The sequence below is a fragment of the Triturus cristatus genome, chromosome 9 (genome assembly GCF_964204655.1).
Source record: "Triturus cristatus chromosome 9, aTriCri1.1, whole genome shotgun sequence".
In the NCBI taxonomy this organism is placed as follows: Eukaryota; Metazoa; Chordata; class Amphibia; order Caudata; family Salamandridae; genus Triturus; species Triturus cristatus.
Window position 1 is genome coordinate 392,306,641 of NC_140592.1, and position 72,089 is coordinate 392,378,729.

Consider the following 72,089-nt stretch of genomic DNA (forward strand, 5'->3'; position numbering starts at 1 on the left):
AAGACATTACTAAAAAACTCACAGTTGATTGTTTCTATGGTGGCACAGCATATCGTGCACAATTTGATAGCATTCGAAATGGCATTGACATATTGGTTGGTACACCGGGCCGCATCAAAGACCAGTTACAGAACCACAACCTTAATCTTTCTCAACTAAAGCATGTTGTTCTTGATGAAGTTGATCAGATGTTGGACATGGGCTTCGCTGAACAAGTTGAAGAGATTTTAAGTGTGGCGTACAAAAAAGAATCTGAAGATAATCCTCAAACATTGCTTTTCTCTGCTACTTGTCCACAATGGGTTTATGAGGTCGCACGTAAATACATGAAATCAAAATATGAACAAGTTGACCTTGTTGGAAAGAGGACTCAAAGGGCTGCAACTACTGTAGAGCATTTGGCCGTAGCCTGCCATTGGTCTCAGAGAGCCGCAGTCATAGGTGATGTCATTCAGGTCTACAGTGGAAGTCATGGGCGTACCATAGTATTTTGTGAAACAAAAAAGGAAGTCGGCGAACTGACTATGAATTCTTCCATTAAACAGGATACTCAGTGTTTACATGGTGACATTCCACAGAAGCAAAGAGAAGTGACTTTGAAAGGATTTCGAAATGGCTCGTTTGAAGTTTTGGTTGCAACAAATGTAGCTGCTCGTGGATTAGACATTCCTGAGGTCGACCTTGTAATTCAGTGTTCTCCGCCAAAGGATGTTGATTCTTATATTCATCGTTCTGGACGCACAGGCCGTGCTGGGCGCACTGGGGTTTGCATCTGTTTCTATCAGCGTAAAGAAGAATCGCAGTTAAGATATGTAGAGCAGAAAGCAGGTTTGACATTTAAACGAGTAGGTGTCCCTTCTGCGGCTGATATAATAAAAGCTTCAAGCAAAGATGCTATCAGATTCTTGGATTCTGTACCCCCTTCCGCCATTGAGCACTTCAAAATATCTGCAGCGCAACTGATAGAGGAGAAGGGAGCAGTGGAGGCTTTGGCAGCGGCATTAGCTCACATTTCTGGAGCCACTGCCATAGAACAGCGGTCTTTGCTTAACTCAGACGTGGGCTTTGTAACCATGATATTGCAGTGCTCAACTGAGATGCACAACATGAGCTATGCATGGCGAGAACTGAAAGAGCAATTAGGCAATGAAATTGACAACCAAGTGAACCGAATGTGTTTCTTGAAGGGGAAACTGGTAATCCATGTTTGCAATATTTTTGTTTTCTCCAAAAGTCCTTAAGACTAGCAACAAACAAGTCAGTTTTGTGGTTTATGGGATGCTGGTGTGCTCAAATACAAAATTGTATTACATTATTTAAAACTGGGTGCTAATCTTATGCTTGTTTGTGGATTTTCATCTTAAGTTAAGTCCACTTAAAAGCATATTTCATCATAACATAACTCTAGCGCTGATACACTGTTTATCAACTGGTGGCATTTGTTTAAAATAAACATGGGCCGCAAAAAAAAAAAAAAAATAAGTGGTCTCTGTCACTCAGTGTAAATCGCCCAATTGAGGTGTCCAAGGAAGATGAAGGCCTGGTGGGCCCAACTGGATAGGGCGTCAGGAGATACCAGAGAGCCGGATGCTCTAGCATCCTCCGCCGTGTCCATTATTTTGGCCAGGGGCCGTGCTACGTCCAGCGCATTCTGCAGGGGTTGAGAATCAAAAAATGCCTTTAAGGCCCAAAGGTGTCTAGATCCACTCCCGAGTTATCTGCATACTTGCGTTTGTCAGAAGCTGATGTAAAAGTTTGCCCTGGAGGTATGGAATTCAGGCCAAGAAGCATCTTCCCTCTGTGTAATGGGTCACAGGCATTGTGTCTGCAGTAGTATAATTATCTTCTCCAGGGGGGCTGCTAGTGAAGGCCCTAAAAATGGAGACATCCAATACCAGACAAATTATCTATGAGAGGTATGCGACTTCCTCCTCTATATATTCCTCTGTGCCATCAAACTCCTCCATGTATGGGGATTCCTTATTCTAGGGAGCAATTACAGGCAGAGTAAGTCCTGCTATGTGAACTGTTGTCCTACTGGGAACGGGGTATTTAATGAGATCAGGGAAGTGTGTGGTTTTCACCCAGTTTTAGAAGGGTTACATACCACCTATAAATGTCCCAAAAATATGCCTCACTGACGCTGTTCTTACCCGGTGCGCAGGTGTCTCTCCAGTCGCTGGCTCTCATTAATGAGTTAACAAGAACAACGCTGCCCAAACATGGAGGCTACGACTGCCTACTGACTACCCCATACAAGAAAATGCATCCGGACATGCTTCACTGCACTCGCTGACTGACGCTGACGCGCGCTGTCTGCTGGTAGGTGGAGACCTGCTGACGCGAAAGGATGTCGTGCTCAAGCCTCCTGATGGTTGACTAACCGCACCGTCCACCACCAGTGCCTGGCAGCCTAAAGCGACCACGTAGGAAACTAGGACGTTCCCACTGCCACTCTGAAAGTGTTAGAAAAAACAGTTAATTAGTGCACACAGGAAAAACTAGGTGTCCGGCGGGCTAGAAAGATCACGCTCTGTACAAGTTAAAACATTCCCCCAGGTTAAGAGAAGTAAGAATATGAAGGCGATCAGTCTGCTGCTGGAGCAGTGAACAAAGAGGGTAGAGAGTTAAAACATTGCGAACATTCGTGACAAGAATTTTCAATTCTATTAAGGACAACGGAGGCGAGGATTATGCTTCTCAATCTTTGCTTTATTCAAACAGCAGCCAATAAAAAAACATCTTTTTTATTCCAAACTACAAATCCCATGAGTCCAATGCATCACGATACCATAGAGACTATCACCATATAAGGTCCCGTCGAGGCAGACACCTCCTCTTTCTTTGCGTGACCGTTAACCGTTAAGACCGTAACTTGAAACAAAGTAGTCCTCTTTGAGCTGAGATCCTGAACCAGTGTCTCTGCAAGCCAAAACATCCGGAAGTAATACTTGAACTTCGGCTCCGAGGGACGAAACCCACATGATCACAACAGGTGAGTGAGCTCCACATCGCGAAGGGGCAACCATGCCCAACGAACTCCTTGGACCGCAAGTCATCTTCACTTGCCACTGGAATCTGAAACAAAGATAAAGGTTCCGTAATAACGGTAATCTCTCAAACCATTTTCCAATCTGAAATGGTATAAACTTTACAGACATAAAAGGGGGGGGAAAAATAGAGGATAAAGAAGGCAATACAATGCAATCCAAAACCATCATCAACTGATTTATATATACATTGCAAGAATCATATAAACTCCGGGTGGGATAATCCTCGCCTCCGTTATCCTTAATAGAATTGAAAATTCTTGTCACGAATGTTCGCAAATTTTTAATTCTATGTCAGGACCGGAGGCTCCAATTATGCTTGTTTAAAGCCCAGCCACCACCACTGATGCGATATCCACTATAGGTTTATAATAAAACGATTTAAAGGTAGACTCATTAGACCAATCCGCAGTGCTCATAATGTCGGATAGGGTCACACCTAAGGAAAAAGACTTAGACGCCATTGCGCCCCGCACAGAATGTGCACCAAACTGAGACACATCAATGCCTGCTTCATTCATGAGCCAACGCACCCATCACACCAAAGTAGCTGATGACACTGGGCGAAAAGGCTTCTGCAATGCAATGAACAGTTGACCTTGCATATCAGAACGGAAGCTAGCTGTACTTACCTCGTACACTTTGACACATTGCACCACACATAATTTGGGATTATCCGGAAAAGCCGGATAAGACACTGAGGTGGAATTGGTTTTGGTTCATCTGGAGATAGAGAAAGTCACCCCTTCTGGGGAGAACTTACGCCCCGCTATATCTAAAGCCCTGATATCAGAACTCTCTTGCACGAGACCAAACATAATAACATCGCCAGCTTGGCTGAAAGCTGTTTCCGTGACAGGAGCTCGTTCGGTGGCCAAGATTCCAAAAAACGTAGGACCACCATTACATTCCACAAAAAAGAGTATTTTGGACACGGGGGTTTGACCATCCGGATACCCCTAAGCAGTTTACACACCAGAGGATGTTCTCCCACTGGCTTACCCTCCAAAGGAGCATGCCCAGCGGAAATAGTGGATCTAAAATTGTTTACTGTCCTATATGCAAAACCAGAGGACGCCAAAGAAGCAAGGAAATTCATGACCATGGAGACGTGAGCCGTAGTGGGATCGACGTCCCGTTGAATACACCAGCTACACCACCTGTTCCATGCTGATGAATACCGCTTATGGGTATTATCTGACCATGCCTGCTTGATGAAGTTGGAAGCGTCTGCCGAAAGGCCTGGGACCTTCCATCTATCCCTGAAACTCGCCACGCCACCAGAAGTAGTTGGTCTGAGATCACTAACGGATGAGGGGCCTTGAGAGGGTCCAGCAATAGGTTCCATCTCTGAGGTAGGAGAACTGGTGTCGCACAGGACACTTCCAGAACTATCGGAAACCAAGCCTGAGCTCTCCACAAAGGTGTAACCAACACCATCTCCGTCCGCTGGCGTCTGGCTTGAGCCAGGACCCTGGAAATCATGACAAACGGCGGGAAGGCATAACAAAGGACTGGTGGCCAGGTTTGAAGAAACTCATCCGAGGCTAATGCCTCCGGATCCGGACGCCAACTGTGGAACTCTGGAAGTTGCTTGTTCAGCAGTGACGCGAACAGGTCCAACTGACACGGACCCCATAGGAGGTTCAGCATCCGGAAGACTCGAGAATGTAACCGCCAATCGCTGTAATCCCGTAGGTACCGGGAATGCCAGTCGGCCACCTCGTTCTTCCGGCCCGGAAGGTATTCCGCTACTATTGACAGATTGTACTGAAGACAGTAATGCCAAAAATCTTTGGCAATCTCCGCTAGGATGCGAGACCAAGTACCTCCTAGTTTGTTCACGTACCGGACTGCCGATATGTTGTCCATTCTTAGAAGAATGCAGCAGTTCATCTTCTGCGGAGAGAGGCTGCGAATTGTGAGCGATCCCGCCAGCAACTCCAGACAATTGATGTGAAGGGAGAGTTCCCCCGGCGACCAACGACCCCCCGTCGAGATCGGACCGCAGCGGGCTCCCCAGCCCCAACGGCTGGCGTCCGACTCGATCACTACCTCTGGATTGAACCCGAAAATGGCTCTGCCATTCCACGATTCCATGTGGTCGAGCCACCACAACATTTCCCTCCTCGCTTCCTCTGAAAGAGGGATCTGATCGGTATAGCTGAGGCCTTTGCGGAGATGTTGAATCTTTAATCGTTGGAGAGCTTGGTAGTGAAGGGGTCCCGGAAAAATGGCCTGAATCGAGGAGGCCAACAAGCCCACTACCCGGGCTATGGACCGTAAGGACACAATCTGCTTGTTCATGATCGATCTCAATTCTCTCTTGATCGTTTTGATCTTGGATGCGGGAAGGAGAAGCTGGCAGGTGCGAGAATCCACCTGAAAGCCCAGAAACTCTATAGATTGCGTGGGTAACAGAACTGATTTCTGAGAATTCACAATGAAACCCAGATTTTGAAGGAGAAGAATGGACCACACCAGATGAGTCATCACTAGACGCGGACATTGCGCCATGATAATGACGTCGTCCAGATAGACGATCAGCCTCACTCCGCGGGAACGTAGTGACTCAATGACTGGACGAAGGAGTTTCGTGAAGCACCATGGTGCTGACGAAAGTCCGAAAGGAAGAACAGTGTACTCGTAACAGACGCCTTGCCACAGAAACTGAAGGAACCGGTGGTGAGGGGCGTAAATGGGTACGGCAAGGTAGGCGTTTTTCAGGTCCAGACGGACCATCCAATCGCCCTCCTGCAGCAGATCTCGCAGAAGATGGATGCCCTCCATTTTGAAATGGCGGTAAACGATTCATCCATTGAACTCTTTGAGGTTCAGGACCAACCTGTGCCAGCCCCCTCTACCAGGAACACGTTGCTGAGGAAACCGTGGGAGTGGAGCCGAGACTCGACAATCGCCCCTTTCTGTAATAGAGAGTGTATTTCTCCTGCGATAAAACTCTGATCGAGTTGGGAAATATGGATGGGATGGGGAGGGGAAAGTTGGACGGGAGTGTTGTACATCTCCAATTTGTAACCCTGTACTGTTTCCAGGATCCAGGGATCCTGCGAGAGCGTTTGCCAAGCATGCAGGAAATATTGAATGCGACCCCCCAACTGTACCTCTGAAAAAAGGATAAGTCTCACCTGCAGATCCTGACTCCTGGTGGTTTCCCTGGTTGCCACCGAACCTGCCTCTGCGGAAGCGGTTCCGCGCCCGTCTGGAGGGGTAGAAATTTGAGTTTCCGGAGTAGTTGTCTTGGTAACCTCCTCTGTTGTGGTGTTGACCATGCGGGGCGCCTTGGGGTTGACCTCGGCCGGACGACCGCACTCGATTTCGTCCGGCCCTGGCAAAAACCGGTCGGAAGGCCCGCCGTAGCGATTCCTGCGCCTTATCAAGGCCGCTGAACGTAGCCACGAATTTGGTGAGTTCCATCAAAAAAGGTTGCCCAAAAAGGAGACCCTGGGCTACGGGACCTGCCTCCGAGGAAGATAATTCCGTCAGTTTTGAGTCTAACTTGAGGAGGATCAATCTCCTCTGTTCGCTAGACATAGCGCAGTTAGCATTGCCCAACAAGCATACCGCACGCTGCGCCCAGCCAATGAGGTCATCGGGGTTCACTGGAGACCCGGACTCTTTCGCTTGGAGACCCATCTCAAGAATTTTTGCCAACGGCCGGGACAAATCCAAAAGTTTGTCCTGGCATGACCGCCAGGCACGGTCAATGCCCTTTTTCGGGTCCTTAGAATATTTCCGAAGGTAAGTTATCATGGTCGGGTCAACTTCAGGGGTCTCCGCCACTCGGGCTGCCAAATCAGGCCTGGGACATTCAGACTTAAGGCGTACCTGGACATCCTTCTCGAAAGGGCGACGAAGGTTGGACTGGAGGTAGTCGGCCACTTCCTGCACGGGGGTCCATGCCGAAGAATTGGGGTGGATGATATCTGACGGGTCAAAGGTCAGGTGTTTAGGTTGTGGTGTGGGCTCTACATGATGCTCCTTCCTAGTCTTTTTAGCATGGGAAGTGTGTTCTTCCTGATCGGAGTCACTGATCACCGAGGAGTCCCCTTTGTCTTCGTGAGAAGACTCATTCTGGTGAGAATGCGCCAAGTAAGCGTGATCATTTGCGAAGGCCTTAGAGAGCCGAGCAAAATCCTCTGAATGAGGATTAGAGGTCTTCTTACCAGTTGATTTGGGACGACTAGTTGTGGCCGGGAGCCAGCCTTGCTGTCGTGCGTATTCATTTAGATGCCGTTTAAGGGGCGCCATCGCCCCCACCAGCGCCGAGCTTACAGAATGCTGAACTCCAGCATCTAAGGCATCAACGAGCTCCTGCTCAAATGAACCCGCAGGTTCAGACTCATAATACTCCTCCTCATATGTATAATCAGCCATACTGCTAGTATTAGCGTTTACCTTTAGAGCACCACTAAGGTGCGAAGGGAGGAATAAATCAGGGGGAGAGGAACAACCCCAAGCAGGCCAGGCACAAGAGCCACAAAAATTGATTTTAATAGTGGAGGGAGGGCCTGCTACCTCTCTCGGCAGAGCCTATGCATATATTATACAGCCCTGAGCACAAATCCGCATGGGCGTCAGCTGGGGCACAAAACGGGCGTAGAGATTTGAATTCACAAGCGTTTCCCGCTCCGAAATGAAGTCCGATACATACACAATCGGAAAAATGGCTGCCGCGCATGCGCGGAAACGGCCGCGCGTGTTAATGGAAAGAGGACGCGCGCGAGCAGAGACGCGCCATCCTCAGGGCCCCATTCACTCCCGCTCCACTGTGAGGAAAAAGGCTACGGGCGCAGAGCGCCCTGCCGGAGAGGCCAAAGCGCTCTCCGCTGAAGAGGAAACACACACACGAGTGATGGAATTTGAAGAGCCACAGAACACACGGAGGACGAGCGAAAACGCCTCGTCAAGCAAGTAAGCCAAAGCGCTTTGACAAATTTTTAAATCGGCATATAAACATTAAATAAGTGCCTCTTAGTAAAATAACACCAAATATCATGCACAGTGCACGTCAAACTCATAAACTACAATCAAACAAAAAGTAGTAAGGTAGAGGCACTTAACTGGCTGCGGGAGCAGCAAAGAAAGAGGAGGTGTCTGCCTCGACGGGACCTTATATGGTGATAGTCTCTATGGTATCGTGATCCATTGGACTCATGGGATTTGTAGTTTGGAATAAAAAAGATGTTTTTTTATTGGCTGCTGTTTGAGTAAAGCAAAGATTGAGAAGCATAATCGGAGCCTCCGGTCCTGACATAGAATCTGCGGTGATTGTTATATGGAGCTGCAGCTCTTTAATTGGATGATCTGTTTTTCCCAAGGACTCATGGGAAATATAGTTTGTTCAAAAAAATAGATAAATGTAAAAGGCTGCTGGTTGATTAGAGTGACGAAAGTAAAGCCTAATCCTCACCTCCGGGTCCTGACGTCGAATTTACCCCACCTATCAAGCCCTAAGCATGTTCTTCCACAATCCAGACTCCCATGCTTGAACTCTTACGGCTGTCATATCAACATCAAAACACGATAAACTCCAAAATACCACCTTCTAATGCAGTAGTGATAGCAACATAATACTCCTACAACTACCTGATCCAACTTGCACACGTCACGCCTCCCTCCAAGACCATTTCAAACTGTCAGCCGAATTAAAACAGACAAAGCTCTACCACCCTTACCTGTATTGACAAAGCTATATAGCAACATGGTTAAGGTAAATTACACATATTAAATTATTCTAATATTAACCGCTAACACTTATCATTGAACCCCTTAGGTGCTGACACTTTCCCATCTCGTGTTTTTTGGGTTTGTGGTAATTCGCAATTAAGCATTCTTAACCTTTATCCACATAAAGATATCAAACCCAAATGGGTCATTTTATCCTCACATCTTCGGGATTCAAAAGGTATCCGGGGTTTGTGGATGCCTCTGGAGGGAAATGAGAAGATCGCCAAAATATAGTAAAATCTGTTTTTGTTGGGGGGAGCTAGAGGGGGGGGGGTGAGAAGTACTGTGCAAAAGGTGTGCAGTATCAAGATCACAGTCTTCCTGGCTTTCAGGAACAAGCAGCTGCAAGAGAATGAAGTGTATAAATAAAATAAAAAAATAATGGCAATGACTGAAGCAGCATTGGAAAGTTCAACTCAGGGGTGCAGTCAATGCAGGTGGTAAGACTGAGACACATATGACGGATAATGTGCCGATTTCAGGTTCAGGCTCAGCCGAAGGCCTGATTCGGTCATCTATTGGCACAATTGTAACAAATGATGTGGTTCAAGAAAATGAAACCAACATGTTTAGTGGCGTCTGTAGTAATGTTGACTATCACTTCTATGACGGTTGATGCACACGACAGGAAATCTCGTTTCCACTTCTTAATCAAGGAGCTGGTACTTACTGCTCCAACACCCACGACTTTGTGGCAATGTTCTATATCATTACCAGATGAAGACGATAGCGTTTCCTTTTGTACCATACATTAATCTGTGCAGTCACTTACATGCTAGGCATTCATTCTCACTTTACTTTACCCTGGTTTACTGACGAGTTAAATATCTTGCTCAAAAAGTAAATTTTGGGAGAATGAAAGTATGACAAGATACACCTGTGAAGATGCTTTTCTCGTTGTTATAATGGACTTCATTGACTTGCTATTCTGTGCTAAGAAAGCTAGCCTTGGGGTGCCTTACCCCCCCCCCCCCCAAACTGGAAAGGTCCTGGCACCCACCTAATAAGACCCAGTATTTACGACTTACATTTTGAATGATCCAGTATAGCACCACAGAAGACACAAAATAACCCATTTGAGACCAAAAATATACCATGTAATATAAAAGTCAAAGCAAGTTATATACAACAGCAGCAATGGAAAGAGTTAACTTGATCCTACAGTAGCCTTCCACTAGCATTAACACAACATGAAGAGATACCACTGCAATATCCATGGTATGACTCAGGTGCCAGTAATGTGTCTTCATCCATAAGACATGGGCATGACATGACTAGGATCAATGGAACCACAGACTCCACTGCTTCCAACCATCACTCCCAGCACCCGATGGCACTCAAAGCTAACCGTAAGGCTCCGCTGCGCAGGACGCAACTCTTGAGCCAGGCACGGAACCACAGGCTCCACTGCTTCCCGACATCACTCCCAGCACCCAAAGGCACTCAAAGCTAGCCATAAGGCCCCGCTGTGAGGGCCGCACCCAGGCCAAGAGCAGGTCCGTCCTTGACAGTCACTGACCAGAAAAGGCCGGGCTGCCCCCCCCCCCTGACATTCTTGATCCAAACCTACTGGAAGGTACTGTCTTTTGTTTCAATCATTGGTATGCAGGACTGGCTTAGACTCCTGACAGAGCAGTGACTGAGCTCCTTCTACCACAATTTAACATGTGTGATACACCTACCGTTGAGTAACAGCCTCTTGGACTACATTGCCTACCTTACCCTACGAACTGGTGATACTTGGGAAAGTGTTCTATTTCTTTGTGTCACTTCCTCTTTTTTTTTTTAACCTTTCCAAGCAGGCGTACAGTTGTACAGGTGTGTATAGGTAAATGTAAGGCAACTAATATCCCGCCAGCATCTGATAACATCCAGTCAACTATTGACTTGTTCTTAGTGTGGGTGGTTAACGTGATCTCCCAAGAGATAGATACAGTAGAACAATGTCTCTACTGGGGGAGGGATTGGGTGCGGTATTACTGGGCTCCCTGTAGATGGAATAGCCATACCTCCAGTAATAGAGAGCCTGACCAGGGAAAGCTACGGCCTTAGTGCTGCCGATAATTCGGCCGTGCCAACTAACAACGAGGCAACACTATCCCCTAGCACAACTTCTGGTAATCCTCCCTCTCCCAAAAGGAAAAGGAAACTTAACAAGCCCACAGTTATGCCTGGAGGATCACATACCCCCTAGACTTCAACTCCATCTTGTTCAGAGGCTGAGACACAAACACTAGTTTTGGGGGATTTACAATGGGACTCATTAGTGGCTGGTATCACCTCTAGAATGGAAGCCCTGTTAGCACCAATGCAAGAGAAGCTAGAGTCCTTGTTAGCAGAAGTTAAACAGATGAGGACACACCACCTCACACCCCCTATGGGGCAATCCAAGGAGGTGTGACAGTACTAGTATCAACTACCACTACCAAGTTACCGAGGGCTAGTAAAGCATCATCTAGCGTTAACACTGAGTAGCCACAGGTTATTGGTGCTATGACAAAAGACACTACCAGGGATCGTGTGCAACCTCTTGCTTCTATATCTCAAATACAGCAACAGCCCAGGATACCAGCAGAGGAAAGTATTGTAAATGTAACAGATGCCAATCTAACAGATGCCCAGGTCACCATTAATTTACCTCCAGAATGTTGCCCCTATGTGGCAGTCCTAGTCAATGCTCCTCCCTTACGCCAGGGCCAAATAGAATCTTACAACTCAAAGAACAGAGTGGTTCATTGGCTCAATAGGAATTGCCACTACCCGGTAGGAAATGCCCACCAAATCCTGTTTACAAGGAGAGTGAGTTGGATTGGCCCCTTTAGAAAACATTGTACAGGAGATTGCATTATAATTAACTTCAGGGAACCAAGGTGGGCAAAGGGTGTTCCAATGGGGGTGGCACGTTACCTTCAACTAGAACAGAAGATGTCACTTCAGCCCTTGGGTTTTTTCTACAGGCACTCAGCTCTTTGAGCCTCAGATGAGCACAATAGGACCAACAGTTAACCACCTTGTCCCAGCATACTCCTCACTCCAACCACTGGTGGTCTCGAACAGGTATCAGATACGGAGTGATCTTCAGGTCATTGATTGACATGAGACAAGGCAACAAACGGTGAACGTGCCTCCACTTCATGAATGGTGGAAAAAAGATATAGATACAGTTATCAAGGGCAATCATATCACTGTTACTTTATCTGTTGCCCCGTCGTCTCCTTGTGACGATATAGTGGATCCCACACCCCCAGCAGCTGCTCCACCTAGCTCAAATCTTAGTAGTAGTGGCCTAGGGATGGAAGGCGGCAAAATAGTAACCTGGAATGCAGGAGGGTTAGCGAAAAGACAGGGTACAATAGGGTGGATGGAGTTTATAAGTGACCTGGATATTTTATGTATCTAAGAAACCTGGTGTACTGAGCCTGTTTATTTTTAGGGTTTTTCAACACACGGATTGGAGGCCGAACCATCAACAGCAGGGAGGGGGATGGGAGAAGGAGGCTCATGGTCCTTATATCGAACAGGCTCCAAGTAAGCATAAAGAGAACAACTATAGGCCCTCATTCATTAATTCTATGAACATTTAGGGGAGGCCAGGACATAGTTTGTCAATTCTTACAACAATGTTTTAAATACTCAGGTTAAGGTGGTTTCTGCCCTTGAAGGTGACTTTACTCCAGCCCATTACCAATAGCTTTATGTTAATTTGGGCCAGAGATTTCAGTGTTCACCTATGCCTGCACTCTGCTACACGGGTATGTGGGGTCACAGATGAGGATGGGACTGGTTATTCACACTTTTCCCACAAGGACTACGGTGATCAATTCCTTGATTACCAAGTTATATTTACATTTACTAAAATGTGCATGCGATAGCAAAGGGGACTCCATTCCAACTTTCATAGGGAGGAATCCTACTTCTGTTATTGACCATATCCTAATATCTGCTAATGCATGCAAGTGGTGCACCATACCAAGGGGTGCCTGTCCAGGCCTGAGTGACCATTATTATATGGACAGCTTTTTCCTGAGGGCAGGACCAGTTTAACAACTCCTAGTTGTATTACTGATATTGCCCCAAGATCCAATGGGGCCCGCATAAAGAGGAATGGAGAGGACCTGACCCAATGTTTGCATGATATTTGCTTTAAGGGCTATAACTATATTATCCGCTGTTTAGAAGATGTGGTTACCCCCAATCAGATTCTTCATCATTTTATTGGCATCACCACTACAATAGATGCGCTCCTGACTCGCCCGAATGAAACAGGCCCTGTTGAACCCAGAGGTTGGTTCGACTACGCATGTACCACTGCCTCCAGGGATTTGCAATTGGCTCTTTGCAAACAACCTACAGATAAGTCCCTCAGATTCATATATAAAAAGGTACTCTCAGCTAGGAAAAAACTTCAAGATGTAGCAATGGTCCAAATGGACACGAGCCGCAGATACAGGAGACAGCAAATTTTCTGATACTGGTCATTCCCCTTTCCTAAAGGATGATTCCTTCCCCGAATTGTTGTCACATATCTCCAATACCTGGTTTGCTCATTTTACTGGAATTATTAGCTCTCTAATGGCAGAAATGGTGACCATTCAAAACAAGGAACAGTTGATTTGGCCCCCCTTACCTTTGGACATTATGATACAAGTAGTGTCATGGGCCTTGAAGGAAAGTAAAGGAGGCAAGGCCCCAGGTCCATATGGGGTCCCAATAGATGTTTTAAAGAATGCAGTTGATTCACAGGCCCCAATCCTAACTAGAGTTTTTAACATGGCTGCAACGATAAAGTTTCCACCTCCATGGGGTACTTATTTATAGTCCCCCATCTTTAAGAAGGGTAATCAATCAGATCCCAAGAATTACTGGCCAACATCATAGCTAGACTCATCGGCGAAACTGATGAGCAAAATCCTCCTCAAAAGATTAGAAGAATGGGCTTGGAACTGCTCAAATACTTTCACCAGCACAGTTTGGTTTCAGGAAAGGTGTGTGGAACCTTGAGCAATATGTGAATCTGAATCTACTTATTGGCAAGTATACATGTGCCAAAAGCAGAAGACTATACCTCTTTTGCAGACTTGAACAGCTCTTTAGACCTAATAGACTCAGTGTCCTTTGGACCACTTTGCTTGCTATGGATGGAGGTGGGGGGGGTGCGGCGCATAGGCCAATTATCTGCTTACTGGCAAGATTATATGAGAATCTGGCATGTAAAGTACGCTACAGTCCTCAAGGCGAATGTACCAATAACTTTGTAGCCAAATGCGGCATTCAGCAAGGTTGTGTACTTGCCCCTTAGCTATTTTCTTTGTTTATTAACGGGGTGTACCAGACCTTACAAACTGTGCATGCCGATGCCCCACAAGTGGCTGGGTACCCCACACCAGTGCTCTTGTACACAGATGATGCTGTCCTGCTGGCCAAGACTCCGGTGGGGCTGCAACGAATAATGAATACCTTTGATTTTATTGCTGCTAGAAAATGGATCATCAACAAAAGCAAAACATATACAACGGTTTGTGGGTCAAGGGACAAAATGTATAACGTTTTATGGATAAGTCGCCGGTGGCCTCTGGCGATACCTTTTGCTACCTGGGAGTCACTTTTTCAGGTAATGGCTCATGGTCCCATGAAATCATTAATGTTAGGAGCAGAATGAACAATGGCACCCATGGAATGTTTTAGATTTTCAGCCAAGCTGGGTTCTAGACCCATTAAGGAGAGGACAGTAATCTATAGGGCAAGGGTTTTATCCGTCACAACATAGGGGGCAGGAGTGTGGGGCTACCACAATAGTAAAGCGCTTCAGACAGAGAAAAATGGTTTCCTCAAACGCCCGAGTCTGCCCACCTCTGCTTTTTCCAAGATTCAGAGAATTACGGCTCCAGTACCTCAGACTATAGCTGCATTTCGCCCCTTGCTGCTCTGGCGTTCCATATGGTCCAAGGACAAAACCAGTTTTACAAAGTCAATCATTTTAGACTGTTTTACTCTGGACCAAGTACTGGCGATTCCCTAGTTAAGCAGTTTCAGTTTGTCTTTATTTCGATTGGCAAAAAAATAATCATAAAGGACATCATACATCAATAAAACATATAGCCCAGTACAGTACCATGATGGCCATATATAACCAACGTTAAAACTGTTAACATACCTATTTGATAAAGATAAGAGGTACACACATAGGATAACCTTCAATTTTCTAAAAAAAAAAAGTTCGAATAACTAAAATCACAGAGAAGTTTTTACATCCGTCATAAAAACAGTAAGCAATGATAGAAATGGTACATTTGGTTTACTGTAGACCATAACAAAATAAGTAAAATAGCTGTTACTACAGAGACAAAACTATGTTAAAAATAAAAATTGTTAACCTGCCCTCAGCTTTTTCCGTCGGATGGCCCACAAACAACTCAGAAATTTGGCCACTGCTATAATAATGGGGGCATCTGTGTTGGTTTTTAAGATCCCGAGAGCCTCCATAGCTACTCTAATGCCCATGTTCTTACAGATCGGTTTCAGCCATTTATATCTAGGTGACCTATAAGCTGGGCAAACAAAGAAAATGTGACTTAGTGACCACCTCAACTGGACAAAAGGGACATTTCTCATCAGTGTGGGTGTACCAACTTTTAGTGAACACTTTGGTAGGGAGAGAACCCACCCTAAACTGAAGATACAGATTTCTGTCGTCTGGTCTTGTAATAATGTCCCAGTATGGTTCAAGATTAGTCTGACCATACTCCAATAGGCTGCTTCAATTCTTTTTTTAGCAGGGAAAAGCAGCAACTCCTGGATCCTCCCAGTTTGCTCATCCCCATCCTGGTCAGTATGTGCTTTAAATTCCTTATCCAGGGTATTTGAGTTGCAAGACCCAACCCCCTGACTTCGGAGCTTGCCATGTACGCCCAAGCTTTTTCTGGAGTGGTCCAGAGTCTTCTCCAGAAAGCTACCAGTCTGAACCATGCCTGGTCCATGATTTTTTCACATCCCAAATCCAGGTATAAGGGCCACAGTGGAGTAGACTGCGGGAGGCCAGTCAAGAGTCTTAAAAATTTGTTCTGGGCAGCCGCCAGGGTGGATAAGTCATTATAACCCCATACTTCCGCCCCATACAACACAGAAGAGCCTACTTTAAGATTATATATTTTAAGTGCTGGGGCTATGGGCTTGGAGAGCCTGTGCTCCTTTAACAATGCTCCTGTTCGTTGGGAATGCTTGAGTGTCAACAGATCTATCTGGGGTTTCCAACTCAATTTCTTTCCCAATGTTAACCCCTTCAGTGCCCGCCCCTTTCCCCGCCCTGTGCCGGCCATTGCATTAGCAGGCGGGGTTTATGACGAGCTGGACTCGTCATGGGCACAGCGCCACCGCGGCCCATGACGAGTCCAGCTCGTCATGGGCACTGAAGAGGTTAACCCCAGGTAAGTGAAGGTGTCAGTCTGTTCCAAAGGAACATTGTTTATATGTACCCTCCTCCTCACAGCCTTAGACCTATGGAAGACCATATACTTTGTTTTTTCCACATTAACCTCCAGCGCATGCTCGCGGCAGAAAACCCCAAAGCGCTCCAGGGCGACTCTCAGGCCTTTTTGGGTCCTGGAGACCAACAGGGTGTCATCCGCGAACATGAGCAGAGGTATTTTCATGCCTGCCAACCTAGGGGCATCTGTGGGCTGGGAAGCAAAATAATCAACCACCCTGTTAATGAAAAGTGAAAACAGGGTTGGGGCTAAGACGCACCCTTGACGGACACCCTTGGTTACCGCCAACTTTTTGGTGACATTCCCCTGCTTCCCCCATCGGACCTGCGCGTAGTTTGATTCGTGCAGTTTGATCAGGATACTCAGTATATCGTTGGGCATACTAAACACCTGGTCAATGGTGCTTATGTGGGGACGGAATCCTGCCTGTAATGGCGTCAGAATATCCATCTTGTCTATCCAAGCCTGTATTCTTACTAAGGCAAGACTTGACTATTTTTTGGATAGTCATTTAGGCTTATTGGCCTATAATTGCCTGGATGTGTGAGATCACCCTTCTTGTATATGGGTAGAATTTCAGCTCCAGACCACGTCTCGGGAATAGGGGCACCGCTAGCTACTGCATTTGCCAGATAGTTTATATAAGGGACCCAGTTCTCTTGATCCGACACAAACAGGTCAGTCGGGATACAGTCTAAACCTGGTGCCCGGCCTCGGGGGATTGACTTTAGCACATTTACCACCTCGAGGCGAGTAAATGTTGCACTTGTATCGGGTACAAGTTGGTAGATGGCTGGGACATTACAACCAGTGGCTGCGAACTGGGCCTCAAAATATGACACCGACGCCTCCGGGGCAACATGATTTACAGGCACTTGAGAAGTCGCACCACTGCCCCATTTAACAAGATGCCAAAAGTGGGTCATATTGTGCTCATTGCTTGCTATAAGCAGGTCATGTCAACGGGACTCATCCCAGTCCTCCTTTGCCTGCTGCTGGGATGCCTTGTACCTTAGTCTGGCTTTTCTAATATCTCCCACTACCCGAGATCTAATGGCCAAGGCCAATAGTTTGTATGTCACCCTACAGGATTGGTTATACCATGCAGCTGACTTGGTGGATAGGGCCCTCATTTTAAGTTAAGCCATATTCATTCTTTGTACGGTAAATTATTCAAGATGTCAGCTCGGACTAACCCTCTATCAGCAATATCACTTAGCAAGCTGTCTATCAGAGAAACCTTTATGAATCATAAGAGGAAGTCCAGCTGGATTGTGACAGAGAAGAAAATCAACTGTTAAGTTTACTTAACACTTACTTTAATAGAGGGCTGTCAAGACTAATTTATATTCCTAATCTTGCGCAACGTTTTGTACTGGTTAGATTTAGACTAGGAATTGCCCACCACCTAGTGGACTTCCCAAACATGAAAATGTGTCATCTGCATTCAACCCCTTGCCCATGTGATGGTCAGAGTAAGCAAAAGCACTGTGCACTTTTTGCTGTTCTGTGGTTTTTATTCTGGGTTTAGAATTTACTACTTATAAACACTTTTGCTTGCATATGGCAATGGATCGTGTAGTGAAGGCAGCTACATACATTGCTATGTTAGCATAAGCGCGTTTGCTTTTAGAAAACCATCTTGCCACTTTTGCTGCTTTTGCACGCGACACTGCAGATACATGTTATTATTTGAGAACTGCTTGCTTGCCTTTGCTTCACATGAGAACTGTCTGTTGTTCACCTCCCTAGACGTGCACTGCGACCTTGGTCTGAACATTGTGTGCAAAACACTTTGAGCAGCCAGACAATGTATGTTTTTGAATTCAGGTTTATCGGCCCACTCTCTAGTCATAATATGCACACAGCTGCAAATACCTGACTATTGAGAGCCTTTAATATTACAGTTTGCATGCGTTTGAAACACATTCTGGAGAAGAACCCCTACAACATGGCCCACCTAACGTTTGGTCTTTTGATTTGAAACGCCTTAGTAGCGCTTATATTATTCCACAACACCCTCACTCTTGTTTCCGGATAACGGGAGTGACGGATTTCACCTACCTGCTAGTAACATAATAGATTCATACAAGCTTGTAAATTAAAAAGGTGTTTTATATTTCTGAACCCGTGTGCTACGGTAAATTACATTGTTGTTCTTCTGTGTCCTTATGGCAGTCGAAATTGCAGCGCATAGTCGTACGCCTTTGCGGCATCATTTGACGCAGTATGGGGTACCGGACGATGGGATGGCCGTTATTTTTGTGGTGAGTGCTGATGGCTCCCACCCTTATGAGTTGTTTTACTCTTGGGTGACGCTCCCGGCAGTTAATGCGTATGATAAAACGTTTCACTCGTATACTCGCACACGGGTCCCAGCAAATTATATGCCATATAGGACACTGGAGATTCCACTTTCTGCCTGGCAGCATAGCATTTGGTTTAATGGCGCCCTTCCCAATGCGGTTGCACCGGCTAGACTCGGCCCTTTGTCAATTCCAGGGGCCACGTGGCCGGTGCTGGCCGGATTTACGCCTCACCCCCGCTATTTGACTATTGCAGTGGATGAATTGCGTACACTCCATACAGCCATTATTACGATATATAGGGCTTTGGTGCAATATGTTTTGCGCAACGTGCAGGTAGGGGCAACTGCTGTTGCTGGTCTACTAGCCCAGTCAGTTAATTCGGTGATGGGCAAGCGCCCCCAGAATAAGAACGATTTGCCTCATTGGCTTGCTGAGAATTTTGACCAACTGGAAGCAGTGTTTCCACACTCTACGACAGTGGAGAAACACAGAATCCTCACCATAAGTTTGCCGAAAGACTTGGTCCCAGAAGTGTCCGATTGTGACACCTGGGGTAAGGTTTTTGCCGCGGTCTACTCGAAGTGGTTTGGCACTGAGTCTATGGCCGTGCTCCCCTCCGTTATTAAACGTGTTCAGGATAATCACGGTCCGGAGGCGGCGGTTGAGTTGGGAATGCGACTTGTCGGGGTGTTCGACGTAGTTGCCTCTCTCTTCCTTGGTAATCTCAAGGGAGATGCGGTACAATTTCAAGTGGCTAATGGCTTAGCCCGCGTCGAACTCGATAAGCCGAAAGAGTTGCCGAAGATTATTGCGGAGGCATATCGAACTATTGGCCGCAGTAGTTTAGGGGTTAAACCAACTATTGTCATTCCTGACCTGATAGAACAAACTAAGGTGAGCTCGTCTGTTAAAGACGATCGTCCTAATTTTCCAAAGCAAAATTGGCGACAAAATAAACAGGAAAAGCAGCAACAGAAGCAGGGGTCTCGTCCTGCGTCTCCCACTCAGCCACCTAGTGAGCGCACATACGATTTGCGCGATCGCTCTAGTATTAAGTCACCTGATAGATTTCAGGTTACTGAACGTTCGCCTCGTTCTTCACAGGAAACATTGGCCTCGCAGTCCGGTGGAGGAGAACGTGGCAAAGGTCGGGGTGCCCAGCAAGGTCATGAGCAACCCCGTCAGGCTGAAGGTAGAGGCAAGCAAGACGAGTTTGCACGTCAACGTCCCCCGTTTCAAAATAAGGTTGCTGCATTAACAGCAAGGTATGCCACAGATAGTACGGACGTAGCTTCGGAACCTGACATGGGCGATAACGCTGCTCGACAGCGCGGCGGAGGTTACAGTAGTGCAGCAAGCACTACGTCCATATATGGACGCGACAGCAACTGACACGTTCATTACTGTAGAAACTGCGGATACTAGAGTGGCTCCCCCTGACAGACTATATGACATAGTCCTCTTGATAGAAGGTGACATACCACGCACAATTCAAGGGATTTTTTGGGATAATCGGACCTCTTCCTATGACATTCTCTTGGCGGAGGCGGACTGGCCCCCGACTTTCGTTTTAGATGCCCCTAGAGGGAAGGAGGTTATCCTCCCGTCCTTTGCGCATACTGTTCCAAAGGAGCATGCTGAAAAGTTTGCCGCGGAGTGGGTTCAGGTGCTTGCACCAGCTTTGTATCGTACTCAGGTGGGCTGGGATAAATTGTCCCCAGCCATGAGATTCCCTTGCGGTCTATGCCTCAACCACAACCCCAATATCCCATGCGCTGCGAAGCTAGATCTCGCATCGCGAAAATCCTTGATCAATTGGAATATCAGGGTGTTATTGAAACATGTGTCACCAATGAATAAACCTTTATTCACTGTAACGAAGCCTGATGGGTCGTACCGCCTAGTTTTGGATTACCGGCACCTAAACTCATTGCCAGACATGCGCGGTACAGAATACCCCCAGTTCTGCCCTAGTGGATAGTCTTGTACGTAAACAGTTTAAAACCACACTTGACACATCCAATGGCTTTTATAGCCATAACCTGTCCTCACTTAGTAGTCAGTGGACAGCATTTACGTCTGGCGGCAAGCAAAAACAATTTAAAAGATTAGCCATGGGCTATAAAAACAGCCCTGGCGTCTTTGCCGCGCGTGTAGTCTCTATTGAAGAGCATTGACCCAGATGCGTAAATCGTATGTTGATGATATCTCACGGACGACGAGTTGTGGCGGCATCTGCATCGCGTTGATCGCATTAATTGTAATGTTTGCAGACTTCGGTTACAAATTCAACTTTACGAAGTCTCACATTGCAGAGTATACAGTGTTGTTTTTGGGCTACGAGCTCAACCAATGAAGGTAGAGGACTGGCTCCTCACTTTCTGGAAAAGTGTGCATGTTTGTGTGCTCCAACATTGAAAAAATTACAGTCTTTGCTGGGCTTTCTGAATTTCGGTCGTACATATATTCCTGATTATGCCCAGCGTATCAAGCCGCTTTATGCCTTGGTACAACCTACTTTTTCCAAATCGAGCTGGCTGCCAGAGCATTCAGCCATTTTACAATCATTACAGGCTGATCTTCTTGCTTCAAAGTACTTACTGACGCGTGATAACCACACAAACCTGGTAATAAGAATTGTGCCAGGCGCAGTGGGTTTCACGTACTTACCGTTCAATGAGGGTGACACCGTCCCCATTGCATACAATTCACACCTGTACACTTCAGCTGAACTGCGTTTTTCCTCCATTGAGAAAGTTGACACGGCGGTACAGATGGCGATTCTGAAAGAACGAGCGCTGTCGCAAGGAAAACGCATGTTGGTGGTAACACCATATCCTGCCCTGGAGGCAGTGACGAAAGCAAGTGTACCTAATTCCAAAGCTTTGCATCCACGTTGGATACAATGGGCCACTTCCTTGACATCGCCCGATGTCACCTATATCTTTGATGCCTCATTACAGACTCAGGAGTATTTACAGTATGAGTTTGTTCATCCTGCTCCTCTGTCTTTGCGCCTGCTCGAAGATTAACATTATGTAATTTATACCAACGGTTCAGCGCAACCAGCGACTGGATCGAAGCATGCCTATTCGGCAGCCTGTGCAATTGTGGCAGGTACTTTCGTAAATGGTGAATTCCTATCTAATGTCGTGCATACGCAGACATTGGGCGATTGTACCGCAGTTAGCAGCGCTACATGCTCTGGTGCTTGCACTGGAGTTTGCTGATCCTCGAGTCACTACTCTTATAGTAAGTGACTCATTTTACTGCGTTCAGTCATTCAACGACAATCTTTTCTTTTGGTCTCAAAATGAATATCGTGATTCAAAAGGTAGCACAATTAAGCATAAAATGCTTTGGGTTCGAGTCGCAGAACTTAAAGAACATCTGCCTCTCGTGAATGTAATTCACACTCTTGGGCACCAACGAGTTGGTGTCCACGCTGTCAGAAACAGCTTCGCTGACGAAGCAGCGAAAACCACTGTGGCGACATATTAAGTAGCAGCAGTTACAAGATCCAAAAGTAAGATCGATGATGACATCTTGGCAGCTATTGCTGCTACAGAGAAGGGAGGTAATTACCCGAGAGGGTTCCCTTTTCGTTACCATTATCACTTAAGTCCTGATAAAGTCCCATTAGAGAGAATTAACGACGTTGGGGACAGATTGATTCCAAACGCGGACTGCAGACCATCAGTGATATCAGCGGCTCATGAGGGCATGGCGTCTGCCCATGCCGGCGTTGCAGCAACTGTTTCTCCGTTACAACATTACTGGTGGCGCGGGTTATATAAACAAGCTCGCACTTATGTTCTTGATTGTGACATTTGCCAGCAGATTAAACCTTCAACTGCTGCGCGTCCACCACAAACTCAGTTGTACATATCCAATAAACCACTTGGGTGTGTTTATCTGGATCACTGCGGTCCTTTCTCCTCTGATACTGCATACAAGTAGATCTTAGTTGCAGTGGATTCGTGCACACGTTTACTGTGGGTATGGCCACAAAGGAGTGCTGATGCCCGTACTGTAATCAGGGATTTGCGTGTCTTTGTGGGAAGTTTTGCGCGTGGTACCTTTCATTCTGATCAGGGCCCTGCGTTCGCCTCTAAGGCGTACAAAGAGGCCATGAAAAATGTGGGGGTCCAAGTCAAATTTTCGTCTCCATACCGGCCTGAGGGTAATAGTGTAGTGGAGCGGATGAACCGTGACTTAAAGCAATCTTTGACAGCTAGGGTTTTAGGCACTGGTCGGAACTGGATAGCCCATTTGTATAACATCCAACGTGCATTTAATAATCTCCCTAGAAGGTCTCTTGGCGGGCGGACCCCATACATGATGCTCTTTGGCATAAATGTGTGTGTCCCGGACCTTGATGGTCTAGACATGGCGGCGTCTGCCGCACCCTTCGACGTAGATTATCACTGTGCTGTATTACAGAATCTACAAGAGATCAGAGAGTCTCGCGAAGGAACACATGCCCTCCACATCTCATGCTGCGCTTCAGATTCGGTAGTCGGCTGGCTACCTCGAGTTGGTGACCTGGTCCGTGAGAAGGTAAAGAACAAGAATGAGTTTGGCCCCTCTTATCGTGCCCCGGTTCCAGTGCTCTGCGTGCAGGGTACAAGAACAGTAATTTTACCTCCACTTCCTGGTCGCAAGGATAACAGGTACATCTCCATTGACAATGTCAAACTACAGCGAGTGGCCGATTCTTCTTAGTCAGACTCCAGCGGTCTCTTGCCCTGCGATGCTGAGAAATTCTGTGTTGGCTCCAGCTCCTAACACCATGCCTGATGTTGCCATCAAGATGCATACAGTTACTGCTCCTTTATTGCTACCACCGGCTGGTGATCAACCTGAAGATACGGAGTATGCTTATCCTGCAGATGTAACATTTCCTGTTTTACAATCAACCGCAGTTACAGTCACGTTACTCTTTTGATACTAACTATGACTTCCAGGGCCCCATCAAAAGTTTCTATTTTTGCTGTTTGGTTTAAAAGACATTTTTTGATTCCTCCTTGGACTTCCATTTGGCTGATGCTCATATGTGTTTTTTTTATTTATGTCCATCGGATTGGTAGTGGTATTTTTTCGTCTAGTGAACGGACACTACCTAAAAGAAATATCTACAATTAGACTAATTGATGGAACTTTGGCCCCTCACTCCTCGTCACACATCATGAAAAGAGACCAGACATTTGTGAATATTACTGCCTGGCCTGTGTTCGATGGGATTACGTGGGATGCTGTTAAATTTCAAATTCATGGTCCAACTGAGGTTATCCATGTACCAAATGTATTTCGTGTTTCTATGGGTGATGTAGTTAAGCAAAACATCCGTTCTGATGATTGGGACGTTCAGGCCATTGAAGCACTGTTTTCTGATTTGAAATATTATGCCGCATTTGATGCTGAGGATTTGTATTTAGATACTGCTAATTATGGAGAGCAGTTTTTCTATCAACATTATGGCAATCATTTCCTGCATAAAGCCAATACATTTCGTAATTTTGTAAATTATACACAATGGGAACATTGTCCAACGCCAATGTTAGGCAGCTCAAGCACATTGGTGAACAAATTTGCCTATTTTACTGATTTCAGTATTTCTGAACCGGCCACCTTTTATTTTAAAATGGCAACAGAGTCTGCCTCGAAGGTTAGGCTGACACACTAAATTGTTATATTCCAAATCCTTTTTGGATGATTTAGCGGTCAGGGGTTATGATCTGTGGAAAGATACTATTGATCTGAAGTCTGTCTGGGGTTCTAAACCATGGCAGGTACAAGGAACAGAAGCTTTGCATCGTGCCTGCCTTATCCCGAACCATATGTTATTTTTGAATTCGACTGTTTTTCAGACCACCTCCTTTGGATTGGCTACTTCTAAAAAAAACTGAATTCACCGTCTATTCCGGATCTGGGTGCCTACCCGAATTGGGATAATCATACAGATCTGTCCCTTGATGCGTTGCAGTCGTACGTTACTAATTGATCCTTCAATATCTGAGTTTGACTGAAGGATGGTTGACTTGGCAGACGAGTTCAGATTCCGGTCAACAGACTGAAGCCTGGGTATATGCAAGATCGTGTAGACCCCCGCTTGGAATCTTCTCTTTCAGTTACTACCTACTCCGTTATGCCAGTCTTGGCTGCAACACTCCACCTTAACATCTGTTAAAGTTCATTTATCTAAATTACATGACAAAATAGATTTGAATGATTGTTAAAGGTCCTGTGGGTGGCCGGTCCAGGAGATGGGTGTATGCTATTTAAACGAGGTTTGGAAATTATCGCAGATTGAAGCTGCTTCCAGATTTAGAGCTATAGATCAAGCCAATATGGAAAAGTGCTAGCTGTTATAGATTATAGATCAAGCCAATATGGAAAAGTGCTAGCTGTTATAGATAATAGCATTAACACCCTTTCTTCCAGAATTTACACATTAGATAATATTGTTTCATCGGTTGTGGATATCGTGCAGGATGATGTGTGTTTTATATAACAGTCAGAATCAATTGCATTCTATAATGCAGTTTGCATGGACATTGCAAACGTTAAAAGCTGGGAAAGTCCCCTAGGACTATATGAATACTTCATCGTTATTCCTTCCTTTTAATTTAACTGTGAAACAGCAATTCATGTCCATGAAAGATGCTACATATTCATTACTGCATATTGAAAAGTTAGAACCTCTGCCTTTCTCAGTGGCAGAATTAAATTCCGCTGTGTGGATTATCCACGGGTTAATCACATTGCCATTTCCTTTGTTTAAATTCAGTTCATGCATGAAACATTATGCCCTAGGCAGATATGAACCATTGGGTACTGCTTTCCTGCATGAAGTTTGGTCACTCCCATTTACATACAGGTGCATGCGAGACGGTAAAGAGGTCTATTTGAAAGGTGAGGAATGCACTTCCACACCGTATCACTCTGTAGTCACATCCAATTGCATGGCACGTGCAATGTGCAAGCGCCTAATTTAGCATGCGTCCTGAAAGGGATTCCAGTGCCAGCTATTACACCTTCTTTCACGTTGCTAGCAAACGGTAGTTATTTGCTTTTGAATAACGAGGCTTGCTGTGGAAAGCTAGTGGGAATTCCCTACATTGTGACTGTATCACAGAGTAGTCTGCTGTAAAAATGTCCTTTCCCAACCCCGCATGGGCGGCTGGATGTATCCATCTGGCCTTCCATTTCAACCTTGAAAGCAGAGTTCAACAAGATGAGCAGAATAAGGGCTCTATTGTCTCAAAAAGAGGTCGCTCTGACTTCGTCCCGTGAAACCTTTGTACTTCACGTAGCTAACACCCGTACAGAGGTGCAGGCTCTTAAATACTGATCTCCCACTTCATTTTGGGGCCCCGATTCAAACTATATTCAACGCCTCGTCAACAACTGGCTTGGTGCATTTTTTCAAAATTATGGGCTCCGGCCTCCTTCCAAACTATTTTTGGTGATATACCGGCCGTTTTTCATTCTATTTTTTCCAGCGTCTTTGGAGGGCTTCCATTGATTCTCGCTCTCATGGCTGGCGTACTGCTGTTGGTCTGCGTACTGCGCAATGGCTGCACACTCTGTCACGCAACAGCCTGGTCCAGCTCCTCCATCTTCGCAACCGGATGCTTGAATACTGTGGAACTTATCTTTCCGGTTTGCCTACTTTACATGCGTACAACCCGTTTATTGCTTAGATTGTCCTTTCGAATGGGCTCTGGATTTGTGCTTGTCAAACTGTCTCCTGCCCCGGATTATGATCGACTAATGAGTCCATTAGTGGCTCATGAGTTGGACTGTTCTGGTGTCAGGATTATGGCCTGTGGAGCGGCACATGGAGTCCTTGGGAACTGGGACATCGGAACGGCAGCATATGACTTCTTGGCACGAAGTTATTTACACGCCAGTTGTCCTCTGAACGTGCTAGAGGCTCCTGTGAACGTGCTAGAGGCTCCTGTGGTCGAAGAACATGCATGTTCGTTTACCTTGCTAAAATGGATGGCGTAATCTTTTGCATCTCGTTCCAATGACTTCCTTTTGGAAGCTGTTGCTACGTACTGTGCTTAAACGTTTATGTATTTGATTATCGTCCAGCTTCACTAGCACAAACCACACATTTTTTCCCCCTTCATTTTGGGTTTTTAGCGGTTTTTTCGAACTTTCACTGCTCTTTTTGGATATACAATACATGTACTTGGTACTGCTCTGTCGATCTTGAACTCTGCGTTCCTTATTGTATCCCTATTTGCTCGTAGTACGATCAAGGGGGGGGGGGGGGGGTGTGTAGTGAAGGTAGCTACATACATTGCTATGTTAGCATAAGCGCGTTTGCTTTTAGAAAACCATCTTGCCACTTTTGCACGCGACACTGCAGTTACATGTTATTATTTGAGAACTGCTTGCTTGCCTTTGCTTCACATGAGAACTGTGTTGTTCACCTCCCTAGACGTGCACTGCGACCTTGGTCTGAACATTGTGTGCAAAACACTTTGAGCAGCCAGACAATGTATGTTTTTGAATTCAGGTTGATCGGCCCACTCTCTAGTCATAATATGCACACAGCTGCAAATATCTGAATATTGAGAGCCTTTAATATTACAGTTTGCATGCGTTTGAAACACATTCTGGAGAAGAACATTTCCAGGCACAGAGCAAAGCTGATCCTGTGATGTGATCCTCAAAGCTGATCTTTACGGTATGGGGTTCCCCATTCAAGCCTAAGAGACCTTCTACTAGTCTAATATTAGTTTACTACCGAAAGGAAGGTGGCTGTATGCCACTGTCATTTATACTATGATTTCTCCTTCCATTTTCTATGGTATTGTAACAATGCTGATGGTTTTAATTATAATAATTTGTCTGCTTATGTTAGCCAAAGTACTGCATCTTAGGACACGTAGTTTATAAAATAAACCTTTTAAACTTAACCGTGTCTCGGATTACTTTGATGTGGATTGATATATGTACAATAGCGAACAGATATTTCTGATTCCCACCATTCCTGAGAATACTCTAAGTCGCTTGTTCTGAGTTGTCTATACATTGGGACCTCCGAGATAATACGGATAACGAATGGGACACTTATGCTGGTCGGATAGGGGTTCTGGGTACTGAGGTGAGTTTTTGGTATGCCACAATTCACTGAGGTCCTGGTTTCCTGCGCATAGTTCTGTGCATGAGCAGAATCCCTGCAACAATCGCATATTGCTGCCTTGAAACACTTGTCCGAACTAAATGATGCTAGGGTTTGTCTTAATGTAGCACTTTAATAAAAATGCAATTCATATACGCAAAAGTATTGTTGTACTGACATTGTGAGGACACAAGGATTTTAAATGGACTGCACCCCTTTTAAAATATTTTAACTTTGGCTCCATGTTGTATATTAAGTGTCTTATTGTATTATCTTTTACAATGTGTTACCCTTCATGTGTATTGCAATCAGCTTTTTATTTATGTACACTTTTATGCTCGTTTTACACATACCGAATAAAGTTTATTGAATTTGGACTAAGATCAACTGGGAAAATTGCAAAGACTTGCTAATATGGTCACAGTTGTTCCACTTCAGAAGATATACAACTTAAATAAGTATTCCACATTAAGTTTAAAAACTGCAAGGAGTGCTAAAATGGCATTTGCACCAAGCTGTAGTACATGCTTTTGGGGAGTTGGTTTGCACTCAACCATGCATTTCTAAAGATGACTATATCTAAAACTATCCGACTATGCGTCAAAAGCAGCAGTGCAGGACAACACTAATTTATCATTTAGCAGTTCAGATTGGGCTACTCTTCCTGGAGTTCTCTATGCATCTCTCAATGTCTTGCCAACCACCTCACCCAAAACCCTTTAGTACCGGTCCACATTCACTTCTCCACCTAATGTGTTACTCTCCCCCCACCCCCCCCAGCCTGTAATTAACAATGCGGCACAGACTAAATAAGTTGTGGAATACAGATCGTGGTGTAGATCTATACTCAGAAAAGCTCCAAGCATGCCAATGACAAAAGATTAACTGAAGACTCACAAATAAGATGAGCTAGACAGTTTGCTTTTTTGAACAAGTATTTATTAACACTTTGATACGAGAAAACTTTTAAAATTGCAATCCTCTGATTGAAATAGAGAACACAACTGAAATATTATAAAACAAGAACGTAACATATCTGATGTACAAGAAACTGAAAACGGAGGAACACAAATAACCCAATGGCATCCACTACAAAGCATTCACACACCAAGGGGAAAATAAAATTAGCAGTCCGTCACCATGGTCGTAATCTATACAAAAAAACGATTTAATTTCTCTTTTTGCATTTTGATTATTCTGGGGGAAATTCAAATGATAAAAGCTTGTTAATCTCAAAAAGATAGGATTTTAAAATGCATGTTTGTGATTTGGGGATATGTCCGTTCTCCCTCAGCACCATTACATTGGACTACACGCTTCGCCTAAATTACTACAGCAAGAAAGTATTAAAAAGCAGACGTCTACATTATTAGGTTAAGGCAGACATACTGCACTGCAGCCTAGGCGCGCTCTCCACGGATCCGACGTGCCAACTGGATATCCTTGGGCATGATGGTGACACGCTTGGCATGAATAGCACAAAGGTTGGTGTCTTCAAATAGGCCCACCAGATATGCTTCGCTGGCCTCCTGTATTAAAAAAATTAACGATTAGAGGTCATTTTCTTGTTGCTTTGTAATTCAATAATTCATTGAGGCATTATAATTTGAATGTTTTTCCCGAATTTCTCTTAACATGCAGGATCTTGGATGTTGAAATAGACTCCTGAAAGTCAAACCTAGAGCAACCATGTGGATTATCAGCAAATAAATCTTACTTTTGAATACTGATTAGGGACCCAAACAATGGTTGGAAAAAAATATAGAACTTTTTGGGAAACTACCACCTACTAAACCGCACAATACATTTTACCACTGAATAGATCCAACACAGACCTGCCATGTTAGCTGAAACTCAAACTAAACTGCATTCCTTGTAAGTGAGCAATATTTGCCTAGACATTTCACGTTAACCTACAACATTCATGTTAAGAGAATACCTGAAACAGCATTTCCCTCAACAGCAAATTAACATTCGTCTTCCATTGTTTTAAACAGCACAAGATTTCTGCATTAAGATGCAACTGCACGTGGTTTTTGTACAGCTTTTCACTAGATCTATAATGAAATTAGATGGTGTACTACCAACATCTGTAAAAAGTGTCAAAAAGTACAAAAACCCATTAACAACGATCTCAATTTTGTTCAGGTAAACGTCTTATCTACTGCTTAGATATAAAGAGGTTTTTTTTTGTTTCCAGTATATCTTGTGTTTAGAAGTACTAGACTGGTCTCAAGAAGTCAGGTTCTGCATTATCCAGCGAGTTAGGAAAATGTCAGTTAACATTTGCATTTCCTCGCATCATCTAGACATTTTATTGAAGGTACAGGACAAGGCAGACTCCAAAATGCCCCTACTACAGCTGCATTTATTGGCACAGGTATCCCAAGTAAACTATGGTTCAACAACAAAAAAAAGCATTTAAATTAAATTGGGCCACTCATGCATACAGCATCTGTTAGGAGGTGCTCATGGCAACTACCCTTTAAATAACTTGTATATGGAAATCGAGACTTAGTGTCAGTTTACTCGAAACTGAGTGAAATAGTTAACTATTCCTGACTCCAACCCTAAAATATTTGGGAAAGATCCCAAATCCCCACACATTCTATTTCTCCATGTTATTGCAGTAAGCCATTTAGGTTATCATGACTGGACATGATGGAAATCCCTCAATAAGAGAATCATACGCAAGCCAAACGTTAGGAAAGAGGAGCACCTGCAAGGCCCCAATGGCAGCACTCTGGAACCGCAAATCTGTCTTGAAATCCTGAGCAATTTCACGGACAAGACGCTGGAAAGGAAGCTTGCGTATCAGCAGTTCAGTCGACTTCTGGTACCTTCGGATTTCTCGCAGAGCCACAGTTCCAGGCCTGGGATGAAAGAGAAAGGTCAGTCTGATACTTGCTAAAATGCATACAATGCAAAAGCACAATGTGAGGCTGGAAAACACTAGAGTTACAAGCAGACTCGTAGTCTTTCCACATAGCAATAGGTCTTATCAAATGAAGTTTTTTTGTTTTTTTATTGTGCTCATGTTCACCACTTCTGTCAGTCCCCTGACCTCACCCTACGACTTCTTGTGAAACAAATAAACCAACAGTTATTTCCGGGTCTAATAACTGATGCAAACGATTAAGTGAGGAAAAACCAAGAGGACCCATAGAAGTAATACCCACTAAGGAGTGTCTTATAGGAAGTGAGTGTATGTCGGACACAATAAAAGGTATGACATGTTTGGGATTCATCTTTGTGTTACAAACAACCTTAGTACAATATGTTCAACCACACTCTCAACACTGTTTGAAATCTAGCTGTAGCTACATTGAGATGGGTAATGCCTTTAGCATGCTCAGACTAAGAATAATTTAGTTTGAAATCTCGACCTGTAACGATGGGGTTTCTTCACCCCACCAGTAGAGGGAGCACTCTTCCTTGCAGCTTTTGTGGCAAGCTGTTTCCTTGGTGCTTTGCCACCAGTGGATTTTCGAGCAGTCTGCTTGGTACGAGCCATTGTGAGATGATTTTACTGCAACAGTTGCGGCTGGGGAAAAAAAATAGAAAAGAAATTAGTTATAATAACCACAGTTTGGCTTGAAAAAGACAATCGTCCTCAGCGGTGTAATCTGCACTTCTGTATATGGTCACAATAAACGGATGACTATCCCACACAATGCAATATACCTCACCAAGAGGACAGTCGGTCTAGGTCACAAGAGAGCAAGTAACTTCCAGCTAGTTAAGCAAAGGTTGGTCGCACACTGCTCGTCACACCAGCAAGTTGCCCCAAGGGACTGTGGTAGATGTAGTTGCGACGGCGGGTACGCCTATGCCACGATGTATAAAGAACAGTATGTGTTGCGTTAGCCATCCCTGGACACGTGTTTCGAGGTAGTTGCCTCTCGTCAGCAGGGAGCAGGTCAGTGTAAAGGGGTGCCGCGTGGACTGCCAAAATGTAATTAAAACAGGTCAAGTACCTCTCATGGCGCGCAGGTGCAGATCTACGGCACCCCCCACACAGTCCTGCTCCCTGCTGACGAGAGGCAACTACCTCGAAACACGTGTCCAGGGATGGCATTTATTATTACACTTTGTAGCATAGGTGTACTCGCCGCTGCTACTCTATCATCCAGAATCCTATGGGGCTACTTGCTAAAGACCAGCGGAGTGCGACCCACGTGAAAAGTAACTTCCAGCTAGTTTTTAGGAATTGTCTGGCAACAATGCTGTACATACTAGACGTGTTGAAGTATGTGAGGACATCTACTCATTCAACAACTAAATATACCATAATATTCACAAAGCTAAAATGTCAGTAGTCTGTAATCCTCCTCTCACACGCAACTCAAGCCTTAACACTTCCCATCCGCATAACCCCCTGCTTATTCGGGCGTTAAGAATGTCGCAGGATAGGACTGCAGGTATAAGACGCCACCTACATTTTGACTTTTGGTTGCCGATGTAGTGTTGTGCAGGTCACTCCTGGAGTGAAGAGTTATCCACTGGGAAGGGAATATTGGTATTATTCTAATATCTAGAGGGGCAAGCTTGTTTGCACCCAGATGTGACATGCAGGGGATGAATAAAAGGCCACTGGGCACAACGGCAGTAATCCACCACTCCCCACCCCCACACGAACGGTTTGGGCCCGTTTCCTCACCCTACACTGGCAACAAGGTGCCAGAGAGCTGTATTGGCAGACCCGCGCTACACAACCCAAAGGTCTGCTACCCGACTATCAATGCTGTGGAGCAGTGATGCCACAGTGTGGTATGTCAGCAGGCCTTATCGCCCGCGCTCTGTGCACAGAAAGAAAAGCTATTGTCGTAGCAGAGACAACAGGTCACCGCTGGTGCAAGGCCTCCCTAGCGCCATGTGGTAAGCGCGCCAGCACTTAGCGGCCACCAGAAGACACTCCCTGCTTCGATCACTCGGCCAGTTCAGGCAGAAGAGCACAAGAGAGCACTGCATCAACACAGCATCAAGTTCAGAAAAATCAAAATAGAGAAAATGTGGAGAAAGAGCCCAACTAAGTCCTACGGAGGGGCCCCAGCATCGAACGGGAAAGCAGTCAGAATGGGAATTGAGGTCACAGCCTAGAATCAAACAGCAGGGCCCTGAAAGAAGCCCCAGCCCGAGACAAGCGCACAGGATGAGAACAGACAAGCACAGCTCACACACGAGGAGCAGCAGAACATGGAAAGACCCTGCACACCTCACAGCAACAGCCTGCACAACCAGCACCAGAAATACACACCAAAGGCAGCATACAGTCCGTCCATAACCAGATGCAAAGTCACGCTTCAAAGTAAGACCAAGCAAAGGGTATAAATGGCATATACTCGAACCCTGTATCATTGGACTCACAGCACCACACGCATCCAAATGGAAGACCTGGGACAAAAACTGAAACTATTTCAGAGCCACAGTCAGAGGAGGAGCGCAAAAGAGCCCCGTTTACCCACCTGGCTGAAGAAGGAATCTACAAACTCTACTGCACTCTCCACAGAACAGGACCACCCTACAGATACAACACCATTGTTGCAGCGATCATAGTTACGTTGAACCGATGGCAAACCCAAACTATGAAACGTTTTTGTTCGGGCAAGAGGCAGGAGTCAACGCATTCCCTGCACAGCTCAATGAGCTAGCAAGCACATGTGCACTCACCGACAAAGCTGAGGAAATAAGGGTGCACATAATACAAGGCTGTGCTTTGTCCAAATTGCAAGATCATCTAGGTACCTTGCATCCCCTCAATGACATGGACACTGGGCACGGTAAAATAACTATCCAGAGCCTCCCAAATAGAGGTCATTATACACAAACCCATCAAAGTGGAACCTGTTAATGTGGTAGGATCAAAGTGCACACCCAAACCACAAACTAGTGTGAAAGGGCCCCTGCAGATATCGCGGCGGTACCGCTTTATAGAATGCCCAGCCTGGGAAAAGACCTCTGCACCATGCCACAAATCCAACCAGCTGCTACACAAGCAAATCCTCCTGCTCCAGCAATCATGGAAGAAGGACCCACACAAGCATAAGCGACTGAAGAATGTGTGAGCTACTCATCTAGAAGAAGACATTGCAGCAAGCAACCAGCGTGACAGCATCCAGGTGGCCCAAAAGCAGTGTCGACCGGAGAGGGAGATGTTAAAGGCACACGTGGGCAGCGGGACAAAAGTGTCCAAGAAAATCTTAGAGGGCTTGCATAACATGTTATGAGCTCATGAAAAAGCCCCAAAGGCTGTCTCTTGAGGAACAACTGTCTGGTGATACCCAGCTGCCTAGTATCTCAGATCCTGCAGCTGGCCCACCCTGGATACCAGGGTATTGTTAAGACCAAGAATCGCCTACAAAGTAAGGTGTGGTTTTCTTGAATAAGCTCTAACAAAACATCATAAGAAACGGATGCACATCATAAACGGATGTGCTAAGCTGTCTGGCAAGGAGATCCACCTGCTGCTGTAAACATAAAAGGACCCACACAATCGTGGATATGTGCCAGCATGGAATTTGGCAGTCTCTCAGATTGGCGGAACGTGGTAGTCATCAGACTACTATTCGACATACTCTGAGATCGGAATATTGGGGAGCACTTCCACTCAAATAGTGATGCCCAAGCTAAAGTGATAACCACCTGTGAGCTAATGGACTGATTTAGCATACTGCACCTGCAGGCTCAAAACATTGACATCTATGTGGCTGCATGCCAATGGGAGATCGAGCAATTTATACAGACCATCAGCAAAATAATCTGCATTGCTCAGCATGATTGACACCTGTTTGAAGGGGCCATTTATATGTTCCTGTGTGACTACCAGCAAACCACACCATCCATGTTGGATACCGTAAGGTAGTGACAGCCAGTAGGCATTGGAATGTCGGTGTGAAACAAACTGTACGATGTGCCAAATCATTGACCATCAGGGTGGGGGGCACCATGCTTGTCAAAGACAGGCACAGGGGGAGCAGTTCTGGCTGTTATTTCAACCAGAGCTGTGGGGAGGCTAACAAGCTACAAGGGCTATGGTTACCCCCACCAGAGGTGGTAATCTTGCAGAACATTTCATTTTTCCAGTCAGTGTCCTGGTAGACCAAGATTCCGAAACTAAGCCTCCTAAGACAATGAGAGGGGAGATGATTGCTTCACAGGAGGTTCGGAAGCACTCGCTGACCCCCAACAGCTCTCCAGACAGAGCTGGTATTGAGGCCAGCCTCCAAAGACAGAAGAGCTGAGAACTGAAGGGATTAAATTGAGTCTAAGAAGAACAAAATCCCTGGGGCCAAGAAAAAATAAAGATTACTTGAAACCCAAGATGTCAAAAAGTATTTCTTAAAATAGGACAAAAATCTTTACCCACCAGAGGGGGCATGCTTCATCACAGGGTTTCTCCTCACACTGCAACAGCAAGTCATGGTGTGGGCTACAACTCCCACACTAATTTGGAGGAGCACTTCAGATGTTTTACTGTGCTAGGATATAACCCTATTGAGTCAGTTGTGTAGAGAGTTGCAGAGTGTAGTAAGTGCTGTGGTGCAAAACTACATAAACACGTGATTAAAACGGACTGCAAGACAGACTATGCTTCATTGTGGTCTGTCTGGGTCAGGATTAAAAAATGAATAGGTTGTTATGGGGAAATCTACCCACTCTACTCCAGAAGACCGCATTATTTTATTTATCAACCTCGCTGTTGTCAATGTGTACCCCTGTTTTATGAATAAGCACATTTAGCCTGTATTATGGTTGTTTCCAACTGCTTGTGCCAGCTAATGAACAAGTTACTTACTTTTGGCAATTCCTTATCTGTTAGAGACTATATCTAGCAGCAGATTCCTTACCTTTGAATTTCCAGGCATCAGATTTGATATGGAAGATTTTTCTTGAGCAGTAACCATGCTCACAACTAGATTGTGACATTCATGTCAGCACGCTTCATTCGCAAAGGAAGTAACGCCTGCTACACTTTTATAGGTGACACCCAGGCAGGCTGATGTCTTCCACCACTTTACACGCCAGAAGCACATAACAAAAGAAGAACATCGACCACTGGTGTGGAAAACTGGGGCCCTGAAACAAATAGGCCATGTCCCTAGAAATCCATTCACGGAGCGGGGTAGATGCTTCGGTAAGGAATCTGCAGTTAGATAGTCTGTACCAGATAAGGTGCTACAAAAGGTAAGTAACTTGTTCATCTGATAGACTTCTAGCTACAGATTACTTCCCTTTGAATAGATACCCAAGCAATTTCTACCTGGAGCTGGGTCTGCGGATCAATTTAACACAAGAAAGTCCTGCAGGACTAACTGGGTTAAGTGCCCATCTCAACAGAACTGGCTGTCCAGACAGTAATATTTGTTGAACATGTGCAGGGAAGCCCACGTTGCTGCATGGCAGATATCCAGGGTCGAACTCTGCATGCTTCTGCAGTGCAAGCGGTTTTGACTCTGGTGGAATGAGCCTGCAAACCTTCGAGGGATTGCTTCTTGGCCTTATATAGCAGATTTTGAAGCAGAGAACGACCCATCTAGAAATGGTCCACTTCTGCACAACCAGAAGCTTCTTCACATCAACATACCCCACCAAGAGTTGACCATCCAACCAAAACTATTGTGTGCGTTTACAGTAGAATGACAACAATCTTTTTGGGCCCAGACGGTGAAGTCACTCCTTGTCTTTAGAGGATTGTGGAGGAGCCCAACAGGTATGCAGGGTGACTGATTTGCCTACAGACAATAGGGTGACCATTTTTGGTAGACAGGAGGCCCACGTGCGAAGCCCCAGTTATAGGATAGACCGAGGTAAGGAGGCTTGGATGACAACACCTGCAACTCACTCTGCATGTGACCACTAAATAAAAAAAAAAAGGGGATGTTTTAATTGTCATTAGCCTGAGGGGACAAGTATGGAGAGGCTGTAAAGGAGCACACATTAAAAAGTCAAAACCAGATTACAGTCCCACTGAGGCATTATAAATGGTGAAGGAGGGAAGAGATGGGCATGACCTTTTAAGAACTCATGTACAATAGGGGACTTGAACGAGCGTTGGGTCTGGCAGTTGCAAACCTGCAGAAAGAACAGATAGACAGCCCTTAAGAGTGTCAAGAGCCCAGCTGGGCAAGGGAAAAAAGGAGTAATACTTCAGAAAGGGGGAGGGGGGCAAGAAAGGGGAATCAACGTCTTTTCCTGCAAATCATGACTTTTTCCACCGGCAGGCATATACAGTCTTGGTGAAGGGACGCCTAGAAGCCAAAAAGAGACTCTGTAGGCAAGGTCGAAGGCTGTCAACTGTCACCGCTCAAACTCCACGCAAGGCGGCAGAGAGTGGACAGGTTCGGTGGAGAACCCTCCCCTGCTGCAGCCACAGAAGATCATCCAGAAGGGGTAGCAAGATTGGAGGATCGATGGCCATGTTCAACAGCTTGGGAATACACTATCAGTGCCCAGTCTGGTGTCATAAGGATGACTTGGGCTCAGACGATCCTGATCTTATGGAGAAATCTGGGCAGAACTGGTATGAGCGGAAAGGCATACAGTAGGTCTGAGCTTAATTCGAAACAAAGTCTCAGAGCAAGAGCCGCCAGGAAACTCCTGCGCAAAAAACTGCTGACATTGCAAGTTTGACTGAGGCAAACAGATCTAACCTAGGCTCTCCCCACTGCAGAAAGAGACCATGTGCCACCTCCAGATGGAGACGCCATTCACCATCCGCTAGGCATCGACTGCTGAGTTAGTCTGCTCTGGTGTTCAGAGCAGCCCACCAGGTGTTGAATTATCAGGGATATGCCTTGCTGTTGCAGCAGTGTCCAGAGGCACAGGGCCTTTTGACAAAGGGTCATCAACCCGCCCTGTTTGTTGCAGTACCACAGGATGATGATGCTGTCCATTAAAATTTCTACCAGTCTTCCATTGATGGAGGGTAGAAAGGCCTTCAATGCCAGTCGGAACGCAAGGAGCTCTAGAAGGTGGATGTGGAGTCCGGATTCCACCGGAGACCAGAGTCCTCCGACCTCCACCTCTCCCAGATGGCCACCCCATCCCAGGAGTGACCCATCTATCAATACTGTTGGGGAAGGGGTCTGCCTCTGACAATTCCAGTTCGTTAGCTACCTCTGCAGGTCTTTCACAGTTCCCTCCAAGATAGGGGACATGTAGGAGCGATTTCCTTAAGGCTGCGCCCACTGGAACTTCAGGTCCTACTGCAGAGCCTGCATATGCTAATAGGCATGTGTCACAAGCAGGATGCCAGAGGCCATAAGACTCAGCAGCCTCACCAAAACCCAGGATAGAGGCTGAAGCATTGGTATCATAGCCTGAATATCCTGGACTCCCCACTCAAGAGATAACCCCGAAGCTACACTGTGTCCAGAACAGCTCCAATGAAAGGCAGCATCTGAGAGGGAAATAGGTGTGACTTCGGTTGATGGCCGTGAACTCCAGCGAGCGCAGGAGGTTCGCCATAGTCTAGAGGTGAGAGAACAGCCTGGGGCAAGTCCTCCATCAACAGCCAGTCATTGAGGTGGGATAAGACTGGCACCCCTGATCTCCACAGATGAGCTACAATCACTGCCATCATCTCGGGGAACACCCAATCGGCACTGGAAAGGCCACAATGGAGCACAGTGAAGTGAAAATGCATGTAGCATACTGCAAATCGTAAATATCGCCAGTGGGCAGAAAGAACGGGGATGTGAAAGTAGGCGTCTTGAAAGTACTACACTACCAACCACTCTCCTGGGTACAGGGCAAAGAAGACCTGGGCCATTTTGAATTTCTCCTTCTTGACAAAGAAGTTGAGGGACCACAGATCTAGAATAGGACAAAGGCCTTTGTCCTTTTTCGGAACAAGAAATTAGCAGGCCAAGGAACCACAGCCTATTTCTGGCACCGAAACCCTCTCAACAGTTCCCTTGGCCAAGAGAGCCATGACTTCCTCATGGAGAAGGAACAGAATATCCTCACTCAGCCAGTTGTTAGATGGTGGGAGGGGATGACAGAGGGAGCAGTCCCCTTCAAACGATTTGCAAAACCCACTTGTTCTATGCAATGGGCTGCCAGTGGGGCAGGTGATGGAAAATCCTGATGCCAACTGGATGTCCATCCATATCGAGAGCCCGCACTACGTGACTTGCCACGCTTTGAGCTCCCGGCCGTCCCGAGCTCATCGAAGGCTCCAGCCCCTTTACCGCCGACCCTTGGTCAACAGATCACAGCACATATGGCGCTGGATTTCCCGCTCCAGTACTCTTCCCTGCTCATACCGGCATCCCGGCCCCCACCAGCACCTGCGAGCTTGTCTGCACCGCCGCCCTGCGGTCCGGTAGCTAATTCTTTCACATTGTCGCTTTGGCATCCCCAAGGTGCGGACCCTGGATGCCCCTTCGCCTCATTTCCGTGTGCGCCTCAGCACCTGAGGTTCTCGGCCATTCATTCCTTCATCTCGTGGCCTCCCAGCCAACTTCCCAGGCATCCTTACCACCGCCTTGTCCTGAAGAGATCCCACTATCCGTATGGGGATCGAAACGTTGTCGACCTACGTCTCTAAACTCAAAACCCTACTGTACATTTGTTTTCTGAGTATGAGATGTTGATTTTACTTTACGTATTTAATGGGACTCCTCTTGAATGGGACCACTGTTCCTTGCAAATACATGGTGGGACAGGGGCAGATAAGGCAGGTTTGGTGGCTGCAGCTGCTGGGGGTGGAGTGGTGAGGGACTGACCAGACTGATGGCTACCCGACCCACACGGTCTTTGGGTACCATGCCCTTTGCCACACAGAGGCTGGGGAACACATGCAGCTCAGTGGCTGGGAGGGAATTGGCACAGTTGCAAGCCACTTCTGTAGCCATGAAAGGTGGATTGGGAGTGAAGTGGGGCTATATAAGGGCCCAAGGACTTGGCTGTAGCCTGGCTGTCCTTGAAGCGCTCCAGCGTCGAATCCGCCTGGTCTCGGCAGAGACAGGTGCCATCGAAGGGCAGGTCTAAGGGATGACTGGACATCCAAGTAAAAATCCAAACCATTATCAACCAGGTGTGGTGACTCAAGGCTATCGTCAATGAAACCTATCTGCCCAGTGAGTTGGAAGTGTTGCGTCCATAGCGGATAGTGAACTTTGCTGTGTCACCTGGCTAAGAGAAAAAAGCAAGATTGCCCCAGACATCTGTGCCAGCACCAGCTACAATATCTCCAGCTCTGCCCCGGTAGCTGTCTAAATACATGCTAACTTGTGCAGACTACCCTTCTATATACGGAGGGCACCCACTCTGAAATACTAGAGAAGATAGCCATTATCACCCCTAGTTTCGTTTCCTAGGTCTCGCCTAGCGGCGCAGCGCATGCACTGCGCACCTTGGTGAGATCTATTGTCGACTTCGTTGCCGAAGGGGGACAGGACATGTGCACGTGTACAGAGGACAGGAGATGTGCACACGTACAGCTTGCAGCGTTATCACACCTCCTGCTCGCTCACACGCGTATGGCGGCGTTAGCACAACTTGGAGGACAAGAAATGTGCACGCGTACAGCCGGCCAGCTTTGCACGCTTTCAGTTTTGTATTTTTTTATTTCAGCATGCCATACGAACTATACGTTTCAAAATGGTGGCGGCTGCCGCTGCACATGCCCCTCGCGGGACGCTGCCCTTTCTTCCCAACCCCTCCCACCTCCAACACAGCATGAGCACTGCAATTATGGCCAGCACACAGGTACGAGACTGGCAGCTGGGTAAAGGTTTGAAGTGTACTTTACTTATGTCTGCTACTCTTGTTTTGTGGTTATAAATTTTGTTGTGGTTTGGTAAGTATGTAACATACCCCCTCCACCATGTTTGTGGGGAGGTTGAATAGATTACATCTGTGTATGTAGGCGCAATGGAAGATTTCTGCCGAGCAGGGGGGCTGTATCAATAAAGAGTGGGGCTGAAACGGCAGTCCCAGAGTATGCCCAGTACAGCGAACCTCTGTGTGGAGTCTTTAATTCTATAGGCCTGCCTGTGGCCCGGGCCACAGTCACAATCAGCGAAACCCAGACGCAGTCACCGGGGCCATCACTACACTGATCTTTGTCCAAACTATGTCAATCCTAGAATCAAACATGAGAACAAAGATACGGACAGGTCTAGGCTACAAACCCAGCACTCTACCAACAATTAAACAGACCCCCTCCCCATCCCCCCCATTCCCGAAGGGCCCTTCATTTCTGCACTCTAGAAAAACCGGCCCTCAAATCTGCAGTGGCGCAACATTCACGCAATCAAAGCAGAGCAAGCCCCTGCTTTTTGGACCCCATTCTGCTGAGGGCCAGCCTATCCATCACACTACAATACTCCCCAAAGTACCCCAACGACCTAGTAAGATTCAACCACCCACGGACCGGAATAGAGCGCAACGTCAGGTCCCCATAAGGTGTAGGACTCCGATGCCGTGTTATAAATGAGTTCATCACCCTCGGTAATCATTCCTCCTGCCTTCAACTGAGTGCTGTAACCAGACCAGGAAGGGGACCCACTTCATGTTATCACCACAAATCGCCCCCAGCCATGCCGCTGTACTTCGGCACCCAGCAAAAGCACTGCAGTTTTGCACTATGTGCTCTACAAGGCACCCCGCCGTGAGCACGTGCATGCTCTTCGGGGTCCAATTCCTAGTTGCGTCAGTTTTCTAGGGGTGCACTGCAGAGCCTCCCCAAGAGAGAAGGCCTGGTGCCCTCCGTGGGTCTCAGTCATACTTGGACGATACCCACGTTCAGGCGGGATTGGTTGTTCTGGGGTCAGCGCTGAGTATATGTCAGGAATCATTACTGGCCTCACTGGCCATCCCTGTGCTTTAATACCGCAAAGATGTATGGAATGGGTGTGTGATCTGCCCCGTGCTGCACGGAGCTATATTACAATGTCTGGAATTCCAATGCCCTGCAGTCACATCACAGGCAGAGCGTGGAGCAGGCATCACTTCAGAAGATTATATAACAGTCTGAAATTGATACACCAGCGCTTGTACCACAATGCTAATGTTGAGTGCATTGAATCGTGTAAGGATGCTTACAGCACTAAAGCCGTGCAGGCATCAGCGTGCAAGTGGGCATTTTTGGGCTAGACGAATGTGAAAACTCTGGTTTAGTTGCGTCTTAATTTCACAGAATCAGACATGAAGTGGATATAATGCACCATATAAGTACCATGAAACTAAGAGAATGTTATGTTAGGTTGATGGGGTGTGCATGATGCTCAGCGAAGGGTATCTTGGTGCTTAACATGGAACATCTAGAATGAAAACGCCATATGAATGCAATTGCAAGTCAATCAATGCAAAGTTATGAAAACTTTCCTAAAATGCATAAGGTTTGGAACAGATGAGTGGTCCCTTGAGGGAATTCCTCGAATGAGCAGAGGACTCCTGGAAGCGGTAGGCATGCTTTATTTATCTGATGGGATGAAGAGGCTCAGAGGCACTGAGAAGCACAGCCAGAAAAGATGTGCCTACTACAAAAGTTTTGGCTTCTGAACTGGTCCTTTTCCAGCTATAAACTGAAGAACAATAAAAGTAAAAAGTCTTATCGCACCTTAAAATGCCTTTATTGGCACACAGCATTCTAGCACTCTAACATATGGTACATGGAAATGCTGGCCTCTCAATATGTCCCATCAATGCGTAGATCTCTGGTCAACCGATGTGTAAACCATCTGCCAAACATGGTTCATAAGACTGTGCATGGGAGCAGATCACGTAATCAAACCACCATTTGCAATGCAAGGAGTTGCACATTTGAGAGAGAGTTTGAGATATTGGCATTGCAAATGACACTGCCCTTTATTTATGGGTTTTGAAAACCTGCAAGTGGTGCATAAACCTGCACTTTGTACTTATAGTTGTTGCTTACAAGAAGCAAGGCAGGCAGTAACTGCTTCTTTTACTGCCACCTTTGCTTTTCGGAAGCAGCGACTATAAGTACAAAGCACGTGTTTGCGCACCCCTTGCAGGTTTTCAAAACAAATAAAAGGCATTGTCATTTACAATACCAATAGCTCAAACTCTTGCAAATGAGAGTTATTGCATTGCAAATGCTTTGTTTTTTTAAAGTGCTAAACGTTTGTCTACCTAGACCGTGTTTGCCGCAACCAACTTCTAACCACGATAACCTTGTAAGATGCATTATTGTATAGCGTGATAGTCCTAAAAAAGAGCAGGACAATTAGGTGAAATGTTATTGTCCCTATTTTATACTGGTAAACGGCAATTATTGATAGGACAGAAATCTGTAAAATGCTGTGTGGTCTGTAACTTCATATTTGTTTATACTATACATGTGTCTGTTAAAAATCTCAATTTTTTTTTTTTTTTTTTGTTTTTTACAAACACTTTGCTATGTCTCTCCCATCGGCGACAGCCTGAGAGAGTATGGCCCATGCCTCCCCTGGAACCTGTGAGAAACCATGCACAGTGTTCAACAGAGTGTGGGAAAAATAGCCCAAAAGGAATGCTAGCCTGGTGAAAGAAAAAAAATAAAAAGTCCTTCCCCAAGCAGTCCAGCCTCTTAGATTCTTGTTAGACCTGGCCCTTTTTGCAGTGTTATCCCAAAACCTTTTGCCTTCCTCCTATATTTCTGACTTTAGGACTCTGAGCACTTGACCATTGCTGACCAGTGCTGTGTAAATTGTATTGGTGATTAGTCTATCCATGATTGACGCATTTGTTTTACTAGTAAGTCCATAGTAAAGTGCAGCAGGGGTGCCCAGGGCCTGTACATCAAATGATACTAATGGGCCTGCAGCACTGATAGGGCCACCCACATGAGTAGTCCTGTAAATAGGTCTTAGACCTGCCACTGCAGTGTCTGTGTGCAGTTTTAAACTGATATTTTGACCTGACAAGTGCACCTACTTGCCAGGCCCAAACCTTCCCTCTTATTATATGCATGTCATTCCTAAGGTAGGCCCAAAAACAGCCCCATGGGCAGGGTGCACTGTATTTCAAAGTTAGTACTGGTGTTTACATGTCCTAATAATGAAATACTGCTGCTAATTTAGTTTCACTATTGCAAGGCTTGATCTCTCCCATAGCGCAACATGGGGATTGCCTTAAAATATTTAAGTGAAATTTAGGAATTGGGAGCAGATAGAGATTTGGGGTCTCTAAACTCCCAATTTAAAACTACATGGTGAAGTTTGTTTTTAAATTGAGAGTTTGGAAAAGGCACTTTCAGAAAGTGGGTATTTTCTTGCACAACCATTCTGTGCCTCCTCATGTCTGTAGAATACACGCCTGGGTTGGCGGACAGCTGGTGTCTTGTGCATTCACTCTAGATAGCCACAAACACAAAGGGAGCTGGTCACCGACACCTGAATAGGGCTGTGCCGGTCCTCAGACCGAGCTGTCTCCATTACCTTGTAGTGTGTCTGGAGCCAGGACAGGGAAGGGTAGGGTCTTGTGCACTATAAAGACTTTCCTTTGAACTTTGCCAACTTCAAAGGCAGGAAGGGTTACAAGTATTGGACTTCTGACAAGCCAAAATCAGAACACTTCTGGACTTAAGGCCATTTTGTCAGTAGGAGCTGGATGCTGTAGGAGGGACTACCACTCTACCTGTTGCTTTGTGCTGGCCAGCCGCTTGCTGCTGCTCTACATGTTAGAGCCTGATGTGAAAGCTGTGGTTGATGCAACAATTGGGAGCTACCTTTTGGAACAGGGAGTGGCAACAGGCAGACTGGTAAATATATATATCTCATGAGTCCAGATGGCCGTATCATCCTTTACACCCACTCACGCAGCACTTGGTCAGCAGTTGTGAAACAGATGCTTTGCCACGAGTCTGGATTTTCGACCCACTGTTCCTTGAGGTCTCACTGCAAGAAAGCAACTGAGGCCGCGTGTCTTGACAGCACTACACTACCTCCCCCTTACAAAAAGGAAGAGGCGCATGATCTCCCCTGTGGCGTAAAGAACTGATGTATGACCTCCCCTGTGGAGTAAGGAACCGATGCATCGCTTTGCTTTTCTGGTGCATCACCTCCCCTGTGCCAGTTTCGTCTTTTGACGCATCCAAGGTACTTTGTGTTAAAAGAAACACATCCATAGACTACTATGGACTGAACTTATTTAATCTTTAAAGAGTGATATCTTCACTTGCGTACGTTTGATTTTTCTTGTTTTGTGCTTGTTTTATTCATATAAATATTGGCTATTTTCCTGAACTGGAGTGAACTCTAGTGTTTTCACTGTATTACTGTGCGCTTATGTACAAATGCTTTACACATTGCCTCTAAGATAAGCCGGACTGCTCGTGCCAAGTTACCAAGGGGGTGAGCAGGGGTCATCTTAGCTGGTTGACTCCCTTACCCAGAGTAGAGTGAGGGCCACCAATTGGGACAGGGTGCAAACCACTACCAGCTAGAGATCCCATTTCTAACAAATTACTGTCCAGGAGAGAAGTAGGGAGTGTGCCATGAGATGGGGAGGCTGGGACCACCAAGCTCTCCAGTCCAGGATAGGGTGTTTGGTGAGGAAGTTTGGATCCCTTGGAACGAGGCAGTGGGCAATTGTCCTACCCAGAGGAGCCGCGTGTTGGGTTTGGACCAAGTCTCCAAAAGGATGCCAGTGAGGGCATCATTGAACAGAGTAGCAGTTCCGATGTGGCGACACCTGCTTGTAGCACCTCTGTCAAGATATTAGTCTCGACTGCCACAGAGGGCAACTGCAGGTGAAGTACCTCAGCCACCGTCCGTTGCAGAATTGAGAACAATGGTCCCACCTCTGTAGTCACAGTGGGGGGGGGGGGTCATACCTGTATCTCAAGAGGTTCACCAGGCTCATCACACCAGTCCATGCTAGGATCTTCCTCATACGGCTGGTATTCGCCAGGGAGCAGTGACCCCTCCCATTCTTCCCAGAGTCCTAATTTGAGGGAATAGAGCTCAGGCTCCGATCTAGGAGGCACAGCTTCTGCCGGTGCCAGGCAATGTCCATCCGGCTCCTTAGCAAATTTGAGGATCAGAATGGGGATGGTGCCCTTGGGAGCAGCAACAGGGAAAGGCTGACCTATGACCAGCGCTGGTCCAGCGCCAAGAATGTATCCATGAGGACTGACTGGAGCTGGAGGCATGGAACCAGAAGGGCCTCCTCCGAACCCGCAGGCGTGCAAGCCGATCGAACCACTCAAAGATGAGGAGCATGACCATGTAAGATGTCTTTAGTTGGGAGAGGGTCGCTCTGGCACCCGGAAAAATTGGGGAGGTGTGGAGAAGGCACAGGATCTACATCACAGCCCGGGCTCAAATGTCGAAGCTCCCTTGTCTCACCAGCTGATGGACAAGAAGTCGAAGACCTCTTCGATTCTTTTTTCTTCTTGTGGTTCGACTTACCTGAATGTCCCGAGTACTTGGAGGACGACGACCTCAGACTCCATGAGCTCCATCTACCTGGACCTCGAATTACATTGAGTTGCACGCCGGGCTGCCATGAGCTAAAGGGAATAGCTCTCGCAAGGCCTTCGGATTCATGGCACAGAAATCTGAGCACAACTGAGTCGTGGTCATGCTCCAGACACCACAGGGAGAGAAGGTGCAAGCCTGTGTCAGACATTGGCCGATGACAGGCTCTGGAGGGTTTGAATCCTGCTTTCTTAGATGCCATCCTACACACCAGGATGACAAAAGCACACAACAAAATGCCGGAAAAAAATCCAGTCAGTGACTGAGTAGTAGCTCTTTTCCAGATCAGCGCTGACTGGCGAGGAAAGAAAATAACTGATGTCAGCGCACCTGGTGCACACAACACATGCGGAGCTGAATGACGCCACCTACCGGCGTGCAGGGGTACTGCTCATGAAAAATCTTTTGGATCCAGCCTGACGCTTGGGAAGTTCAAAGGAATCTAGGGCTAAAGGTCTATCAGATATACCTTTCACGCCAATCTATACATGCCATAATGGCTCCATTGAGCCAGCTGTTGGACTGTCTAGCTTGAATAGGAGGGCAATCTAACTTATGATAGTCTTGCATGTCCCGATTGGTTTGATTATATCATTTGAAGTGGGGAGCTTTGTAGTGTTACGAACATCCCTTCTTGAACAATGGAAGTGGTCCCCTGAGGAAGAGGATATTTGTAACACACCAATATCCATGGGGGCAAGGATGGTTGCACCTAGACGTGATGTGCACAGATTAATAAAAGGGCACAGGGCATGCCAGACTACTATTATCCACCTGCCTTGAGTAAGTTTCCTCATGCAACAGCCAAGAGCAAAAATCACTGACCAGATATTGGCCATTTCATGCCAGTTTAGCAGGTTAACTAGTACATACATTTAGTAGTGGGCTTTGAAAAGTCCTACCACATGCTTTTTGCTGGCATGGAGCGTGTGGTTATGCTCGTTATCTCTCGGAATTAACCACCCGGGATGGTTGCCTTTTTCACAAGTAAGAACTGTTTTTCTTAAATAAAAAAGGTATGGCACGTCCTGCTACTCAGGTCCCGCCCACTACGACTGCTGGTTCGTAGCCGTGCTTTGGTTGGGCAGTGTTTTTGTCTAGCGCGTGTACTACATGCCTGCGGTTTCTAAGTGGCATTAACGATAGGGTATGTGCTCTTGTCATGCAGTTTAATGGAATAGAAACTCGACAGCATGAGGCGGTTGAGATCTCACTCTTAAGTGGTGCTCACTTCGATCTAGGCCTGCGTCGCCTTCTCTAGATTTCTCTTTACCTTCGAGGCCTCTACTCCGTCCAATCAACTCCTGCTGTCCAGCCCCCCCGGCGCCCCCTCCGACCTGGCTGAAGCTCCAAGCAGTTGTCACTCAGCTGTCGGTGAAAATAACTGTCTGTAGGTTGGCCGATAGGCTTGGTTAGAAGGGAGCACTTTGGGGCTTTGCTATATTTCGGGATTGTAGGCTTGGTATAAAGTGTCGCAGAGGGCTGATGATCCGCGAGGGAAAATACCCCCCATTTAAAAAATAGCCATTGGTAGCCGAGTGCATAAAATTATTGATGGGGTCCGAGTGGGATGGGTTTATCCACTTGAAATGTGTTAAATCTGATCCATTTTAGGAATGGCAAGGTTATTTTTTAAATACAATAAACCCTTATGAATATACACAGGTTTATGTGGGATCTAAAAACTGACGGGTGGGGGGCTCTCTCAATGTAATTAAGGGCGCATTTTCAAAACACATATGCCAAAAATGGGTGCTTGGCATAGTGTGCCGGCCGACTAGTATTATGCTGCTTGTCATTGCATCTAGATATAGAATACAAAATGTAACAATACACCTACAAAAAGCCTGGACTATTGGCTTTGTCAGTGGTTGTTAGTTGCATAAGATAAATTAGCAACATCAATGGCTTTGTTGTATATATTATTGAAACAGTTTAAATTCTGAAAGGACGAGACAGCAAGAACTATTAAGAGTGTCTTTGAAGTTACATCACATGCAGTGAAGAGATGCACAGCTGCAGAGTTAAGATCTTTTTTCACCCTGATAGTAAGGGCAAAAATGGAGAATCTGATAGAGAACAGTCTCCGCACCGGCAGGACCCAGCCCACTTAAAGCCCTGGAAATACAGTTAGAAAATCTATGGTCAGTCACTACTCTCTGCCCACAAACTAACTTAAACTCACAACGATTACCACAGCATCATGCCCCTAGCCTGTCTACACACTACCTCCTTTGTTGATACTTTGCTCCCTACCAGTTCTGCTCACACATTGCTTCCTCTGCGGACTCACTGACTACTGGTTACACACTGCCCCTTCTCCTTGGAACATGCCCCATCTCATACGCTGTTTCCTGGCTATTCTGCTCATACTGGTCCCTGTTCTCCTCTACTCCCTCTGCTCCCTGACCCTTATCACACGCTGCCCAATTTGCACCCTGCTCCTTCGGCTCGCAGTACCATCTGATCACACACTGCCCCTTCTATGCACACAACCTCCCTTCTGTTCTTACACTTCCACTCTGCCCCTTGCCCCTTCTGCTCTCACACTGTTCCCATCTCACTGACTCCCAAATCGGCTCCCTGTGCCATCTGCTTGAGCAATCCCCCCTCTGTTCACAGACTACCCAACTGCACTCTGCCAAATCTACCTGCCCCCATTGACAACACACACTACCCCATCAGTTCCCTCAGGGCACAAGTCCTAAAAAAAGAAGTAGGGGACTAACCAAGTTAGGCAGTATGCAAGTGACAGTCATGGTGCTTGAAATCACAGCACAACATCATGGTGTGGCTTCACAGTTAGTGACATAAGATCTTATCACCTTACACATGTTTCGCGGGTCTATTAGGAGTACATTTCAGCTTATTATGAGATTTAACAAATGGAATTTTGCATCAGGGTTGTGCCAAAAAAGTGAAGCATCCCGACCCAAAATGTGAGCATCAACTTATACATTTATTTTGTAAAAACTCTTCTACCAAGAAATTGGCAACAAGGAGAAACGTGGCAGTAAATCTGTTCAAATTGGTTGCAAAGTCCACATTTTAAATATCTTAAGGCTATAAAAAAATTAAATTATGGCATTTAAAATTGTATTTGTGTAGATACTATCAGACCAGCACATGTGACATTCTTACAGTGCATGCATATCCCTTATATATAGGTTTGAAGAAAGTCAAAAACACTCCTCAAGTATTTGTGAAGAGATAACAAGCTGCGAGCCTTTGTTTCCCATCCCTTGCCTCTAGGTGTGACCGCTCAGATAGCTTCCAGCCAGGATAGTGGAACCAAAGGATGCCTGATGGCCACTTAAATTCTACTTCTTTATGGGCCCAAAGGAGTCTGAAATACAAAAGCCCCCACACTGCCTGCATGTTGCTACTCTGAAAGAGTAAACATCCAGGTGCAGCTGAATGCGCCCAGGTGCCTGGAAATTACACCTGTACAAGTTCATCATATTTGAGTGTGGCCCAGCTTCTTGCAGGGTGGAATGCGTCCACCCTGTGAAAATAGTGGGTGGACCCTGTGGATCCATGTGTACCCCCCGGCTTGTGCCCTGGGCTCCCTGCACCTTCTGCTGTAACAGCCCGACCTCGCACTCTACATAATCTGCTCCCTGCCATTTCTGCTCCTACACTGCCCTCTGTTCTCTTCACTTTTTGCTTGTACACTTCCCTCTTTTCACACACTGCCCCCCTCGGTTAACACACTGCTCTATGTACCCTTCTTCCTGTTCTCACACACCACCTCCTTTGCTCATACACTGCCCCTCTACTAACAAAACTTTCTGCTTCTCATGCCTTTTCTTTCATTGACCCTTCTGCTCTCTGCCACATCTGCTCTCTAACATCCCTTTGCTCTCTGCCCTATTTCCTCCTCGTAGAGAAGGAGTAGGCCTTCCCGACTGTCACTAACACACCGAAACAGCTCTTCAGTCTTCAGAAACAAATTATTTGGATTGCAAGACTTTCTTGAAGAGCAGTCTGTGATACAATGGAATTGCTCAAACCTTGTCCAAACCATCATAAATCCAGGGGAGGGAGGGGGCGTGTGTGTCAGTGTTCCATGCAAGGTGCAGTGACCCCGAGCGCGCACTGCCCTTAGTGAAGCGCGCACATCCAGGGAGGGCGATCGCACCGCCACTTAACGCGAGCGGCGCGAAAACTGGTAATTTTCAGCTTGCGGGGACGCGTTCCATAGCAAGTGGCTCCTGCACTTGCTACATTTCTTTCCGAATGGGCTACGGCTGCAGGCTGATGGTGGGCGATTCTTAAAATATTTGTTAATTGCAGCGCTATAGGGTGCTGCAATTAACAGGAATACTTTCACAAGTGCCTACAAATAGCCCTCAGCTGCGCTCCACTAAAACCAGCATTTGCAATGCAATAGGTCTCGCATTTACGCAAGTTTGAGCTATTGGCATTGTAAATGATAATGCCTTTTAGTTATGTTTTAAAAACTAAAACAAAAATAAAAGGCATTGTTATTTGCAATGTCAATAGCTCAAACTTGTGTAAATGAGAGACCTATTGCATTGTAAATGCTTGTTAATGTAGGGTAGGGTTGAGGTGGTTAGTCTTCCTCCTCGCTTTCGAGTCTTCGAGACTGTGGAAAGGAGCAGCTCAACCCTTACTGCACTCCTGCTGTTCGCAATCAATCTCTCCCTTTCTCGGGTCCAACACAACTAACACCTCTGATGCAAGGTATGCGCCCCTGAAAGACTGAGCGCCAAAGGCAAACAGGAACAAACAATAACACAAACCGCACGCAATAGTAAAAAAAAAAGTGCGGCCAGTCATAAAACCCACCGTCTCACGCCGTCAGTGAAAGATCCAATCCCGGTGGGCGTGGCCTAAAGCAGACAGGGTGGCAACCAGGAGGGACTAAAACCCCCCCCCAGTGCAATCAACAAAGCATATTCAGCATAATAAGTGACGAAAACCGATGCGCGCCAATGACAATTGCAGGCGGAGAGGACGCATAACTTCTGGAACCGTATAGATTCCAAGAATCCCTCGCATGGCGAGGGCAACGCATGCGCGCTGCTAACGCCAGGCGAGACCTAAATAGGAATGTTTTGGGTAGACAAAGCATGGATGAGATAAAGAATTAAATGAGTGACAAGAGACATTGCAGATGTAAAATAGACTGACATGCATTTCAGTTGACGTGGAAGGATACAACCAAAAACAGCCTGTGTCTAAAGAATCCCGAGCCAAAGACTAATGGGTGAAGAAGGATGAACCAAATCCCCATGGAGTATGTACATAATTCAGAATGTTTTCTCGAAATAGTGTAAACATCATTACACGCCAAACCTAAACATGCAACGGAATGAAGACCTGCTAAGAAAATGGGGGAATGGACATAAATTCCCCAAAAAAGGCAGAAGAATAATGCACACTTTTGCACTGTTGGCACATGGTTCCACCATTAGCCTCTCAACAATCTTATATTTGCTGCTAAGAAGCTAAGGGAATGGCAAGGTATAGAAATATTGTCCTTCCACTGCATCATCCCGACCTCTGAGAAAGGGGATTGCAGAGCCATTGCCAGGAGTACCAAATAGGCTTGGGTGTAATTCTAATTATGCCGGAGTAATTTCAGTAATTCTGCATTACCCTTTGATACGGAATTTCCAACAATAACGTGATTACGTCTGCTAACGTAATTAAGAGTAATGTGGGGGAAAACAATCCTACTGCAAGAGTACATTTAGCGACCACAGGTGTAGATTTAAGAATTGCATAATTCCAGTGGACATGGGTGCAGGTAAAATGGTAACCTAGAGATATAGGACTAATATGAAGATATTGTTAAGGTTAAGGTAAAATAAATGTAATCAATAGGACCAGGTTACGGGTAAGAGATAGGATTAGGAGATCTGAACGAGTTAAAGACAATAACGAGTTAATGCTGTTAGGGTAATTATATTTTTAGTGAAATGTATATACTGACGGAGGGGAAGCAAATAAGGCAAAAGTGATGAGATAGCGGTCAGTGAGGCCAGTGATGGCAGGAGAGGGATCGGTTCAGCCTCCACACAACAATGATAGGGCGCTAGTAGTCTGATGCCCTGCAGCACAAAATATTATCCTAGCATACTCAGGAAATAGTTTACTTCGCACTCTCACATGTAATCAAATAATGCTGAATGTGTTAAAGGTATTGATGAATTATTACTGATCGTCTTGTTTTATTGTAATTTAATGTACATTTTGCTTAAACTAAACAGTAAAAAAAAAAAATCAATAGAAAAAATAGCAAGTCTGGCAACAATGACCCTAATATATCGGGTAGATTTGGGCAAAGTGCGGTAAAAAGCAAAGGCACAACTTAACGCCTCGTCTTTAAATACTATAAAGTTAGATTTATTTTACAGCATCCTGTACCATAACCCACTCTTTAAGGTATGCTCGCTCTGCTAAGGTTACCAGATACCTCCATGACACCAGGGCATCATGTTCCTAGCATACTTCCTCTCTTTTAAACCACTACATCTTTTTATATTAGTCTAATTGGTTCATATGATGTCACGGAGCTCACAAATCCCAGAATGCATCAGCTTGTAAAATGAAAGTCCACTATTAGAACATGGTATGCCTGGTGGCAGCTTCCTATCCTTGGATATCCGCCCAGAATCCAGGCACAAGTACAATTAGTGAGAATAATCATTTTCAGAGGGAAGCACATACATCCAGTTTGTAAATTCCATGGAAAACGTTCTATGCCGCATTGTAATCTGGGCCACTTGAACTACACTACACGATTCTATTACCACGACATTGTCCATCTAATTATAGAGTTACCGCAATTGCCCTATAAGCCTCCATCGTCTACATATTTTCCAAATTACAACAAAAAATGTTTCTAGTTCAAGGGGATGAAAATTAGCTTTTTTACACGCAGCTGGTGATAGAGCGTAGTAGCAGACCTGTTGGAAAGATTAAGTTGCCACCTTGTTGTATTCAGGTATTAAACGATTATAAAGAGATTAAACTTGGGCCCTGTGGTACTAAAATGTGTTAAAATTACAACATTATGGAATAATAGTGCATCGGGAGTATCTCATTTTGCCACATAATTTGTATTCTCATGCCTCAGAGAAAAACCGTATGATGCTTCATTGCCGCACAATTAAACAGGTCCTTGCTATAGTAAACTCTAAAGGCAACGCTGCTTTGTGAGTTGGTACAACAAGACACACATCACCCAAATCGTTTTACCATCACAAAAATATTTTTCATCTGTAAAGACTCATCGGAGAGCTGTAGAGGCTGCTTAGTTTATATTCATGATGGGTCAGCCTTCTGCCACGATGGGATGATGTCCGGCAGGTGTGCAGGCACGCATTGCCTCCCACGGTCCTGTTCGCGTGCACGGAAGCATCTCTTACCGTCCTAGTATGTCAGCATGCACTGACTCCTCACTGAGTTTGCTGCCGCTGCTTGGGTCTGTGGACTGCCAGCTGCACTGCTGGCCTCGCGCTAGGCTTATGAGAGAGGAGACAGCAAGAAAGGACGGAATTAAGTTTCCGCCAAGGAAACTCCTCCCTTATCCAGAGTGGGTGCCGGCTGCTCCGTCTGAGAGCGGAGTGCTGCAGTAATGTTCAGTTTATTTAGACTGGAAAAGACGTGGTCTTCCTGCAGATCCCTCCCTTCATTCTGTCTGCAGTGTTGGCGGCTGGAGCGTACGGAGTGTTTTTGAAGGCACTGGTTGTGAGTAGCGAGCGCGACTCCACGGACACACTGTGCTTGTTGGCGTATCCTTATCTCCTCATGTTCCAATAAATACTTGGCGTCAAGCGGAGATCTTTCTCATGCATTCAATCAAGGGGTTCTCATTGTTTTAACAACTATTATTCGCAAACTTTGAGTGAACCCTATGTACATTTACTGTGATGTTATTTATGTACGTTGATTTACCAAAAAGTCTGCGTGGCGGGGATGGCATCATGCATCTTTTGACGCCTAAATGACATTAATGTTGCCCCTGCAGCAATCAGAAATTTTTGATCCAGGCACTGGTCTAACAGGGGGGGCGGCGGTGGCGAGGTGTGTGCGCGCGCGTTAGGCAGCCGGGGATGCGGTGGGGGGGGGGGGGTCGGCAGCGGCGGAGTGTGCGCGCGCGTGTGTCTGTGCGTGTGCGTCTGTGCAAGCGCGTCTCAGACGCGCGTCCACAGACCCCGATCGCTGCGCGTGCCCTGGTCTGTCTCCCTTGGGAGCAAACAAGGCAACAATAAGTCTCGTTGGCGGCAGCGCTTAGCGCTGCAATGCCAGCGAGACCTAAAAAGACATGCATCAAGTTCAAAAGCACGACATGTAAAGCACACGTCGTGCTTTTGGTCTTCCTGCATTTCTTCCCTTAATGGAGCGCGGCTGAGGGCCGATTGTGGGCACGTGTGAAAATATTCCTGTTAATTGCAGCAACCTCCTGCACTGCAATTAACAGGAATATTTTCACAATGGCCCACAATCAGCCCTCAGCCGCGCTCTATTTGGCTCTCCAGTGAGTGCCGCCACAGAAGCTGCTGGACAGTCTTAGTTTGGTAGTGCCTGCTGCCTGATATGGTCATGCCACGTGAGTCTGGGCTGAACACGGCTGCCGGAGTTTATTTAGTGCCTGTAGCCTCTCATAACACGGGCCCCGCCGGTAACCAGAGCAAGAGTTTTAAAAGTCTCACCAGGCCTAGTCAGCGCTGCCCTGCAACCATAGCAGTCAGCTTAATCAGTTTTTTACTTGTAAGTTTTAAATTTCTGGGCAAATCACTTAATCTCCCCGTGCCTAACAAAAAAAAATAATAATGTGCAAGTCTAACGTAACTGGTGCTCATGTAAAGCACTGACCCCTTAGAGTCGAATTTGCGCTACATAAAACTAAAGAAAACAAGCATTGGCATTGCCAATAGGTCTCGCCTTTGGGACCTTGTAAGTGTTTAGTTATCCAGCACAATATCCTTGGTGCAACAACATCAAGTGTTGCATGGGTAAACACTTATACGGTCCCAAAGGCGAGACCTATTGGCTATGCCAATGATTGTTTACTTGGGTACGAGCTACGTGGGATTGTCGCGTTCCAGGATTTTTCTATTTTTTGTCTAAGGACATTGGTAAACCAACACACAAATATTGATATCGTAAAGCAGGAACTAAAATTGAAATTCTGGCTCTGCCTTGGTATTGCTAGCTCAGATTATCTCAAGAATTATTGTAACCATATAAATGTCTAATATTTATGTTATTTCAACATATTGTGCCTGTCCTGTTAATTGGCCTTCATTCCACGTGTGGACAAAAAGCACTCCTCGGATGGTAAAATCTCTAACTAGTCTGACTAAAGAGGCTCGTCCATAGAACCGACGGGAAATCTGTTTGTAGACCACCGATCTTATTTAGGAGTGACCAGTTTTCCTGGGGTTCTATGACTAGTTAAGCTTGGGCAAACATAACTGACCAGACCAACTTAAGAGACTACAGGACCCAGGCCGTTTAAAAAAAGGAGGCAACAGGAAAGTCAGAGTGCATGAAAAGTTAAGGTGTCATGGAATGCACATGATGCAGGGTAATGAATAAAATATTTTGGTGGAAAATAAATCATATGCATCACTTCACCACCTTCCCTCTGCCATACTTAGATACGCAAATACTTATTCTTATGTAGTCATCTTTTTATACTTTAACATCAAGGGGAGACACACAATGGTCACACTGCCGCAGGGAACTACCCCTTTGAAGTAAAGCCCCTACCACCTTTAAACCTGTGCCCAAACAACTGAGGGCTGGAGTGCCCCCTTCCTAAAGCAAAACACCTGCTATTTGTTCATATTTTAAGATTCAGCAAAGAGCTAGACAATGAAAAGAAACTGTATAAAAAAAATTGTCTCTATTGAGTTGCAACACCGCTTCTCTGTTTTGGTTCAATTCAACTATTAACCAGGGACAAGTAAAGCAGCTCCAGAACACATTTTAAAATGCTTTATTCTTAGGTTTGCTGTTTAAATATCGGCTTTAGGCGATTTTCCCCAATTCTTGTACTGGCCAAGACATTCAAATACTTTTCATATCGGTTAAAAAAATTAAACAAAAAATACGCGCATAGCGAGGTAGCTACCCAGTGAGAAAAGGTGGCAGACGCAGGTGTCAAATCAGACCTTGAAAAATCTACCGCTATGGCAAGTCAGATGTCATCAGGTTGTGCTATTTTGAGAATCCATTTTTTGAGGGGGGGGGGGGGGGGGAGGAGGGGGGGGGGGTGAGGAGAGTGACCCTGAGCTAGAAAAGAACAGGTGTCATGTTCATTCAGATAGTGAATGAGCAATAAAGATGCCTTTACACCTTGTTTTATCTTGACACATTTGCTGTCAGTTCAAGGGCAGAGGTCAAATGTCAGCTTGTCTTTTTACTAATTGCTGCTTAATATATCTTGGAAATGACGTTTCCCTTTCTCTTGAATAGTTAGAGCAGTTTGTAAAGCGAACTGTCAAGTATTGTGAAACAAAAGGCTGTAGAATGTCGGTTTATTTTCCCCAACACATTTAAATAGCTTGCAAACGAATAGTACAAACATTTAAAAGTATCAGGATCTAGGAAAGCACTTTCTTTAAAATTCAGAAGTGTAATGCAGACAATATGTAAAAATAAGCAAAACAAAACACTCTACTTGGTGAGGTGTAAATGACATTTGCAGTTACTCTATTTTCAAATATTGTTTGTATACTATACAGTTTTATCAGTAGGACTGCATGTCAGTGGGAAGTTTGGGGGTCATTTCAATGGCTAATGTGCTCATTGCAAATGACAGTTACCACTTCATGCTTCATTTATACATGTATTAAAAGTGATAATGCTTTTAATGAAATAAGAGGAAAGTCAGGGGTCATGTGTATAAATGTGGCTAGATTTGCATTATAAAAGGAGCAAAAGTTTAGTATATTAAATCAAACAAAAGGAGTGTTTTTACAGCATATATGCTGAGCTCACATTTGATGGTGATCTCATGTGTAACTGACGGCTAAGTGAGTTATAATATTTTCCGAGGCTAACAATTTGAAGTCAGTTTAGGGGTTACGAGCATTAGTTAGATCGAGTAGATATTTAACATTCTAGACCTGCAAGTCTGGTATCATTTTTCGAGCTTCGCAAACAACCGTCTGCAATCCAGAAAAAAACATAACATTCATACGTTCCATGAATCCAACAGTAAGTCCAACGTTGTATATAGCTTGCTTCGACTGGAAAAATCACCCTACGTGTAGTTTTACCGCACTCTACTACGTGTAGAGTTATACCGCACTCTACACGTTCCACTCTCCATGCATACTGCATAAGTAAGACGATTGCCCGAATACCAGTCACCCTTACGGCACACCTTTAATTAATTAATCTACAGCTGGCAGTGAATAAAGTGATACTAGGACGAGCTCGTCAGTATTTAACGATCACGCATGCGCTGTACAAAAAAATATCGCTCTGGCTTTGAGCTGCATGCTCTTCCGGGATCGCGCTAAAGTTCCAAATGTACGGGAAGTATTTATTTCACATCCGTGACGGAGACTTAGGTTATTGCCCATCATTTGTTTCTATGCTTAGGCTCCCAAATAGCTACCAATGACGTAACCTGTAGTGGGTGCATCCAGCTGAGTCAGTGAGCTAGTGTCAGGCCAATAAGCTGCAAGAGAGGACCGTGTATTGCAGAAACAAGAATGAGTGGCATGCTAAACAGCCAATGGAAAGATGCCTATTTTCCACTCTGCTCCTATTAGGACCTGCTATGGTGAGGAGGGCGGGCACCCGACGCAGGCTGCCATGGCCGTTGCTGTCGGCGCGAGGCAGATACCGCGAGCCCCTCCCCTCGCAGCGACAATAAGAGAATAGCTAACGATACAACGGTAAACCACCGACAAAACCCGTCCTGAACATCAAAACCACCGGAAATCGAAGCCAGCGGTGGAACACCACCTTTCTGAAAGCAACGCCGTACCGAACGTGAATCTTACCGGTGCCTTTATCTGCCACCGTTTTTTTCAAACGTTTGGTGATTTTGCCTTATTTTTCCGTACTAGTGAGCGAGAATTTCCGGTAACTGTACTGGCGAACTAACGAAATATACCCTCTTGCCCAATTAATTTGACCCGTTTACCTCGTGCGTGTTTCTTCTCTGCTTCTTTCTTCTCTCGTCGCTGACAGGAAATTTGTTCTCCCGCGCGCCAGACGGAGATAGTTATATCTAAGATTGGGGGAGGGGATTTGAGTTCCGCGGTCTGGTCCCGCTCTATCCCACAATGCAACGCTTCATAAGAAAATGGCGACATGCCCCGTTGTATCCCATAATGCAATTTGGCTTCCATAGTAAAGCCGTTCTCCAGGAGTCTGCACTGCAACCCGGAAATGGCCGTTGTTTTATCCATGATCCTCTGCTTACATCGTCATTCGTATTTTTTTTTTGCTAGCACTGTCTCCGTGTGATGAATTACATATCTTAATTCTGTCTCAAACGAAACAGGCGTTTTATTAAGCTGTGTTTTAATGTGACAGTTAATCACAAATACAGCTCCGGAAGGTGAAACCTGTTAGGTTATAGGTATTATGCAAATTGTGTTGTGATTATGCTCCACTAACTTTAATGCCTACCCGGTTTTCAGTTTGCATATGTGTGTGTGACATTTCAACATTTGAGATGTGCTTATGTGTAACCTTTTCGTGACTGTGATATCTCGAGTTATACTTTATCGCTGATAGTTAAATGTCCCTATTGATTTTTTTAGGTCTCGCCTGGCGAGCTGCTCTCGTCAGAGAGACCTTTTGGAATCGATTCTCTGCCGTGGGCTGATGCACGTGTCTGCTTGGACGAAGATGGCTGCTCTCGCCATTTGTCCATTGCAGACAGCATGCGTGGGACTGACAGTCCGACACCATCTTGTGCGGATAGCTTCCCGTGGTCCATGGCAACCGAGCATCTTGTCAGAAGCTTTGTCGTGTCAGTTTCCTGTTCCTGCCCACCTCACTATTTTCTGTCTGGACAACCCACTTTGCGCCTCTACGGATGAACCTACTCCTGAATGTCATCGTCTCGGTATGACCATAATTAGGTTAGCTTTAAATGCAATAGTCACAAAAGTTTTGTTTATCGTGCGCTTCAGCTTACCTTTGCTACATAAAGAAAAGATGCGACGCAGTGCGCTGTTGGCATGGGGCGGAGTGTCTGGTTCGCAGGCAGTGCAGCCCTACAGGGCATGCGCAATGGGGTGGAGCCAGGGGAAGTGCTGCCGAGAAGGGGTGTTCCGATATGTGCATGCAAAGGTGGAAATTAGAAGCTATGGCTTCTGTTTGGGTTGAGGTTAGGAAGTGAAGATGGCCACGAAATCCTGTCCGGAGTGCGAGCAACAGATACACGTGCAGGGATTCCCTGTCTCTTGTTTGGAGTGTGGCTGAGGGGTGGCGATCGCTGGTCATCCACTCTGCCTGGTGGTGTGCGGTACATAGCAGTCTTTGTGGCTCTCGTGTTTCCCTTATTTACCGTACCCACACCGAGAGGTCGGTACTGTGCTTCTTGCTGACCTGTGCCCCAGTTGTGACAGCTTGTAGACAGCCTGCATAAGACAAGCATTATATAAGTGCTGTGCTAGTTACGTGAGACTGTTCGGAGGTGCCATCCGTTGTTTCGACTAGATCTTCTGAGGCGTGAGCCAGGAGACGAGTGAGTGAATCGCGAGTGGACTGATTCAGCGATTTTGCACAGTTTTTAAAACGCTTTTAAACGTTAGGTTATTGCTGCTATTGTTTTAACGGGGCATGTATTTTAAACTGTTTAAGCAAGAGAGGACTTTCTTTACCTTACTGTGGATTCAGGGGGCACGGGGGACGAAGGCTGAGCAGGAAGCGGGGCCGCCATTACAGAAGTACGCAGGTCAGCGGTCTAGCGTCCCTGACAGCGTACTTAGGCACGAGCTGGCGCGCAGCGGGAGCGCTTAAGGCAAGCCTGTCTGTGCGCGTCCGTGCCAGACCAGCGCCAGGGACCCTGCCAGTTTCGACCCAGCCACCAGACCGGCACTAAGTTATGATTCCTCTACTTTGCTGAGGCTTAGGAAAGAGAGGTGCTCCTCCAACTGTATCTGCCTTCTACCGAAGGCATTGCCATTTACCGCCCCGGACTACTGCCCTGGATGTCTGTCCAGTATCCCAAGGATTTTAAATCTTCCCATTGCTACTAAGGGAGAGAGGGGAGGAAGGGTAGAAACCAAGAAGGATCTCTCACTAATTTGCATCTTGTTAAACGCAAGATCCTTAGTCAAACACAGCCTTGAGTGCGCTAGACTCATGGAAGAACTCGAGGCTAAGGTAGCTTTTGTCACGGAAACCTGGACTGATCCGGCCGCGGGGCCAGATATTGTGATAGCTACCCCTCCGGACTTTCTCTGTTATACACAGGATAGGCCACTAAGGAAAGGCGGAGGTTTATCATCACTTTATTAAGGCATCCTTTCAACCTATTCCTATGGATACATGTGAAGCCCTATTTTTCAATCTGATGCTAACGCATCATCAATCCTTTAAGGGTTGCTTAGTTTACAGGCCTCCTGGAACTAGAAATGCTTTCCTGGCGTCCGTGGGTACGCTACTGGAAGAGGGGCTACTTTCGGATGCATTTACGGTTTTAGGTGATTTTAATTTTCATTTGGAACGCACAGAGGATGCTGACACCAGGGCCTTGGAGGAACTGATGCTGTCGTTAGATCTTAGGCAGCGGGAAGTGGGCCCTACGCACAGGGGAGGACACACTTCGGATGGGATCTTTTCCAACCAATGTAATATACACTTTAAGAACCTTTTTCCCCTGGCTCGGTCAGATCATTCCGCTGTCCAATTTGAAATTCTAATAAACAACCCTGACAAGACAACCACAGGATATAAAGACAGGATAAGAACAAGAGCGTGGAACAAGGTGGAGGGAGACTCCTTGATCAAACTGTTGTCTTCCTCTGCTGTCGGGATGCCAGGAGATGTGGATATAGCATGTCATAACTATACAAGTTGGTTGCAGCAAGCCTGCGACACCGTAGCCCCCACAAAAATTTCGCGGCCTAAGAGAGCACTTCCTTCTGCTCCCTGGTACTCTCAGGAGATTAGATCCCAAAAGCTTATTTGTAAGCAGCAAGAACGTAGATGGAGGAGTAATTATAATGAATCCGACAGAAAAGCTTACAAAGTCAGCCTCCAGACATATAAACAAGTCATTTCTATGGCCAAACAATCATACTTTCCATCTCAGATTTCGGACTCTAGTAACTCAGTCAAGGAGTTATTTAAGACAGTGGCCAAGCTGGTAGCTCCTAAGCCATGTGCAGTTCAACCCAGCCAACAGCTGTGCGATGATTTGGCTGAATTTTTCTTATCTAAGGTGGAGACTATTTTTGCCGTCTTTAACAAGAGGAGTATCAGTAGCCCAGACATTAGCTGGGAGAGCTCGAGGCTAAATCATGCCTCCTATCCGACCTTGGTCAAATTTTGGCCAGTGTCCTCCTTGGACACGCAAAAGATTTTGATGGAAGCTAATTCGGGATCACCTTTTGACCCTTGCCCCATCAAGATGGCCAAACTAGCCGCTGGACCGATTGCTGACCAGCTTTCCAGTCTTTTTAATCTGATGTTTGAAACGGGGTTTTTTCCCAGTCAATGGAAATTAGCATCTATTCTTCCATTACTAAAAAAACCTCATCTCCCGATTAATGACCCCAACAGTTTTCGCCCAATAGCCAGACTTCCGCTTCCAGCTAAACTTGTTGAAAAGTTCATGAACTGACAACTTAGTCTCTTCCTGGAAGACTCCCAAGTACTTGATCCCACTCAATATGGTTTCAGGCCAGGTCACAGCACAGAATCCGCCCTAATTAAAGCTACAGAAGAGATTAGAGAGGCAGTGGATCAGGGTGGCAAGGCAGCCCTGATATTGCTTGATTTGTCTGCGGCCTTTGATACGGTCCACCACTCAATACTCCTGAATCATTTAAAAATGTGTGGGATTGATGGTAAAGCAGGGAACCTTATCAAATCCTTTCTAGCCGATAGAAAACAAGTGGTGACCCTGGGGGACTTTCACTCAACCTTTTTCAACTCCTTGTGGGGTCCCTCAGGGGTCCTCACTCAGCCCCACCCTTTTTAATATTTACGTTAGCGCACTGGCACCCGTCATAGGGTCCTATGGGTTCGGTATCACCTCCTACGCAGATGATACGCAAATTGTTGTACCACTGACACCAGGGGGGGAGGTGGATGTGGAATTGCGGCTGCAGGAGTGCATGGTGGCCGTGAGCAGCTAGATGTCCGAAAATTGTCTGAAGTTAAACTCTGACAAAACGGAGGTCATTCTGTTCGGTAATTCCTCCAATTTCTGGACCCCTGCCTGTTGGCCCAACTCTATGGGCACCCTTCCTATTCCAGTCAGAAAGGTGAAAAACCTCGGCATGATACTGGACGATAAATTCACCATGGAGCAACAAATAAAAGTATTAACATCTAAAACCTGGTATACCATCAGAATGATGAGAAAAGTGCTACCGTTGCTCCTTCAAGATAGTAGACATACGGTGGTAAGGGCCCTAGTAACAACGAGACTGGATTACTGTAACGGGCTGTGTCTGAATGCGCAGCAAAGCATACTGAACAGATTACAGATCTTGCTAAATGCGGCAGTCCGTTTACTCACAGGCTCTTCCAGATTCTCCTCAGTTGCTTTGGAAAGAAGAACTCTACATTGGCTCCCCATAAAAAGCCGTATACGCTTTAAGGCGCTGTCCATGGCTTTTAAGGCCTTGCATGGACTTGGCCCAGAATTTTTAAAGCAGCGTATACAATGGTATGTTCCGGGTAGAAGCCTTCGTTCAAAAAGCACAAAACAGGCGCAAGTCCCTCGTATCAGGAAGGCCCGATGGGGAGGTAGAAGTTTTGTTCACAGAGCCGTTAAGGCCTGGAATGCCGTACCACTATATCTTAGAACCGTGCCGGATCTGCTGTCCTTTAGAAAGGAACTTAAGACCTGGCTTTTTCGGTACCATTAACCTCCTTTCATTTGCCGCTCGTAACTCACAGGCTTGACCTTCAGGATTTTTAGACAGCGCTAGGACACCTCCGGGTATTTGTCGCGCTTTAAAAGTATCAATAACATAACATATTTGGCGACAACGTGGTTTCCGTGTATCCGCTGTATGACTGGAAAGAACGGCAGAAGGATAATACATGTTATATTAACTTGTGCTTGACTGTCACTAATTGTGTTTGAGAAAGTTTTAACACTGAGTAGGTTCGAGCTTGTGGGATTATGACAATGATAAAGCATGGAAAAATGACTCGTCTTTGCTGGTATCGCAGTCTGTATGTGTACGTTTGTGTTTGTATGTTTTGACGTGCATAAGTACTTGTGTATCTGCGTATTTCTTGGTGTATAAATGTGTACAAATAAGTACATATGGAGTTGTTTGTATATAGGATGTGTCTGTAAGTTGGTAGGTGGTGTATTTTTGCGAGTGCATGTATGTGTATGCGTCACTGTGCCAATGTAGACGTGTGAATACTAACACTGTGCCAGGACGCCGCAAGGACGTCCGACATGGGACGGTCTGTAGACGTAACAGCAAGCAGAAATCTCTCTGTGTATCTCTCACTGATACACACCCACTCTTGCTCGCTACTGAAATACACAAGTGCTTACACCTGCAAAGACACAGCAACACCATCACGTTCATAGAATGCGAACGCACACACAAATATATACACAGACACACACAATGCTTTGATACCGCAGCACAGTCATTTGGGCTCAGAGCTCTAAGGTCAGGAAGGCACATAAAGATTGGTGATTAAACAAATACTGTGTCAGCAAAGTGTGGCCAGCTCACAGCAAACAACTCCACCTTTTATGATTGTGTTTCTGAAGAGAACCCCGGGCTATTTGTCTTCGCTATGGAGTTAAGCATAACTTATCCAGTCCCAGGCGTTCCAGACAACATTTTGATGTCAGCTTCTGCAGGAAAGTAAACACCAAGCCAAGGAGGAAACGGTACTGATTCCGAACAGATAAAGAACACTGCAACTTAATTTCATTAGCCCGTGCATTTTTATTAAGTATCAAGAGAGGATTTTTAAAACTATTTCAAATCGCGTACATTTTTGGCACTAATCTAAAAACAAAGGCAACGTTATTGTTAATTACATACCAGCCACCAGCTAAATCAGTTCTATTTTAAAGCGGCATCTGTTGAGATAACTTGGCCACATCTGCGTTTTGTCTAGAATTGTTTGTCTGCATGTTATGTTTTCCCAGCTACAAAGCGCACTTCTGAATTTGGTCATAGGAGTGCGTGAAAGAGGTGGTGCGCAGAAAGGAATGTAGAAGCGCCTTACAACAGTAAATGCGGTATAAAGCGAGCACGACTATTCCATTTCCATGCAGTTATTAAATGCACATGTGTGCTTATGATGTTAGACATATTTTTAGCAAGAAATAGATATCGTATGGAGATTACGTCGCTGGTATTGACATTTTTCATTCTTTAGATTAGTTTGAATAAAAAAAATTAATAAAAGCTAGTACCATTTACAGTACAAAACTCACATTAGTACAAATGCAATGCAATAGATTTTGCAATTATAACAATGTGAGCGATTGACATTTTGCATTACACCATTTGATTAATGTGTCACGAAGGGAAAAAAAACAATAACATTTACAATGCCAATAGCTTAAAACAATGTAATTGCGAGACCTATTGCATTGTAAATGCTTGTTTATATATCTCACGTGTATCTAAGAACAATTAATAGATGATTGCACCCCTTCACTTTTCATATGTCTCAACCTCCGCCATAGCAACTTCCTTAATACTCTGTGATCGAGTGCAGAGCCCCCCCACAGCCAGTGCTCCCAACAATCAAAACGTTTACAGTAGAGCCCTCATTACCCCCCCCCCATCCAGTATTGCAGGGACCCCCATCGCCCCCTGCACCCAGTCGAGTTCTCGGAATGCTCCTCACAGCACACCAGCGCCAAGAAACTATCCTCTTCCTACAGTCCCCAATTTAGGATTCCTGGTTCTTTAAAAACTGGAGTGCTGGCTTCCTATCTTCTGCAAAGCCCCCTGAAAACAAATAATCCCACCTCTCTTATCTTAACTCTCCAGGCACAGAAGAGCTAGGCTTTCTAGCCCTAGTACATAGTCGCCAAGTGAACCTGTACTATTTGTGAAACTCGTAGCCAGCCCTGGGTATTCTAAAGCAACGCTTCTTGTAGGACTTGCATGCAAAGAGAGGACAGACAAAGCTGCTGGACAGTTAAAGATCTCGCTTGGGATCACTTGCTGTCAATTCTGATAATTTATAGGAGCATTCTGACACTTCATGTTGATGCAGTAAACATAGCTGCCACGTTTATAGATATCTTATGTGTGATATTTCTATGGAGGGACATTCAACTGTCAGATTAGTGACACTTTCTCACAAATGAAACGAAGCAATTAAAACAGTGGAAAGAGATAAGAATCCGAAATTGTGCCTTTTAAGCAGTAAGACCCTTTAAAAAGACCATGACATTTCTGAAAAACCCTGAAAAGGAAGGTCATTATCCTACTGCCCTTTTCTAAGATGATCCTCAGGTAAAGCCAGTATTATGTCTTTACAAAATTAAGTTTTGTTTTATTTTGACTTTGTATATGGTGCCATGAGTTATCTTCAAGCCTATCTACCGAATATGTTTTTCTCAGAAAATTATTAGTGGTTTCTTTTGGCAGTCACATTATTAGCATGTTTATATGTGTTCACTGTGGCATTTCTTGCTACACATTGATGGGTATAATGGCTGTAAAGCATAGGCTGCAACTTTAGTGCACTGAATCCGAGGAGAACCATAATATATTTCATGGGATGCTGATGGCTTGGCTTTTACAGCTGCATGGAGCTGAAGGTTGCGAAACATCATTCATCTTAATTCAGACATACCATTTACAGACATTAATGATGAACTCTAAGATCCAAGTGAGATGCTTTCTTTAATTCCAGGGGAGTAAGTGGTACCTTAATCTTCTTTCACTTTTTTTCTAAAAAGCGTTTTATTTTTTTAATATTATGAAAACAGGCGCTTCTATTTAAGCTAAAACAGACTGCTGGGTAATATTAGGCTGTGATACCTGATCAGGAGATGTACATTATGCTCGCTCGTGCTCATGAGGAAATGTGCAGGGACCTGAGGCATATGCATACCCTGACAAGAAATATCTAGTGTATTGTTCATCTGAAGATAGCATGAAATGAAGAAAAAAGCATTCTTCTGGTTGCCAGGTCAATATCCCATACTGGAAGCCTAGTGGGTAAATGCACATGCTGCAAAAATTAGTTGGTGACCAGCCCCCACTGACAGAGACATCACCTCATTGACAGATCATGAGTAAACTACAAATTGCTGGACTTACCTGACTGTTCCACCTGAAGTGCCATGTGACCGGGGAGAGTACTAGGCTGTGGTGCCATCACGCTGCAGCAGGCATTGCTGACGATTGTAGTTGACAAGCAGACCACCAATTGGTGATTGGTGCTGATGGGCCTAAGTTAATATTCCTCCTCAAACCTCTCATGCAGGAGGCTTCCACTAGTCTTCTGAGTAGGGGCTGGAACAGGTGGCTTACTGGCCTGGTTGTTTGCTGCACTTCATGTTCTTGCTTCCTGTCCGTGGCGTTTGAGGGTCCTGAGCTATCGGAGAGAGCTCAGGTACAGTGGGACATGAGTCAGACAGACAGAGTCCGGATCCTGTTCCCTTCACAAATGGCAGCTCAGATACACAAATATTTAATGTAGTTTGCTGCTGCCGTTTACTTCAGTCATGTTCCGGGCCTTGTGTTTGCTTTGTTTGCCTTAAGTGGGCAGGATAAACCCACAGTTGGGGCCCATGCTCACTTTGCCACTGGATTCAAGCTAGCCTGGCTGATGAGGTGTGTTACCCCGAAACCGATCCCAGGATGCTTGTTTCCAGTTCCAGCTAATTGTGATGAGTGAGCTGTACTCACTGAGACATCAGGCAGCACAGTGTGCACTGCACTCCAACAGATCAGCCTGCACTCTCCGCTTCTTTCTTCTAACGGAGGACAGCTCCGGTCTCGCTTTTGTCTACCTCACATCGCCAGTGGTGTCAGGGGGCGCTCTGATGTGCGAGTTACTCATTTTAGTGCGATGATGTGGACAACCACACTAAAAGGCATTAGTCTAACCCGTGATGCCTGGTACTTGGCAGGGCTGAGTAAATGGGTTAGTGCCAAACATAACATCTCTCCTGTGATTATTTGCTCCTGCTGACAAGAGAAGATCGAACTGGCTCCACTCGGGTGCCATTAAGCGAAATGTTTGTGCTTGCTCTGCTGAGACCAGGGGCAGGAGGAATCAAAGTCTCCATAGAGCAACACTGTGAAAGGTTGAGCACACAGAGGATGAGGCGCCATTTTGTCTGCTGCTTACTGCTGTGTGGTTGGCAGGGTGGTGCCTTGCCCTAAAACAACAGGCAAGGCACCATCCGGACCCACGTGAGGGCAATCCGTGTCGTCCAGATTCATTTTATGTTGTGTTTGAAATTCACTCCGGGCCACCCTGTGAGAGACCGTGTGGTACACTCAGAGGCTGGGCAGATGGAGTTCTCTTCTTGAATGGGCTCTGTGAGGCCTGTTTTAAGTTTGTCACATTTACACATGTGATGCCACCAGTGCTTGCTGTAGTGCAATGTAATGTTATTGAGAAGAGGCTGGCTACTGTACCAGCAAGCCAATTACGCTTGCTGTTTAAATGCAGCCTCGTTCACTGCGCCTCCGGTGGTCCCAAGGTGCTATAAGTCACGCTGTAATGCGTTACTAATCCATTTTAGCATGGTGAATCGGACACCAGCACTGAAATGCGTTAGTCTAACCCCTGATGCGTGGTACTTGGCAGATCTGAGCTTTGTGTGAAATTTTGGGGTCTGTGATTGACGTTCATATGCTATGTGTGCCACACTTACAAGTAGAATCAGGCCCGCCAGTTTTAGAAGAAAAATCATTATGTGAGCATGGTGTAGTAAAAGAGGCACTCTTGTGGTTTGGCACCCTATGAAGACCTTCGACTACCATCATTTTAATTGACTTTAGTGTGTTATTTTACTCTAGCCTGGATATATGAGATGGTCCTGCATGTGCCTGCTTCTCTTCTCTCTTGTAATCTTGTTGTCTTTCAGTGGGAGCTGTCCGGAGTAGAACAGTCTTGCCAAGAAAAGAAGGCATGGGATGTGCATTTGAAAGCCTGAGAGGGAGGGAGAGGTGTGAAATGTACTCTTTGGTTTCGCAGTGTTGTGAGCGGTGGTGCACACATGTGCTCAGTGTTGTACATTGAGAGATAAAGTATGTGATGCTATAAGTTGTGCAGAAATGTGCATTGTGTTGTACATTGGTGAGAATTATGACGGTCTTACTATTGGCTTTGACATGGCCTCTTGTCATCTTGTTTTCTGACTGCCTTGTTTCAAGCTTTTCTACGTGCACAACAGTGCTTGCAAGTTGTTTGGGTTACGAGAATTATAAGTGCTTACTATTGGCTTTGGCATGGCCTCATGTCATCCTTTTTTCCTGGCTTTGCCTTGCTGCAGTTTTTCTGCGTGCACAGCAGTGCTTGCAAGTTGTTTAGGTTATTCACATTCAAGGTCTTTCTGTTTTTCTGAGCGATTGCTTTTGTTTAATGTACTCTGGAAGGCCTTGTGGGAGCTTCGTCAAGATAGAGGCTGGAAGATGTGAGAATGTACAACTCTGCCTCGGAGTCAAAATACGGGAGCTTTGCTAGCCTCCATCTTGGCCTTGACGCAGACTGGTACAGCCAGCTCGTTTTTTTCTAATGCGAAGGGGGCGAGGATTTCTAGAAGCTTCGCCTCACGCTTAGTATTGGTATTTAAGCTGGGAACCTTCGAGGGCCAGGTGGAAGCTCGCCACAGAATAGACGTATTGCTGTGGCGGAGACGGAATTTGAGTCCTGATCGAACTCCTTCCTGTGCTGGTGAAGGGCTCCCCCAGCTGGAGTTGGCAAGGATGTTGCTTAATCGATCGGTGAGGTGTTCCTAACCATTTTGTATATATTTTCTCCTCTTTGCTACTTGTATATACTACATTTTATTCTAATTGTACATTTTAGTCACTTAACATTTGGCAATCTGCATTTACTGATATATTTGGCCTACCGTTCTAAAATGTTGCATTAATAAACTTGTGTGTGTTATTTTAAATGCACCTGGATTTGTTTTCTTGCCTCGCCTAAAGGGAGTGCTGCGTCTTTTCCTCGTCTTTAGGGAGTGCTGCTCAAAGTGTATTATTTAAAGGTGCAGTGGTATATTTGCCTCCAAAGTGGGAGTGCAGGCTTTGGGCGGTGCTTATTGGTGAGAAGTCACATTCATTACATCTTGGCGTCACTTTCACAGGATTCGAAAAAGATTAAAAGGGGAAAATGCTCTCTAAAATGCTTACAGAGTCCCAGATGCCAACTGAGTTATTTCAGAGAGAGCTGGTCTCTCTCAAAGAGGGAAAAAAGTTGGTATTTCAGACAGAAACAGTAGTGTCATTTTGAATGCATTGTTTAGCATGTATCAAAAATTTGAACATTTAGAAAAAGAATGTAGTGAGCTGAGACGGGAGCAGGCTGATGTTCAGTTTGAAAACAAGTCTTTGAAAAAAAGGTTAAACATGTATCAAGCTCTGAAGCCTTTTGTTTTGACCAGCTATGATGAGTCATATGTGAAAAATGTGAACTTGGAGAACGTGCCAGTTAATCTGCAGGCTTCACAGATGGTCTTAATTAATTCTTTTTTGGATGTTGCTCAGCCAGAAAGAAATGTGCAGGGAGATAGACTGACCAGTCTGTTAGCGATCGCTGGTTGCAAGTATTATTCAGAAATGACAGTGAATGATGAATTTTGCTCTACATGACAAAACGCTATTTTGAAAAAAGATGTTTTAAAAGCATGGTCAATTCAGAAAGGAGACAGTGTATCGTGTGCCGGTCCAGGAGCAGTGTGCTATTTTTAGATACTGTGAAGAACAGGGAAAGAAGAGTATACTTTTAAATTCAGATGCTGGACAAATACAGATGCTTTTGTGCTTTTGCGCATTGAAAGACACAGGGCAGATGATAATTGGACACAATGCGATTTGTCAATGGGATGAAGCAAATGTTATAAAATGGCATTTACAGACTGAAACTGTAGTTTTGCATGAACAGTTTGTGCAGGTCCCAATAGAAAGTCCACGGGTGGTGTTTGAGACACAGGATTCCCCAGTGAAGTGGCAGATTGTACTGCAAAGCCCAGCTACTGTGCATGACAGAACATTTAATTTCCTTACAGATGAAAAGGCTAAAATCTTGGAGATAGAGGGGGTGAGACATGCTTCAGATTAGGTGTGCACATCTAAATACGAGCACATTGGAGATAAGGACCATACAAACAGGTGGGCAGAAAATGAAGGGATGAATATCACCCCTAGATTTACCTAGAAGTATGATTTCTATGTGTCAGGATGCACAATCCAGACCAGTCCCACAGAAGGTGAAGGGCGAGTTGAAGAAAGGAAAATTACCAGAGCAGACAGAGCAGCTGGATTGCCTTGGGCTTCTGCCAATTGATACAGGGAGCACGTATCCAGCAGTGAGTGGAGAAATAGTCAGGAAGGAGACTGCCCCAGCCCTTCTTACTGTGCAGGGAAAAAGAGAGTTTCACTCCAATACCAAGAATTCAGAGGCTAAAGCGTGGGTAGAATTCTCAGACAATTCCCCAGAGCCAGCAGTGAACCGTGCAGACAGGAATGATAATATTGTGCCTTTAGACTTAAAACAGGGACAGGAAAACATGCGCTTTTTGAAATATGTTTTTTGCAAGAAGAGGAAGAGTGATGCTTGTTTCTTTTCCAGGTTATCCTACTGCGACGACTTGTTGGTGTGCCTGATGTCGGTATATGTGTGCCCCGTATGGGTGGGACCCCCTCCCCCCATGCCGCCTGGAATGATCACCGTACAGTTCAAGCTGACATCCTGTGGCTGAACGAACCAGACAGACCTCCAAGACTGATGAACTGATTTAGTAGACATGAAGTATAATGTACACAGTTATTGTTTTGGATGCGAGAAGACCGTGTGTCTTTCACACAGAAGGACTGTTTGTTTAAAAGATACAGAACAAAAATGTGCTGCAATTGAAGAAAATATTTTGTTAGAGACAAAAAAAAAGAAAAAGAAAATGTTGATGTTGCTTTTATTTTTTAGCACAAAATATATAAGTTTGGCTGCTTCAACAGTAGAAGTTCCAGTATTAGCCATTAGAGACATTAGGAGCATTACTGAGTTCATATGCTTGATTCTATGTGCATAATTTATTTAGTGTATCCATCAAACATTTATTCTTGCTGAGTATCCAGATATGCATGAGCTATTTTTACATGCTTTGAAATGATTATTACATGCTTTTATGATTTCATAGTTTTATATTTGTGTTTTCAGTTAAGAAATGCAGTGCTTCAATCGTAGTTGTGTTTTTCAGTTAAGACATGCTTTGAAGTGATTATAACATGCTTTTATGATTTCAGTGTTTTTCAAACATGGTTGTGCCTTCTGTTAAGAAGTCCAGTTTTTGATATATGTAGGTGATGATAGTCAAATGTCATGGGGTGGAATGTAGTGAAAGAGGAACTCTTGTGGTTTGGCACCCTATGATGACCTTCGACTACTGTCATTTTATTTGGCTTTAGTGTGTTATTTTACCCTAGCCTAGATATAGGAGGTGGTCCTGCATATGCCTGCTTCTCTTCTATCTTGTAATCTTGTTGTCTTTCAGTGGGAGCTGTCATGGAGTAGAACAGTCTTGCCAATAATAGAAGGTGCGGGAT

The 72,089-nt window shown here is 45.5% G+C and overlaps 1 protein-coding gene and 1 pseudogene across 2 annotated transcripts in view; one reads left to right on the forward strand and one right to left on the reverse strand.

Annotated features, from left to right (window-relative positions):
- Positions 1-1,256, forward strand: part of LOC146798017 (nucleolar RNA helicase 2 pseudogene) — a 2,123-nt pseudogene extending 867 nt beyond the window's left edge. The window contains exon 1 of the transcript XR_014968589.1: positions 1-1,256. This exon is cut by the window's left edge and continues 867 nt beyond it. The product of XR_014968589.1 is annotated as a nucleolar RNA helicase 2 pseudogene (transcript).
- Positions 1,257-28,650: 27,394 nt separating this feature from the next.
- LOC146798018 (histone H3.3A) lies at positions 28,651-58,462 on the reverse strand. The gene is made up of 4 exons (XM_085625250.1): positions 58,310-58,462; positions 31,120-31,277; positions 30,453-30,606; positions 28,651-29,262 (listed from the first exon to the last, which is right to left on the reverse strand). Exons 2-4 carry the CDS (start codon positions 31,245-31,247, stop codon positions 29,134-29,136), a joined length of 411 nt encoding a protein of 136 aa, XP_085481376.1. The 5' UTR covers positions 31,248-31,277; positions 58,310-58,462; the 3' UTR covers positions 28,651-29,133.
- Between the last annotated feature and the right edge of the window lie 13,627 nt (positions 58,463-72,089).

What these genes read in the sequence shown, in the direction of transcription:
- LOC146798018 (XM_085625250.1), bottom strand. Translation starts at nt 31,247, where the DNA reads ATGGCTCGTACCAAGCAGACTGCTCGAAAATCCACTGGTGGCAAAGCA. An exon ending in AAGAAACCCCATCGTTACAG is followed by an intron (nt 30,607 to 31,119) that starts GTCGAGATTTCA and finishes CTTTCATCCCAG; the next exon opens with GCCTGGAACTGTGGCTCTGC. An exon ending in CTGCCATTGGGGCCTTGCAG is followed by an intron (nt 29,263 to 30,452) that starts GTGCTCCTCTTT and finishes TTTTTAATACAG; the next exon opens with GAGGCCAGCGAAGCATATCT.